This window comes from Procambarus clarkii, chromosome 26, assembly GCF_040958095.1.
Source record: "Procambarus clarkii isolate CNS0578487 chromosome 26, FALCON_Pclarkii_2.0, whole genome shotgun sequence".
In the NCBI taxonomy this organism is placed as follows: Eukaryota; Metazoa; Arthropoda; class Malacostraca; order Decapoda; family Cambaridae; genus Procambarus; species Procambarus clarkii.
This window is the reverse complement of record NC_091175.1, coordinates 13,988,441-14,045,940: the sequence shown is the minus strand read 5'-3', so window position 1 is coordinate 14,045,940 and position 57,500 is coordinate 13,988,441. Positions and strand designations below refer to the sequence as shown.

Sequence of the window (57,500 nt, the reverse complement as noted above, 5' to 3'; positions counted from 1 at the left end):
CCTGGCTAGGTATTCAACCCTCCTCCTCCCGCCTTCACATCAAAGGAGCCAAAGACACCGCCAGACGCAACATTCGACTAAGGGGGAAGACAACTTCATGGCATCTGGTTACAAACTAAAGAAATATATATATTTGTCTGTAAACAAAACTGCCGTGTCACAGGAACCTTCGGCCAGAACTACTGACAGAAATCAGTATAGCAATTGGTATAGTTGCATTCATCTGTTGTTTACATCATATAAAAAATATTACAAAATAACGAGAAATAATAATAATAATAATAATAATAATAATAATAATAATAATAACAATAATAATATTAATATTAATAATAAACATATTATTAAACCATGTGAATTAAAAACCTGGAAAGCCTTTAAGCATATTTAACTTCATTGACCAAACCATACACTAGAACGTGAAGAGACGACGACGTTTCGGTCCATCTTGGGCCATTATCAAGTCGATTGTGATGAGAGGAAGGAGGCAAAGGCAATAAATAGGCAAGAGAGAGGTGAGAAGAAGGAAATCTTACTGGATGATAAAAACAAGGCAACAGGTACGGAAGGTAAGGTGAAATTAAGGTGATAGTAATAGTAATAAGAAAGGGATCGTAAGAGAAAACAAGGTAAAGAAAACGAAAAATAAAGGGAGGGGTGAGCTTATGTTAGGTTACGTTTGTTAGAAAGTTTGCAACAATTAAGAATATACTGTGAAAGGGAAGAGTCAACAGCAACAAAGCCAGAACTCAGGTTCATGTTCTCTATGTTGTGTATCAGAGCCGATTCGATAAGACGCGTCTGTGTAGAGTAGAGGCAGGAACGATTATTTTGGAGGAAGACCAATCAATAGGATAATTAGAATCCCTAACATGACAGAAGAGAGCATTGTTTGTGTCTGCAGACTTAACACTTTTTTTGTGTTACTTAACTTCATGACCAATGTAAGTTTTGGAAGCCATCTGCCGAGGTCGTCTCTTTAACTGAAAGAGCGCGGGTCGTGACTGAAAATGATACCGCATGGAATGCTTCGTACTCTGCTTGACACTCAATCAGACAAAGAGTGACAGTATTCAACAGTATTAGGACGCCTGCAAAGTACTAAAAAACCTGCCGTCTCACAAATATCCAAGTTTCCTATGAGCGGCTGATTAGGTTGTATGTTGTGGTAAATCAAGGCCTCGAACTACAGAGATGGTCCAGCATGCACCACATGGCTCTGGGACTAGGGAGACTGCCAGAGATAGCACAGCACCACAAACATCGAGCTCTGGGTTCAGAGAGACTACCAGAGAGTGTCCAGTATCACACATCACCTGATTTTGGGACCAGGGAGATGGCCAGAGAGTAAAACATCACTCACCACCAGGCTGATGGACCGCGCAGAAAGAGACAGCCCAGCTTCTAGATCACAGATACACAGCTAAGTAATTACCAAGAGAAAATGCTAAACCAGAAAGACTGCACAGCGTTCACAGGCGGTCAACTGGTAGAAGCACGATAAACCATAGACAATATATTGTCAGGGAGGTCGGTGGGCGTTAGAGCTTGGCGTCGCATAATAAAACAGTAGCAAGAACTGAGTTGTGATGACTTTATAGCTTCACTTTGCACACCGAATGGTTCTCTAGCCACCTGGGCAGGGGAGAAAGCCCATCGCCTTGCATTTCAATTCGAAATTTTTAATTTACTGAGCCTCCAGTGCTTCCTGCCCTTACCAATACCCGCTTGTCGACCCGATATATTGCGTAGGGTATGAAAAATCGCTCTTGATACAGGTGTCAGTAGAGCCCCAGGGCGGACGGTGGTGGTCCGATATTCAGTACATTTGTGGACGTCTACGTGCAAAGTCTTCTCAAAACATGCACTTAATACTAAACTTGACTATTAATCTGGAAGAAGGTCATTGTATCTTCTAAGACCATTTTTCTAATTAGATTAAACTTTATAAAAATTATTTGTTTGAGAGATTAGAGAATCGATTTGAAAACATTTATGGATTAACAAAAGTTCTGGATTTAGAAAAATACAAAATTATAAGAAACCCTAAGGATGACACTTGAGAGCCTCTCAATAGTATAAATACATCCGGTATATTTTTAAATACAATTTTAATTATTATTATTTATTTATATATGTTGTATTTCCAGGGAAATTCTTCACTAAACAGGAAGTGTACCGTATACAGGAGCATGTAGCATGATATTGACCTTCTTCCAGCGACCTGTCTGACCTTACTTTAAAATGACAATAATCTAATGATGTATGAGACCTGTGTTTAAAGTCTGACCTTTTTCAGTAATCTGTGGGACCCTAGGTTACGGCTGTAACCACGTTTCTAAGTATAGAGTTAACATTGAACACGCTGATAAGTATAAAACTATCCCTGACTACGGGGTCACCATAGCCCGTGCTACTTGGAACTTTGTTTTCCAAGTAGCGAATCTTAAACAACAACAATAACAGCTATCCCTGAACACGCTGCTAAGTATCGAGTTATCACTGAACACGCTGCTAACTATAGAGTTATCATTGAACACGCTGCTAACTATAGAGTTATCATTGAACACGCTGCTAACTATAGAGTTATCATTGAACACGCTGCTAACTATAGAGCTTCCACTGAACACGCTGGTAAACAAATAACAATAATTCATAATATATTTAGTATAACGACTAGCGAATCGTGTTCTAGAGAAAGTAAGTTAGGTGAGAAATTAAACATAATTCTAGGAGTGGGAGCTCTTTGCCTGCAAGCCTTAAATTTTGGGAGAGCTCTTAGTCGTCAAACAATTTGCTGTGGGATGGAGAACTCATAGCTTACAAAACGGAGCTGTTTGAGATACAACTCTTAACTTACAAGAGCTGAGCTGTAGGAAGGAGAAATCTTAGGCTGCAAACACTAAGCTGCACATGCGAGAACTCTTTTAACATACAAACATGAAGCTGTTGGAGGGAAGGCTTTTTGCTTGCACTTTTCTATTGTCATGTCATGACTGCCCGAAACGCTTTGCGTAATAGTGGCTTTAGGCAATGTATGTAATAGCTCTATCTATTAATCCAACAAACTTTGTAAAATCTCTTGTATGTATGTACCTTACCTAAATAAACATTTATTTATTATTTATTTATTTATGTTTCGGTATACCAGCATTTATACAGCTACCATGGACTATATGGTTACATAGTGTTTGTCAAGCACTAAGTAAGAATTGCTAAGAAATCACTATCTCGCAGGATGGTTAGTCATACAGGCCTATGTGATCAGTAGCCTGCGCTTGCACACTGTGAACGCAACATGATGATATCCTCTGCAACACAAAAGTGAATAATGCAATTGCAAACCTCCAAGTTCCTCATACTGGCCGGTTTGAAGAGTTTAATGACTGGACACTCATTAATGAAGCGTTCATTATCCAGTTGCTGCTCACACACGTCTAATGCTCAGAGTCGGGAGAATTGGTTCCTTGTGGTTACCTGCCACAGGTAGCAGTCACCAAGCCGCACCCTGACAAACCACTCTCACTTAGTCGAACTGTCTGGTGGACGTTTTGTGCTCCTCATATACATAGGTCTCAGATCTAAAGAAATCATGACTCTTTACAGACTTTCAGGCCATCGAGAATCTGTGATTTTTCTCCTGTCAGACTTAAATATTGGGAGCATTATTGTCAAAGCAAAAGAGATTGGAACAAATCCAGAAGGGCCGGTACGAGGATTCGAACCTGCGTCCGAGAGCATCCCAGACGCTGCCTTATTCGACTGAGTTACGACATGGTATAAGAGTTGTAACCAGAAATTCTACTGAATTTACTTGGATCCTGCAGCCTCTCCGAGACACAAACCAGGATTTTACACAATTCCCCCATGTACTCGAGCTATGTCAATAGGCCTTTCTACCTCTTCGCCCTTACTTCATTACACACAGAAATCACGGCAGGCATTGCCGTGCCAGAAATTAAGGCAGCGTCTGGGATGCTCTCCGACGCAGGGTCGAATCCTCGTCATGGCCCTTGTGGATTTGTTCATATGATTCATCACGCTATTGTGATTTCTGTGTGTAATAGAGTTGGAAATACCTAGGCATAGTTGAGCATAATCATCATTGCATGCGAATTTGACTGCAATGTCTGTCATTATGATGAGTTATATTTATGAGATGGAACCCCATACAAAAGACATTCTAACCCCGTTATTCTGTGCAGTTAGTTAGTTTAGTTCATTTATTATGCACCCCATACCCATCTTGTGGGCAGCTAGCAGATTATATGTTATTGCTATTTTAAAGCTCTTGCCGTCTGCCTCTCCGACGAAGCGTTTTAACTAGCTATGAATCACAAAAAATAACTACTCCTCAAGTGTTTTTAGCTTACTAGTTGCTAGTTATACTGCTGCTAGTTTAGTTAGTGTAGAGCTGAGCCAGATGTTTCTCCGGACACTTGAAGTCTGTGTACATACATTACTTCTATACAACCCTCGACAACAGGCTCCTGCAGTCCGTCCAGCAGACGACTGGACTGACCCCTCGTGTGCACTATGCTACTTGAAATACTTTATACATAAATGTTTGTACATATATAGTTGCTTAATTTTACATATATTTACAGTAAATTATTTACCTAAGAGAAAGTCTTATTTTGTTTAACTTGACATGTAATATCTGTAATTATAAACTGCATACTCAAGATTTAGATTATATTTAAAAGTTAAATTAATCAATGATTTTACAATCATTACAGGTATCAAATTCTTCAGAAACTATTCCCGTAACAACTTATACAAATCGTTGCAATAGTGACTAAACTAAACACGTGTACATCAGTCTAAATCTAACTTTAAGTTTTTGGCAAAGAGTAACATTTTGCTGACAATTTTAAAGGTGATAAATTGGAAAAAATAAATTGTAGTTTACCCTTATTGCAGTAACAAATATTCTCACTCTACAAAGGAAAATAATACAATTTAAAGGAATAATATTAACCAATCATTCACTAAATTTATACAGTAAGTTTCACACCTTCAGCTTCCACAAATCAAGAAATTCTAGGGCTATCCAGGATTAAAATCACTCCAAACTCACAGTTCATGCAACATTGATCTGACTGAAAATGGTCTGAAAACGTGTGTCAATAAGCCATCTCTTTTGTGACAATACTTCCTTCAAAATGTCAAATATCTGGCTCGGGTAGGAGTCAATTGTTTCCAGTATTATAGGTTTTTTGAAGAGCAAGATTCTCATTACCTTTCTTTCTAAACCTGCAATCACTGAACTTTTAAAGGAAGATCTTTGCTCCTACAAAAACTGTGCAACCCATCACACCTGTCATTTTACCCTTTTGTTCTCAACCTCCACACCTCTCTCTTACCCCTGGTTACCCTCCACACCTCTCTCTTACCCCTGGTTACCCTCCACACCTCTCTCTTACCCCTGGTTACCCTCCACACCACTCTCTTACCCCTGGTTACCCTCCACACCACTCTCTTACCCCTGGTTACCCTCCACACCTCTCTCTTACCCCTGGTTACCCTCCACACCTCTCTCTTACCCCTGGTTACCCTCCACACCTCTCTCTTACCCCCTGGTTACCCTCCACACCTCTCTCTTACCCCTGGTTACCCTCCACACCACTCTCTTACCCCTGGTTACCCTCCACACCACTCTCTTACCCCTGGTTACCCTCCACACCTCTCTCTTACCCCTGGTTACCCTCCACACCTCTCTCTTATCCCCTGGTTACCCTCCACACCTCTCTCTTACCCCTGGTTACCCTCCACACCTCTCTCTTACCCCCTGTTCCCGACCCCTACACGTTCATATTATTTTTCTCCATATCTTCCCTCACTAGACTACGTACTATTCTCCTCTCTACCTACTTCTCTTCTCACGCTTCCATCTCCCTTCCTTCCCACGTCCTCTTTTTCTGCTATTGCCCCCCGCCCCTTCCTCTCCCTGGCCTCTAAGGGCCCAGGCCATCACCTCACCTCCCTCCCCTCTTCCCCTTCTCGAGGTACTTGCCACCATTTACCGTGTCGCAGTAATAATATTATCCCAAGTGTCGTTATCTTCTCCCGGATGAGGCAGCCTCCCCTGAAAATCTCCAGAAAATGTACGTTTTCTTTGACTTCTCTTCTAAGAAAGGCAATATAACCGACTTCTCAAGTAATTTTTGTTTGCCTTAACTCGAAGGACTATCGCATAAAGCGAGACAATGAACAGATGAGTGCCTGTATTATAAGGGCAGAAGGTTAGGGGCGGCCTTAGGAGAGGGACAGAGACCGCGGTAAGTATTTTAAGGACCTTTATCGTCGTGTTATCGGCAGTTTGAGCGACACGATGGGTACACGGGTCCGCCCGTATCGCTAATCTTAAGTGGTGCATTAGTGTCGCGTGTGGTTGTCAACCGGAGACCAAATGGGGTGCCCAGGTTCGATGTTTTACCTTGATTACTGCGCAGTAAGGGGGAAGAGGGGAGAGAGATCAGGGGGAGGAAAGGTAAGGCAGAATGAGGCAGATGGGTTTGTGAGGTTGGTATAGATGGGATGAGGGAGGGTGGAAGATGGAGCGGGGAAGGTTTCCAACATGTCCTGCTTTACCTCATGTCTGCTCTACCTCATGTCCTGCTCTACCTCATGTCCTGCTCTACCTCATGTCCTGCTCTACCTCATGTCCTGCTCTACCTCATGTCCTGCTCTACCCCATGTCCTGCTCTACCTCATGTCCTGCTCTACCCCATGTCCTGCTCTACCCCATGTCCTACTCTACCTCATGTCCTGCTCTACCCCATGTCCTGCTCTATCCCATGTCCTGCTCTACCCCATGTCCTGCTCTACCCCATGTCCTGCTCTACCCCATGTTCTGCTCTACCCCATGTCCTGCTTTACCCCATGTCCTCGTCTCCCATGCTCCTAGCAGCATGGGAGACCTACTCCTAGTAGCATGGGAGAGTCGCTCCTAGCAGCATGGGAGACCTACTCCTAGTAGCATGGGAGAGTTGCTCCTAGCAGCATGGGAGACCTACTCCTAGTAGCATGGGAGAGTCGCTCCTAGCAGCATGGGAGACCTACTCCTAGTAGCATGGGAGAGTCGCTCCTAGCAGCATGGGAGACCTACTCCTAGTAGCATGGGAGAGTCGCTCCTAGCAGCATGGGAGACCTACTCCTAGTAGCATGGGAGAGTCGCTCCTAGCAGCATGGGAGACCTACTCCTAGTAGCATGGGAGAGTCGCTCCTAGCAGCATGGGAGACCCACTCCTAGTAGCATGGTAGAGTCGCTCCTAGCAGCATGAGAGACCTACTCCTAGTAGCATGGGAGAGTTGCTCCTAGCAGCATGAGAGACCTTCTCCTAGTAGCATGGGAGAGTCGCTCCTAGCACCATGGAAGATCCGCTCATAACAGCGCTGAAGAGTCTTAAAGCAACATGGGAGGAGCCGATCATTGCAACTTAGTAGAGCAGCTCCTTGAAGCATCGAAGAACCACGAGGAGCGACTCGGGCACTGAACACATCCCCTCCACAAGGCTCCAAGCTGCACCAGCTGTTATCATTTAAAGTCAGCCTCCCAGTTGAAAATCAACTCAAGATAACTACCTTCCTATGACTACCGCTTCCATCCAGTCATAGGAAGGTAACCAAAGTGTTCTTATCTTCAGTGATTACTTCCTGTGGCGGGTGAAGACTTTGACAAGGAACACACCACAACTACGGAAGACACACCACAGCCCGCGATAGAGCGACATGAATTATTTCCACATAATTGTCTCGTGTTCCGTCGCTCGCCAAATTGCAACAACCGAGGTTGATCAGTTATGCATGCGGCTTGTCTACTGGGTCACTATTAGGGATGACGGACTAGCGTTGTGTTGAGTTTGTTGTGAAGTTTTCCTTATTAAGTGTCTACCATTACGAGGTCCTCTCCGGAAACCATTTGGTATACTGATTATGTGTCAAGATTCAAGATTGATTCTCAAGGTGCACAAATGAACAAGAGTCTGGCTTCTTCTTCTTCTTCTTCTTCTTCTTCTCACAATTGCATTTACCAAGTGTTTTTTCTTACTTTGTTTTTCATACTTTTGTATTTAGCCTCTGGAGAAACCCTGGGCAACCTGGAGACCGCATGGGGCCCCCCGGGACATCATCAACACGCTATAGAAAACATGTGAATCACGTACACAACATTATTATCCCCTCGAGAAAACATTCGTACCATGGAAACAAATTGGGTACTCTGGAAAGAACATGGTCACTCTGGAGACAGCAGAATCACTTTGGAGACAATATTTTCATCATGGAGACAGCAAAGTCACTTTAGAAACAGCATCGTGACCTATGAGACCACAGTTACCACTGGAGACAGCATAGTCACGCTGGAGTTAGCATAATCAACCAGGAAACAGCATAGTCACCCCCTGGAGACAGCATAGTTACTTTTTAAACAGCTAGGTCACCCTGATGATAGCATAGTCACTTTGGAGACAAGCATAGTCATCATAGGAGACATCATGGGCATCCTAAAGGTAAGATTAACATTCTTTGGACAAAATGAACACTCGGTGGAGACAACATAAGGACATTGCTAACAACATTGGCACCCTGGAGACAGCCTGGAAACCCAAGGAGACACTTTGAGCACTATGTAGACATTAGAGGGACTCTGGAGATAACATGGGCCGGCTATGGACAACATGAGGACCCTGGGGATAACATGAGCCGCCTAAGGACAACATGGGGACTCTGGGGATAACATGGGCCGCCTAAGGACAGCATGAGGACCCTGGGGATAACATGGGCCGGCTAGGGATAACATGGGGACCCTGGACATAACATGGGTCGCCTAAGGACAGCATGGGGACCTTGGGGGATAACATGGGCTGGCTAGGGACAACATGAGGACCCTGAGGATAACATGGGCCAGTTAGGAACAACATGGGGACTCCTAGAGATAACATGGGCCGGCTAGGAACAACTTGGGGACCCTGGAGACAAAATGAGCTTGGTGATAACATAATTAACTTGGCCAAAGATGACCAATTAAATCATTGAAAGAGACTATGAACCAAAATGGAAATTATAGACAATAAACAGGAGCCCCGTGGCAACGGCAGCTATCATGTCAACCAATAACAACGGTAGTCCTATGATTTCATGATAACAAAAATTGGCATAACGCTTCCGTTGCGGTAGATCTACGATAATAGTTTCATTATGAAAACGGTAACTATGCTTCTGAAGGGTGGATATGACGATGACAGTCCTAAAGGAGATCCCTGGTTATTGCCTGAAATTAATGCTACAATAGCCCAATAACAACGATAGCAACGATATCATAGCAACGATACCTACATAGCAACAGCAACCACTATCATGTGTCAAGATTCAAGATTGATTCTCGGGGAGCCAGAAGAAGGTCGGCCGAGCGGACAGCACACTGGAATTGTAATCCTGTGGTCCCGGGTTCGATTCCGGGCTCCAGGCGAGAAACAATGAGCAGAGTTTCTTTCACCCTATGCCCCTGTTACCTAGGCAGTAAAATAGGTACCTGAGTGTTAGCCAGCTTCCTGGGGGTGGAGGCCTGGTCGAGGACCGGGCCGCGGGGACACTAAAAAAAAAAAAAGCCCCGAAATCATCTCAAGATAACCTCAAGAAGATCATAAACGGTAGTGTTTCAGAAGGCCTGACGTAGAAGCCACATCACTGGCGTGACTTTGCCTTCTACAGTGACCCACGTGAGCTACTCAAGGCTAGATCCAAAGTGGACTATTTCTATTATACTAATCGTCAAGTAGACTATTTACTGTTCTTTTGGTCTTCAGATAGAAATTAATAGATTAGATTTTATTCGTCTTCAAGTAGATTAGTTTCTGCCAATCGTCAAGCAGACAAATTTCTGATCTATGAATCAAGTTGACTAATTCTGTTATATTAATCGTATTTACAGAGACACTCGTCCCTCCCATTTCTCAAGACCACACCTGAGAATAGAGTATATTAAAGGATCTTGTAGTGAGAAACAGATGGCGAATATTTGTCAATCTATTTTATCACTGGCAGGGAAAGGTTTTTCTTGTCGCAAGTCAGCTTTTGTAATCAAGCGAGCGTGGTAATTACATAAGCAAAGTAATTAAAACAGTTTGAGTGATAAAGGGAGAGCTGCGCGGTTATAGTAGTGGGCGGAGGAGGGGTGTGCAGGGTGGGGGATGGGGGGGGGGAGCGAACGGACGGACGGGCGAGTCCCAACATTAATCTTGTTACTCTATCAACAAAATGCTCATGATTTATGACCAAACAAGAAATAATTACATTGCAAGCGACTACAGCCTTAAAATATTGCTAAGGGAAACTGCCCTCTACTCCAAAGTCTTCGTGTTTAAGCCAGACACACACACGCCCCTCTGCTGTCTTCCATCCTTCTCCTCCTCCTCCCCCTGCTCCTCCTTCCTCTTTCTCTTCCTCCCCCTGCTCCTCCTTCCTCTTCTCTTCCTTCCCCACCTGTTCCCCGACCACCTCGTCCTCCTTCTTGTTGCCTCCCCTTGGTCTCCTACTCGTGCAGGTAAATCAGTTCTTACAAGAGAATCAACAACAATGCCATGCTGTATGCTAATGAGGGGGAGAGAGACATCCGTCAGAGGCGAGAGAGAACAAGGGGGGTTATTGGTCCAACCGTCCGAGAGGAGACCAGCCACCCTATCTATCATGGTCAACTTTAATGCTATTTAATTGTGCTCAAATAATTACAGGGTTTCAACTATTAATCAATGGTGGACTCGAGGCCAAAGCTCCACTCTCCCCTTTTCTCCCCTCTCTCTCCTTCCCTTTTATTCTCCCCTCTCTCCTCTTCTTTTGTTCTCTCTTCTTGCCACACATTCCCTCCTTCCTACTATACTCTTTCTACCTCCTTCATTCCTTCCTTCCTTCCTTCTCCGCTTTAATTTCCGTCATCCCTCCTTCCATCTCTTCCTACCTTCTTTACTTCTTATTTCCAACTCTGTTCCTCATTTCTACGTGTTTTCCATCCTTTATTTTTTGTGCCTCCTTTATTTCCTCAATTAATACCTCCTTCCTTCAATTTCTTCATCATATCTTCCCCATTCCTTACCAACATCTTCATTCTATACACCTGCACCTGTCTATTTTCCTTTTAAGTGTCATATCATTTGTTTTTCTTCTGTCCCTATCCTCCCATTCCCTTTCCGTCCCTCATCCTTTCCCTTTTTCCCCAGCCCATCCTCCCATGCCTACCCATTCCCCTCCCCACCTTCCCCAATACACAGTCCTGGCATACCTTCCGCTCCCCTTTTCAAACACTTACCTTCTCCTTAATGGACATATATCCTTCTCGCAACACTCTCCTTCTCTATCCTTCCCTCTCCCTCCTGTACACCCTCCCGTCCCCTCACACCCACTGTACACCCGGTGTTCACACCCGCGAGAACACCCTGCTATACATGCTATTAACTCATTACCAGTTGCCCCCCACCTCCACTTTCTCCTAAATTACTCCCTCACTAACTTGTTCATTCCTTTCCAATCTCCCTATTTACTCTAACTTATCCTGCCCTCTTCTCTCACCCCTCCTTCCTTCCTTCCTTCTTCTCTCTTCATGTCTTTATTATCTCTTCTCCCCATCCTCCCTCCATCTCTTCACTCGCTCTTCTCTCATCATTCCTCCAACTCCTCACTCCCAACATCTTCTCCCTCTCTGCATTTCATCCTCTTGCCCTCCTTCTATCCTTTTCATTCATTCAAATACCTTCTCATTCATCCCGCTCATTCCTTTTTACCTGTTCCTTCCCGCTCATTCCACTCTCCTCCTGTTCCATCCACTCTCCTCCTGCTCTTCCTCTCCCGCTCATTTCTCTTCCAGCGTTAAGATTTAGCTCCGAAGCTCCGCCTTTACAGTTATTGATTCGTCAATGCAATGACTTTTTCTCTTTCCTACACCTTATCATAATTGCACCCGAAGTGTTATGCAGATTTTAATAAAACTTTCAATAAAGACGTTATTGAAGCTTTGCTAGTTTATTAACATCTTTACTTAACCCGTTCCAACTATTTACATCTCTTACGCTAATATTAAATTCCCTGACGTCTCTGTGACTCATTTCAGTGTCCAAAGATGACTTCTCATTCCACCGTTAGTAATTGTGAACATTGTTCTTTGTTCCGTTTTGTCGATTCCCTTTAGAATCTTTTACGCTGTTATCATGTCTCTAGTGCTCCTTCCGTCCTCCATCGTGGATACGAAAGTAAAAACTGCTGCATAAGGTCATAGTGTGAAAATGGTTCCCAAACACTTGGACAATCGGGAATCGAACACTGATCTTGCAAGACTTGCAACCATTGCTCTATTGATATTTCTAAATGGATGAACCACTTTAAGGCCAGACCCTACAAAAAAATTCGAAACTCAGTAAAATTAAATTAAAACGCTAGAATTGCAACATGTATGGCTGCTAGGCTAGCGTTACATTATTTGCTGATGATGCAAAAATTATGAGGAGGATTAAAACAGAGGATGATAGTAGGAGACTACAAGATGACCTAGACAGACCGAATGAATGATCCAACAAATGGCTACTAAAGTTCAACCCGAGTAAATGCCAGGTCATGAAACTAGGCGGTGGAAACAGGAGGCCAGACATAGGATACCGTATGGGAAATGAAGTACTTCATGAAACGGACAGAGAGAAAGATCTAGGAGTTAATATCACACCAAACCTGTCTCCTGAACCCGACATAAAAAGAATTACATCTGCGGCATATGCGAGGCTGTCTAACATCAGAACAGCCTTGAGGAACCTGTGTAAGGAATCATTCAGAACCTTGTACACAACATATGTAAGACTAATCCTAGAGTATGCGGCCCCAGCATGGAGCCCGTACCTTGTCAAGCACATGACGAAGCTGGAAAAAGTTCAGAGTATGGTATGCCACTAGGCTAGTGGCATACCATACCCAGAACTAAGAAGAATGAGTTACGAGGAAAGGCTGAGTGAGATGACCCCTCACGACACTGGAAGACAGAAGAGTAAGGGGAGACATGCTCACTACCTAAAAAATTCTCAGAGGAATTGACAGGGTTGATAAGGATAAACTTTTCAACAACACGGATGGTACGCGAACAAGGAGACACAGGTGGAGACTGAGTACCCAAATGAGTCACAGGGACGTTAGAAAAAACTTTTTCAGTGTCAGAGTAGTTAACAAGTGGAATGCATTAGGCAGTGATGTGGTGGAGGCTGACTCCATAAACAGTTTCAAATGTAGATATATGAGGTAGTTCCTGAGCCCAGTAGGCTCAGGAACCTGTACATCAGTTGATTGACGGTTGAGAGTCGGGACCAAAGAGCCAGAGCTCAACTCCCGCAAGCACAACTAGGTGAATACAACTAGGTGAGTGCACACACACACACACACACACACTCGCACGCACACACGCACGCACGCACGCACACACACACACACACACACACACACACACACACACACACTCGCACGCACACACGCACGCACGCACGCACGCACACACACACACACACACACACTCACACAGTTTCTCTAATTTCCAAACATGTTATTTCCCTCCCATTTATCTCTCAGTCGCAAGCAGGAGAAGCTAAATTAGTAATCCCTCGTTTTAGGCCACAAAAGTCCTTCTCACCTGAAGAAAAACAGGCAATTTTAGCTTAAAGACGTATTTTTATAACTTAATTATTTAAATATTTTTCTCTCTCCGTATCCTGAATACCAGGCGAGTTTGTTGATATTTTTGCCAGTGGAGTACATAACGCAAGGCTTTGTATGTAGAGTGGGGGTGGTGGCCCATTGAGGGGGTGCAGCCAGGTGGTGTGGGGTTGTAGATGGGTTGACGTTGGTTGTGGTTGTGGCTGGGTTGACGGGGGATGTGGCTGGGTTGACGGGGGTTGTGGCTGGGTTGACGGGGGTTGTAGATTGGTTCAGAGGCGTGTAACGAGGTTATGGTGTTAAGAATTAGTAATGGATGAGTATAGAGATGTGTTGTGGATAAAGTCAGTGATCTGTTTTGAAACTGAGAATGGGTTTACACGTGCATGGTAAGGTTGTGGACCCATTTATGTTGGAGGGATTTGTTGTGAGGTTGTAGATGAATTTTATATATATATATATATATATATATATATATATATATATATATATATATATATATATATATATATATATATATATAATATATATATATATATATATATATATATATATATATATATATATATATATAAATATATATATATATATATATATATATATATATATATATATATATATATATATATATATATGGGGGTACCACCTCTGGTACAATTATAGGGACCCACAGCCTCAATGAAGGGAACACAGAGCATTCAGAGAAAAACTTGCAATTTAACTCTGAATACGTATGAGTGTTCGCTTCTCCTTATATATATATATATATATATATATATATATATATATATATATATATATATATATATATATATATATATATATATATATATATATATATATTCCAAAAATGGTTTACAATTGGTTTATTTGAATTATTATTATTTGAGTTAAAACGTAAGTTTTAACTCAAATTAAAAAAAATAATAACTCATACATAATCAAATAGATAGCTTTATCATTTCACAGGAAAACATTTGAAAAATATATAAATTTAGGAAAACTTTGCTTATTAGGCTAATCGGGCCTTGCATAGTAGGCCGAGTACTGCATTCTGGCAACTAGGTACAACATATATATATTCACTAAGAAGGGTATTCGACAGTACTCGGAACAATCTGTCTGTACCACCACTCACCTTCCCCCCCATTCCACCCATCTTCCTTTATCCTCCCCCATTCCTCTTCCTCTCTTCCCTACCATCCTCCCATTTCCCCCTTGTCCCCACCCACACCTCTCAGCCCCTAACCATCATCTCCTTACCCTTCCCCTTATCTCCAACCTCGCACTGAGAAACGGTTCTATTTATATAAAGTAAATCATGAATATGCGCGGGTGAACGGCAGGAGTAACTAAAACATTCACTGTACAACATATCCCAGATTTAATTTTCTCCTTCATGAAAATCTTTTGGGGGTTGGGTTAAAGGCTAAATTTCCTAATAGCTTTTAACTTATAATTGCCCTGATGAGTCTATGGTTCCGTACCTCAGGCCATTTTCCCTACAAATCTGCGTGAGGCAAGTCCCAAGCGTTCTTCTCTGCTTTCTGCACCGTTTTGTGCTTTTCTGAATAAGCAGTCCAGACTATGCCACATATTCTAGAAATGGTCTGAAATACGTGACTCTTTGTTCAAATTTCGAAAAATAGTTCCATGATACCAAACATATTTTTGTAGGTGATGATATACTGTTGGTGTGATCTTTGGGAGATATGTTAATTTGTGATAGCAAATGTAAGAAGAGTTATTCCTCCTGTATTTTACCTTATGTCCGGCCACCTGTTCACACAGGGCACCATTTGTTTTAAACTTTTGAGCACAGATTCCGAACATGAGGGAATTCTCCACACGGGATAGGATGGGGAAATTTTGGTGTTCCAAGGTAGGAATTGGGACAACAGACTCTCTTGAAATATTGTTCTTGCTACAAACTACACACCAGGCCACACTCCACACCAGACCACACTCCACACCAGGCCACACTCCACACCAGGTCGTGATCTAAAAGCAGTATGTCCTGGCCCTCCTCGTCTTAATTCGACAAATCCATATTTAACGAGGAGCGTGAAGTAAATAATTAAGCTGACCTGGGTAGGCCTGGTGGTGCCCTGGAACCATTAGGGGTCATGTTTACTTGAGTGTGGCGGTCCAGTTTTAAGGCGAGCTCCATGCAGCTTTAATGCCACTCCCTGAAAGTTTAATTCGGCCAAGTCGCTTGGATACCCCCGTGTTAAATAGGTCTTGTTAACGCACAACTTTTGTGTGCGGGTGTGGTGATACATTCATGACTTCCTGGGAGGGAGGGAGGGAGTGTAGGTGCGTAGGAGGGAAGGAGGGTTGGAAGAGGCAGGTTGGGAAGAATGGAGGGTGGAAGGGAGGCAGGGAAGTAAGGAGGATAGGTAGGAGGAAGAAAGGGAGTGAGATTGGCAGGTGAGGAATGAAGGATAAAAGGTGAGAGAAAGAAAGATAGGGAGGAAAGAATTCAGGGAGTTGTGAGGAGGGGAAGTAAGGGAGGAAATGAAGTGAGAGAGAGAGAGAGAGAGAGAGAGAGAGAGAGAGAGAGAGAGAGAGAGAGAGAGAGAGAGAGAGAGAGAGAGAGAGAGAGAGAGAGAGAGAGAGAGAGAGAGAGAGAGAGAGAGAGAGAGAGAGAGAGAGAGAGAGAGAGAGAGAGAGAGAAAGAGAGAGAGAGAGATGTGAATCATTTTGTTATAATTAATTTTTGTTATGAGAACACGTATTAAACAATATGCATATTACATGCTTAATTAATTAAGTTATTAATATATTTTTCATGCTGATCTGCGTATACATGCATATAGGCGTATACACACACTTATTAATGTTTATAAATATTCAACCACACGCACACACATACTCTTGTGCTTATATGTATAAACACATATTATGCAAATATTCCCTGAGAGTGATTGACGCTGGCATGCTGACATTCACCATACATGCAGACTTCTGCACGAACATTCAAGAAAACACATAATAATACATTCACATGCATTTACACATCATCTGTTCAGTGAAGCACTCAAACAAACACACTTATTACTGATGACATCTATAATCATGCATACTGACTAACATACATACAATCATATTTAGAGCCAGACACTGAATAAATCGCCTGAGGCGTATGCTACTACGATTTCATCATCGGCATATGCAACGACATCCTTCACAAATGTGAACAAGGAATCATTCAAGACTCCCCATGCCACCTATCAGACCGATTACAAAATATGAAGCTCTATCATGGAATCCATTTTTTTTTTTTGAGATATATACAAGAGTTGTTACATTCTTGTACAGCCACTAGTACGCGTAGCGTTTCGGGCAAGTCCCTGGAATACGATCCCCACCGCGAAGAATCGTTTTTACAACCAAGTACCCATTTTACTGTTGAGTTAAACAGAGTCTACAGTTAAGGATTTGCGCCCAGTAAATCCTCCCCGGCCAGGATACGAACCCATGACAAAGCGCTCGCGGAACGCCAGGCGAGTGTCTTTCCACAACACCACGGACACACGTAATTTCACGTCAAATACAAAGCTATGTTAGAGAAAATCCAGAGGATTGCCAACCCGACTAGACCCAGAGCTGAGAGTCATGAGTTATGAGGAAGAAGTGAAGAAACCAAGCTCAAGTCACTGAAAGAGGGGGAGAAGCACATAATAATGTAATAAGCAAGGAAACTGATAAGATTAGGAATGAGACACAACCCGAGGGTACCGAGGTGGATAGGAATTACCTGGATGAGACACACGGAAGTACCTGGATGAGACACACGGAAGTACCTGGATGAGATTCACGGAAGAACGTGAATGAAGCACAGGGAAATACGTAAATGAGACACAAGGAAATATCTGAATGAGACACAAGGAAGAGCCAGTTTGAAATACACAGAAATACCTGAATGAGACACGCGTCGAAGTACCTGTACGAGACAGGGAAGTATTCGAAAGACAGCAACAAAATGTATTTTGAAAGACACACAAGGACGTACCTGAATTAGACAGAGGGAAGAACCTGAATGAGACACAAGGAAAACCCTTAGCGAGACACAGAAGTACGCGAATGAGGCACACGGAAATGATAGATATTCATGTAAATATCTGAATGAGACACATGGAAGAACCAGAATTAGGGAAATGGAAGTAAATGAATGAGATGCAGTGAAGTACCTGAATGAACTACAGTGAAGGACCTGAATGAGATACATGGAAGTACCTAAATTACACACACGAAAGTACTTATGGAAAAAGTCTACTCACGAATTAAACTGTAGAAAAGAACTGTACTCCAGATCATTGAAAGTTTTGATAAGCCGGACCCAAGAGCTGAGTTCAACACAAGGAATACAGCTAGATGAGTACATCTACAATCATACTCAACGACGATACCTACTTCATTATATTTTAAAAACACATTTAGATACATCTGCATTTGTCCAGATGTATCTAATATCTGTACCTGGTAACTAATAGCTATCCTAGACTACATGAAGGGGAGTACAGTGTGTCACAAAACTAGCTACGTGATGCTAAAATCCACATCACACAGGTAGTCATACAGAGGCATGTGATAAGTGGTCTGCACTAGCAAACTCTAGGTGCATTATGAGGATACCATGAACACAAGAGTGAATAAGGTAGCAGTGGTACTAAAAGTCCCCATCTCGCAGGCTAGTTAGTCATACAGAGCCGTATGTTCAGTAGCCTGCACTGGCAAATTTTGGGTGCAATATGAGGATATCCTCAAGAACACGAGGGTGAATAAAGTAATTGCAAAGCTCCAGGTACCTCATGCCTACTTCAATCACATTAGCAGTCATTCAAACCTACGGACATGTAACCTATTTCATACTCACCAACATTCATACTTATCTTCTGTCATATCTACCTACCATCACACACACACCAATTTCATAAACATCTACACTCAAACACACCTATAATCCTAAAAACCACTTCATACACATTTACACTCGTACGGCTCCGCTCATTCACCCCAACTTCATACACATCTGCAATCATACACACTAACATCATACATACCTGCGGTCATACACGCACATTTGTCACCATTATCGACTCCTCCTCTTGTAAGGCCGTAAACACCTCTAACACCACCTCTAACCACCTCTAACACCACCAGGGGCCTCGTAGCCTGGTGGATAGCACGCAGGACTCGTAATTCTGTGGCGCGGGTTCGATTCCCGCACGAGGCAGAAACAAATGGGCAAAGTTTCTTTCACCCTGAATGCCCCTGTTACCTAGCAGTAAATAGGTACCTGGGAGTTAGTCAGCTGTCACGGGCTGCTTCCTGGGGGTGGAGGCCTGGTCGAGGACCGGGCCGCGGGGACACTAAAGCCCCGAAATCATCTCAAGATAACCTCAAGATAACCACACCACCACACACTCAACCTCTCATCCATCACACCAACGTGAACTGTTTTTCCTAAACCAGTAGGCCTAGAGTCAGTCTAGGTCTACCTCGTCTCCCTGCAAAAGAGGGCAGGAAAATGGGAAGGGGGACCGGGGACCGGTACTGGGGAAAAAAGAGGAGAAATAGTGGATGGAAAAAAGAAGAGAGGGTAGCACAGAGTATTTCAAGCAAATACTGGAACGTGTGAGATATTTGCTTGATAATTATAGTGAGGGAATATGGGTAGAGTGAGGGAAAGAGAGGGAGAGGGGGGGGGGAAGGTTGAAGGGAAAAGGGGAATGGGTAGAGAACATGAGAAGAGTGAGATAAAAGGGAGTGAGGTAGGGGGGCGGAGTGAGGAGAGCCGAGGGACTACTGTAGAGGAGGAATTGTGAGAATAGAAGAGAGTAAATAAGATAGAGAGGCACAATAGAAGAGAGTAAATAAGATAGAGAGGCACAAGTGAAGGGAAAAGTTCAGATGAGGCCGGCCCCCCCCCCCTCATCCTACCCGTCTTATCCGGACGCCATTATCATGAGGCCGGCCCCCCCTCATCCTACCCGTCTTATCCGGACGCCATTATCATGAGGCCGGCCCCCCCTCATCCTACCCGTCTTATCCGGACGCCATTATCATGAGGCCGGCCCCCCCTCATCCTACCCGTCTTATCCGGACGCCATTATCATGAGGCCGGCCACCTCATCATGGCCACCACCACAGCCTACACCCAGCAGGCTGTGAGCCACACGCCGCCCGCATAGTTTGTGACGGGATATGAGTGACGGCCTTGACGGCTCTTATGAGAACTGTGACGGCTCTTATGAGGACTGTGATGGCTCTTGCGAGAACTGTGACGGTTCTTGCGAGAACTGTGACGGCTCTTTGAGAACTGTGACGGCTCTTATGAGAACTATGACGGCTCTTATGAGAACTGTGACGTCTCTTATGTGAACTGTGACGGCTCTTATGAGAACTGTGACGGCTCTTATGAGAACTGTGACGGCTCTTATGAGGACTGTGATGGCTCTTAGTGAGGAACTGTGACTGCTCTTATGAGAACTGTGACGGCTCTTATGAGGAACTGTGACTGGCTCTTATGAGAACTGTGACGGCTCTTATGAGGAACTGTGACTGGCTCTTAGCGAGAACTGCTGACGGCTTCTTAGCGAGAACTGTGACGGCTCTTATGAGGACTGTGATGGCTCTTGTGAGAACTGTGACTGCTCTTATGAGAACTGTGACGGCTCTTGCGAGAACTGTGACGGCTCTTATGAGAACTGTGACGGCTCTTATGAGGACTGTGATGGCTCTTATGAGAACTGTGACGGCTCTTATGAGGACTGTGATGGCTCTTGCGAGAACTGTGACGGTTCTTGCGAGAACTGTGACGGCTCTTGTGAGAACTGTGACGGCTCTTGCGAGAACTGTGACGGCTCTTATGAGAACTGTGACGGCTCTTTGAGAACTGTGACGGCTCTTATGAGAACTGTGACGGCTCTTGCGAGAACTGTGACGGCTCTTGTGAGAACTGTGACGGCTCTTGCGAGAACTGTGAAAGCTCTTATGAGAACTGTGACGGCTATTATAACGAATGTGACGGCTCTCATAACTGTGACGGCTCTTATGACGACTGTGATGGCCCTTATAACTGTAACGGCTCTCATAACTGTGACGGCTCTTATAATGACTGTGCAGTCTCTCATAACTGTGAAGTCTCTCATAACTGTGACGGCTCTCATAACTGTGACGGCTCTCAGTTGACGGGCGGGGAAGAGATTGCTGCAGGAAAGGACAAATTTGGGTAATTTTGAGACGTGAGTTACCTCCCGCGGGGGCCCGAGACAGACCACCTCTGTCTCCCCAGACACTAACATCAGCACCCTGGCTGCCTAAACACGGGGGGGGGGGGATAAACAAAGATAATCAACCTTACAGCCAGGCAGCGTAGGAGTCAAAATGCGCAGCGTTTACAGTGTACACCGCTGGTGCCGTACTTAATTTGGGTGTAGGCTCAAGACTGGTTGACCGAGATGGTCAGTAGGTTCTACCTTCTTTAGGAAGATCATAGGAAAGCGGCCCTTGTAACCCTTGCCGCAGGCGTCCTCCTGGTTGGCTTTGCCTACAGATTTAGGCACGTGTTTGAGACGAGGGAAATTTTCTTGTCAAAATTAGCGGCACAGACGGTGGAGTGACGATTACAGTGTTGTGGAGACGAACAGGGGTGAGACGGGCGGGGCCTTTTCAAACAGACAGGAGGAGCAAGTGGACAGGAGCGAGATGGACTGCGTTAGACAGGTTCACACGGGTTTATATTTTGAGCGAGGTTTGTATTTTGTTTGAATTTTTTTAATAACATTCGAATTTAAGTTGTACTAAAAATCTCCATCTCGGAGTTTGATTATGTTGATATTCTCAAGAACACCGTAGTGCAAACAGTAACTGTGAAGCACCTGGCACGTCATGTCTACTGGTCTGAGAGGTATAATAACTGGATATTCAGTTTTCCTAAAAAAAAGTTTCAAGCTGGTAACCCGGTTATTTTTCCTTGAAATGCAGTGAGCAACATTTCTTATCCCATTTCCCTATATATGTGTTTATTTTCCAATGTATAGTATTATTTATTTTGTGGAAATTAATGGCAGTGGAACTAGACGATCACTAAGAAAACAAAGCTCTGACTGTATTATTTTGCAGTTGGTTCCTTAACTTCTGATACTTTCCGCAGTCTTACTAAACTATTGGAACTTTGCACAGTTGAGTAAACAGTGTTTGAGTGGTTTCATTTGGTCATCTTCAATATTTTAATTTAGTTTCCTTCTTTTCACTTGTTGATCCCACTCACCAAAACATTTGGAGAGCTTAGTGTCATAGTGTGTGTGTGTTACTCGTTCTTCAACCCATGTGGTGTCTGCTGAGAATGGGTGACCTTTAAGCAGCTGCTGGCAATGTTCTAGATAAGATTGTGTTCCCAAAGAAATCTACGTTTCCAACTACTTTTAACTTCTAGCACCTAGCTTGTGTCATGCTTGTTCTATACTGGTGATAGTTAGAATGTTGTCGTCTACAGTCTCTTGAACGTGTTCCCTCTCTGGCTTGTCTACAATTTCATTTATACAAAACTTCACATCCCTTTGGACCAGTTTATTGCAACTTTTTTTTTTCTCTGAAGACTCCGGAGAAGCAGGAGGTAACCACAAACTGGTTAACCACTCCCCTTCATCTCCAAAGATTGGTTCAAACGTAGGTGAAATGTCAAGTTTATCTCTATTCAGTACCCTTCAGTTGTCCTTACTAGTTATTTGACGTGTCTAGGTTTTGAAGGGCATAGCTTGCTTCCTAATCATTATTTGAAATATCTATTATAATAGTAGTGATGAATCTATAATTAATTGTAATGATGAAGATTGTATGATTTGCATATGGATTGAATGATGATATTCGTGGTGTAGTGATGAATCTTGTGTGCTGAATGTGTTGATGTGTAGAGGAAAAGATGATTGACCATGAGGTGAAGATATGTGTTTGAAGAATCAGTAATCGTAGATGCCCACAATATGCAACTAAAAGGCACTACGACAAATCAAAGGTGGCCAAATTAAAACAAATCATAGCAATGAAATCAGATCATGAAACTTGTCTTCGCGGGTTTCACGCGCCAGAATTATATATACCAATGAACCACTTGGATAAAACAATCACAGGAATTCAGTAAATTATGAAAAAATGAATTCAAAAAGTAATTATAAGCATTGAAAAGTTAATCACAAGTTAAGGTGCAAAACATATAAATTCATCAAGAATACAAAATACTAGAGTCGGTAATCGACCCCGATGGAGTGAAAAATCAAAGGTACAAGTATTAGCCAATCACAGGAACCTAGAATCTAATCACAAAAGCAAACCAGTGATATAAGATTGGAAGCCAGCCACAATAGATAAGAGTCACATAAACTAGGAACTTAGCCACAGGAGCCAACCAATCACAGTAGCCTACAACTCTGCCACAAGAGCCAACCAATCACAGAAACATAGAACCCAGCAACAAGATGCCACAGACGTCTCCTCTCCCAAGACTTCACCAACATAAGTCACAACATTTTCCTCGGCAAGTTCGTCACAAAATTTCAGATCTCGGCTGAGAACTTCCGTAGCACTGACCTTTTTACTCGTAAGGCCACATAATTATGCTTTAACTTCCCATCTAAAAGTCCGTTCCACCCCCTTCTCCCAACTCGATCCACTCTGGACTTGTTATCTGGCAGCCAAAAATGGTTATCCAGTAAATAGCTGTAATAAAGTTCCATGTCTGACGTCCCACGGCGTCCACATGGGGACAGACAAAATATTTGTGAAGACTTCGTGAACATGAGAAGTCCGGCTGGAGGCGTGATCTTCTGCGATAGTGATAACAGTAACTATCGTAATAATCAGGGTTCGGTCCCCGCCAAGATAATGTGTTATTGCTGGGTTTAAATGGCAGTAAACCTAGTCTAAGCATTGCCTACCCTATGTTGTGAAAACAACAACTTGCTCACAAATGTGTTCCACGAGAGAGAGGAATGTATGTGTTGTGGTCTCGCTGGTTCTGTAGTGACTGCAGACCCCTTGATCAGTCTCACACAAAAATACAGTTTATGTCCCACTAGATGCAAAGTGGTTCTAATCTACATATATCCCAAGGTGGCTATAGGGTATATATGTTTTTAGGTGACGTTAATGTGTTTATTTTCCAAGGCGGCTCTAGTAACTAGAGGAATCCTTGAAAATATGCGGCCAGCAGCCACCATGACATTACCATATGCCGGGTACTAACAAAAAAAAAATGTGGATTGCATAAAAAAAAAAGTTACGGAACTCGAAACGAACTAGATACATAAGGCCCAACTAGCTAGCTAGGAAGAGCAACACCTCTCACTCTCCCACAGTCACTGTTACATAATCACCATCAGGTAAACCCTCACTCACCCCCATCATAATAATACCATCACTCCAGTGTAGAAGTACCACACTGTACCTCCATCCTCTGAACAACAACATCCGCTGCAACAAGCACCATCATCGTCATTACCGCCGCTACCATCATAAACACAGCCATCACCAACACAGCCATCACCAACACAGCCATCACCAACACAGCCATCATCAATACAGCCATCACCAACACAGCCATCATCAACACAGCCATCATCAACACAGCCATCACCAACACAGCCATCACCAACACAGCCATCACCAACACAGCCATCACCAACACAGCCATCACCAACACAGCCATCATCAACACAGCCATCACCAACACAGCCATCACCAACACAGCCATCATCAACACCAACGTTATCCACCCCTGCTATTCATCACACGCCCCCACATCAATTCCTTACCAACTAACGGGGCAGTCTGGTGAGCTCAAGCGGTGCGCCAATCGCCGAAAATCAATCATTTAATCAATTCTCCACCGGCTGTGACAGCTCGTTCAGTGACCTCAGTGGATCGTCAGGCAACTGATTTTTTCGTCCTGTGTTCCATCAGGCGCTGAAGATTTCTTGACGATCTTCCCGCAAGGTTGTGTCACTTCTTGAAAGGAACTACATATCACCGGACTATCCTCCGCCAGGCAGCGAGCGACACTTCGTGAAGGGATCCCTCTGTGGACCACCAGACGCCTTACACGTTTTTAATGCCCCTCGGTCCATTGACGGAGGTGTTAGGGGGAGGGCAGAGGGTGATAGGGAAAGGAACGGGGTGGTGGGGGAGGGTAGGGGGTGAAGGGGGAGAGCATGGGATAAAGAAAGTGGGCAGTCCGAAGGGTGGAGAAATACTAGAAAAGGGGGAGAAAAGGCAGAGAAACGAGTGTTGATGGGAAATGCGTGTAACAAGGGAAGGAAGGATGAGGGATATGTTGGTCGGGATGCTTGAGAAATGAGCGGGTAAGGGGAAATGCTGGTGGTAATGTGTGTTAGAGGAGAGGACGAGGAGAATGGTGAGTGTGAAACTGGGGATATAAGATAGCGAGGGGGGGAAAAAGGCGTACATGAAAGATGATGGAGGTGTAGCGTGAGTGAATTAATTGTTAGGAAAAATTACTGTAGTAAGGATTACACTTAATAAGGAGAACTGGGAGGTCAAAAAGGGTAGCATATTTTTCGGAGGGGATGCGGACATTAATGAGCCACTACAACCTCTCAAAAGCGCATCAAATTCTCCCCCTCCCACCTAAAGCATTTCTACAGTTCTTCACTAAAGACTGGTATGCAAGATGGAAAATACCCAGCATGCAGAGAAGACACTGAACTGGGTAAGGGCTGAAGAACTGGGTAAGGGCTGAAGAACTGGAGGGCTGAAGAACTGGAGGGCTGAAGAACTGGGTAAGGGCTGAAGAACTGGAGGGCTGAAGAACTGGAGGGCTGAAGAACTGGAGGGCTGAAGAACTGGAGGGCTGAAGAACTGGGTAAGGGCTGAAGAACTGGAGGGCTGAAGACAAACAGCCACACTCAGATACGAGGTCTTGAGCTGGAGAAATGTGTCAAGTGGAGTCTCCCATGACTCATCCTGGGACCACTACTGTTCCTAATTTATGTGAATGGTCTACCCGAGGGAGTGAAATCGTACATGTCCATGTTTGCAACGATGCAAAGCCGACGAGTAATGTAAAAACAGAGGACTAAAAAAGTTACAGGAAGACCTTGACACACTCAAGGAGTGGGCAAACAAATGGCTGCTGGAGTTCAAACCTAATTGGTTCACTGTAATAAAGATGGGGAAGGGAAAAAAAAACAGAAAGGGTCTACACCATCAATGGAAAACAACTACAGGAATCAGAGAGATTTGGGAGTGGATATAATTACATCACTAACACCAGAGGCACATATAGGAAGAGTGAAAATGGCGGCATATGGGACGCTGTCAAACATTATAACGTCGATTAGGGACCAAGTTCAAGACACTATCAAAGCAATCTACTCAGATGTTGTTGGATCAATATTGGAATATGCAACAACGGCCTGAAATTAATACTTTGCAAAGCAAAATATAAAGTAAAAAATGGCAGAGGTCTGCAGAACGATTAGTACCAGAGCAACGAGAATAGAATCAGGGAACTGACCCCACAAACCTGGAGGACAGATATGCATATAACCACATATGAGATATAACCATATGAGATATAACATATGAGATATAACCACAACATATAAAATACTGAGAAGAATAGACAAGATGGACAAGGATAGTCTCTTTAAAATGAAAGTTGGACAAGAGGATACAAGTGGAAGCAAGAAATACAATGAGTCATAGAAATGTAAGGAAATACTCACGTTTGAATAGAGGTAGAAAAAGAGACTGAGAGAGACAGAGAGAGCCAGAAAGTGAGATAGAGAGTGAGAGAGACAGTGAGATAGAGAGTGAGAGAGACAGTGAGATAGAGAGTGAGAGAGACAGTAAGATAGAGAGTGCGACAAAGAGTGTGTGTGTGTGAGACAGAGAGAGAGAGAGAGAGAGAGAGAGAGAGAGAGAGAGAGAGAGAGAGAGAGAGAGAGAGAGAGAGAGAGAGAGAGAGAGAGAGAGAGAAGGGGGCCCTACCGAGCGTCCGTCTCTGGCAAATCTCCGTCACACGACAGTCAACTCACCACGACACAAACTGGGTGTTGTGTCGCCTAGTCTGGGTCCGGATCACGTTCTGGAGGTTTCTTATCCACTCCTAATGTGACCTACGTCGCCGGCGCTCATTCCTTGCATGAATTCTTCCAAATTTGTACCATGTGTGTATTCCTCGTTCTTGCTCCTCTCTCTCTCTCTCTCTCTCTCTCTCTCTCTCTCTCTCTCTCTCTCTCTCTCTCTCTCTCTCTCTCTCTCTCTCTCTCTCTCTCTCTATATATATATATATATATATATATATATATATATATATATATGTATATATATATATATATATATATATATATATATATATATATATATATATATATATATATATATAAGTTAATAATACCATGTTTATTCAATGAATATAGGTTAATGAGCTCAGCTTTACATAAATATTTTGCTATAACATACATCTAATTTTGAGTTATGGAAGACCGAACACAAAAAGCTCCTTTATTAACAATGAGCGTTTTGTGTTTGTTAAGCCTTATCTCTACTTCAGAGCACCTTCTTGTCTTATCTGTGAACATCTGTCCAGACTCCAGGAGGTGTGTTCCGGACAAGAGCAAGGCTCCAGGAGGAGCTGTGTTCCCACGCATGGACCAAGCTCCATGAAGAAGTATGAATTAATTTCTGTATACACTGAATTGCGAAAATTCCAGAACAAAATCTCAGATCATTCCACATGTTCCTGTTCTGAATCGTGATTTTTACTCTATGCTAACTGGCTTCTACCTATCAAACACACCGAAATCCAATTACGCATATCTATTCACCGTGTCACTCAAACGCTTCCTTCATCAGTCCAGCCATCAATCTCCCCAATTGTGAGAATGCTTTGACACAAGGCCAACATAAGGCTAGCTCTCAAGTTGGAGAAGCAGACAGTAGTGACACGGAAGGTGCCCAGACGCACACATGGTGTACCTAACTAACTGAAGACAGAGTCTCGATGAAATGACGGGAGGGGTTTAGAATGACAAGATGTCATTACCAGTCCCACTAGGCTCAGTACTAGGGTTGACCTGCCTTCCTTCATCTCAGTGTTAGCTGATGATGCACACAATTCTCGAGGAGCATTATTGACGTTGCAGTCTGCATGAATCTGCAAGATTATTTAGAAAAACGAACTAAAGGTCGAATTAGTGGTTTATAAAGCCTCCCGTTCTCTCGAGTTGTCACGACGTCACTAAAAAGATGTACTAAATTGCCTGAACCTAACCTAACCTAACCTAACCTACTAACCTAACCTAACCTAACTGAGGACACACGAAATAAATAATGGAACAGCTCATCAATTTTTCGTGCCGCTGTGTTTTATAGTACATCATATTTTGGCCGATGGCGCTTTCTACGTCAAAATACGATGCAATATTTGAGATGACAGGTTGTATAACGATAAACTCAGACAAGTGTAAAGTAATAACGCTTTTCTTATGGAACCTGAGGTAGCCCTACAATGTACCTCTAAATAAGAGCGGAAATCCTGCTTGAGTCAAGTAGAGAGAACGACCAGGCAATGGTCATCGCACCGAACCTGTTTCCCGTAGCCTGAATCAAACAGGTATCATCAGCAGTGTATCCTAGGGTGACCAACCTTAGAACTGCATTTAAAAATATAAATAATGTATCAATCAGATTGTACGTTACAAATATCAGAAGAATAAACATTTATGCGGCGCCAGGGTGAATTAAATATTTGGTTAAACACAAAAGAATCTTGAGAGAACTTACAGAGCCGTGTTTCCAAATTAGTCCAAGACAGGAATAAAATTTTCCGTCACTAGAAGATGAAAGAGTCAGCAGTAAACATGATTACTACATACAAAATTCTCAGGCAATAAAGTTGGCAGCAAGGGTTGACCATATGGAATAGAAGGTTCAGGAATAATAATGGACAGATAGAAATTAAAACCAATCAGCCACAAAGATATAAATAATAATTATAATATAGTGTTAAAATAGCGAACAAATGGTCTGCACTAAGATAGTTAGTGGTGGACGAATGCTCCAAACTCAGCTGAAAATGTAAATATGACGGAGCCCTGTAGGCTCTGGAACCTTTACCACAAGTTGACTGAAGGTTAAGGACGGGACAAGATAGCTCAAGCAAAGACAAGAAAATATCCACAAGCCCAATTAGGTGAGTAATCAAATAACCAATTACACCATTCAAATACTCCCTTCTCAGTTCAAACATCCACAAATACCAAACATCCTACAAAGTAGATCATCATCCTACTGAGAACACTACACTACGGGACAAAAAATAAAAAAATAAACTCCGTTTCTCCACTGTCCCCTCAGCCCTGATCACCCACAAACAAACACAGAAAAAGCACCACCACCACCACAGAACCTAAACGAGACGGAGAGAGGGTGTGTAGGAGTGACCGTCTGAGCACAGGACATATGACGCTGTCTGCATTATTTCATATTTCCCTCCACAGACCCTCCCTTGTGTCACTCAGGTCCCAGAGGGGGTCAGCAGGCAGTCAGGGCTCGACCGGCCCATAGGGTTACTAGGGAGGAGGATAAGAGGGACAGAGGGAATGGGGGATGATGGGTGATCGAAGGAAAGGGATTAGATGCACAGGGAGAGAGAGAGAGAGAGAGAGAGAGAGAGAGAGAGAGAGAGAGAGAGAGAGAGAGAGAGAGAGAGAGAGAGAGAGAGAGAGAGAGAGAGAGAGAGAGAGAGAGAGAGAGAGAGAGAGAGAGAGAGAGAGAGAGAGAGAGAGAGAGAGAGAGAGGAGAGAGCGAGAAGAGAGAGAGAGGAGAGAGAGAGAGGAGAGAGCGCGAGAGAGAGAGAGAGAGAGAGAGAGAGAGAGAGAGAGAGAGAGAGAGAGAGAGAGAGAGAGAGAGAGAGAGAGAGAGAGAGAGAGAGAGAGAGAGAGAGAGAGAGAGAGAGAGAGAGAGAGAGAGAGAGAGAGAGAGAGAGAGAGAGAGAGAGAGAGAGAGAGAGAGAGAGAGAGAGAGAGAGAGAGAGAGAGAGAGAGAGAGAGAGAGAGAGAGAGATGAGAGAGAGAGAGAGAGAGAGAGAGAGAGAGAGAGAGAGAGAGAGAGAGAGAGAAGAGAGAGAGCGAGAGAGAGAGAAAGAGGAGAGAGCGAGAGAGAGAGAGAGAGAGAGAGAGAGAGAGAGAGAGAGAGAGAGAGAGAGAGAGAGAGAGAGAGAGAGAGAGAGAGAGAAAGAGGAGAGAGCGAGAGAGAGAGAGAGAGAGAGAGAGAGAGAGAGAGAGAGAGGGGGGGGAAGGGGAGGATTGCGACACAGCCCAGTCTTGTCACGTCACATCTCGGGTTGCACTTTTTCCCTTCATAAGGTGACGCCTAGCACTGATTGGTCTGGTATGTCCACGACCGGCAGGCTCTCTCTCTCTCTCTCTCTCTCCCTTCCCTTCTCCCTCAATTCCTTTTTCTTTCTTTTCCTCTCTCCATTCTGTTTTCTCTCATTCGTGTTGTCTCTCCCTCCCTCCATCCGTTCATACCATTCTATTTTCAACCCGTTCAGTCTCCATTCCTCCTTCCAGTTCTCTGTACCTCTCTCCCTTGTGTTCTTTCTGTTCCTTATTTTATTAACACATTTAGGTACATCTGCATTTGTGCAGGTACCCTAGACTATATGATGGGGAGTACAGTGTGTCAAAAAGCTAGCTACGTGATGCTAAAAAATCCCCATCACACAGGATGGTTAGTCATATAGAGGCATGTGATAAGTAGTATGTCAGATAAGCACCGACAGACACTGGGTTCGTAATGAGGAAATCATGAAAACGAGAGTGAATAAGGTAGCAGTGATACTAAATGTCCCCATCTCGCAGGATGGTTAGTCATACAGGGCCATAAGTTCAGTATCCTGCACTGACAAATTTTGGGTGCACTATGAAGATATCTTCATGAACACGAAAGTGAATAAAGTAATTGCTAACTTTTTTTTTTTTTTTTTTAACACATTAGGTACATCTGCATTAGTGCAGCTACCCTAGACTATATGAAGTGGAGTACAGTGTGTCAAAAAAAAAAAAGTAACTAGGTGATGCTAAAATTCCCCATCACACAGGATGGTTAGTCATACAGAGGCATGTGATAAGTGGTCTGCACTGGCAGACTCTGGATGCATTTTGAGGATATCAACAACACAAGAGTGAATAAGGTAGCAGTGGTAATACAAGTCCCCATCTCGCAGGATGGTTAGTCATACAGAGCCATGTGTTTAATAGCCTGCACTGGCAAATTTTGGGTATACTGTGAGGATATGTTCAAGAATACGAGAGTGAATAAAGTAATTGCAAAGCTCCAGGTACCTCATGCCAACTAGTCTGAAAGGTCTAATAACTGGGCATTCAGTGATGTAGTGCGGGAGATCATGCCGTAGTTCCTGCTCACAGAGTTTGCAACTGGAGTGCTCAGGATTGGGAGACCCGTCACCTGCAGCCACCTGCCACAGGTAACGGTAACCCAACCTGATCCTTGCAACCACTGTGTCGCGAACAAATCATAGCTTTTTATACTAGTACTTTCAGGTCGCTGGGAGTCAGTAAGTTCTTTCCTATCAGATTTGAATGTTTGGACCAATGCAGTTTTGACAGCAGAGATGGGGATACCTAGATCTAATTCAACTTCAGACTTGTTACACGCTAATTTGGCTGCAATGTCTGTCTTATTATGATGGGTTATATTTATGTGTGAAGGTAGCTGTTCCCAGTTCGTTTCAAGTGAAAAACTCTTGGGAGACGGCCAGCCAACTTTCACTGATTATGAGGGGAAGGAGTCTATAGAGCCCAATACATCCCTCTTAATAGGAAGGATTGGGCTCTATAGCTTCCGGCCCGACGCTAGGACCGACCCCGAACCAAGTGGGGTGCCCCCTGCCCTCGCAAGTTCGAAACTTGGTGAGAACATAGGGTTTATAATGATTTACAGCTTGGGGGACATTCAAGCCTTGTTTCATATGCAGGCGATGAGTCACAATAACGTGGCTGAAGTATGTTGACGAGACCACACACTAGAACGTGAAGGGACGACGACGTTTCGGTCCTTCCTGGACCATTCTCAAGTCGATTGCCTCAAGTCACAATCGACTTGAGAATGGTCCAGGACGGACCGAAACGTCGTCGTCCCTTCATCTACTAGTGTGTGGTCTGGTCAACCTTGTTTCATACTTGTAGGCTCAGCACAGTCTCTACATGTACTGGGATGTGATGAAAAATTGTGTCCAGATGCCTCAGGATCGCTGCCGGATGCTGGTTGGTCGTGGAACTCGTGTGGCAACATAGGATTCCCAGGACCAACCATACATATTTCGCCCTAGTTGGTAGAGAAGGAGGCGAACTTCTGACACCTGTTAGCAGGATTAGGGCCTTCCCCTCCCACAGTTCATGTTAAGCTTTACCCGGATAGTTTCCGTGGAACACGACCCGCTAATTGGTTAACAAACAGGTACGCAATTTCTGCTGGGTGAATAGAAGCGAAAAGGTAGGTATTCTGGCTCAGTCAGTCCTCCCTGGCCATAGCTCGAATCCAGATGAAATTGTTAGTGATTATCGCGGAAATGTAGGGAAATATTCGTACCTTGCAAGGGTGATCAAAAAGATAAATGTACTGAAAGAAGTAGTTGTGGAAGCCACCTCCGTCCTTAACTTTACGGCAAGATTCGAAAAAGAATGCGAATATTAAGGTTGCTAAATATAACGCAAATGGTAAAACAAGGCTAGTAGGAGAGGCAAAAGGAGCTAGTCCTCACTCCTCCTTTAGAAACTGATAAAGAATTATTGATATAAGTACTTTGCCACCAGAGACTGTTTGGGCAGGAGGTGGTGTAATGTTCAGGTAGGACATCCTTTCAGACGACCACCTAAGCAAGGACTGTTTATTTCCTCAATCTAACCCGTAGAGCTCTTGTGCATTGCTCATCTCATAAAAGCAAATTGGCACCTATTTAAACAGACAAGCAGACACCTCGTTGGAAGATAAAGCATGCGACTCGTTAAGCAGACAAGCAGGCACGTTGTTAGGTAGACATGCAAGCGCCATGTTAGGCAGACAAGGAGATCTCATGATGCAGACAGGCAGGCACCTAGTTAGGCAGAGAGGGGTACCTAGTTCAGTAAAGATATGTAGCTAGGCAAACATGCAGATAAATAGTCATCTAGCAACAGGTAGCTAACTACAAAGAGATACACCCAATTCTCTAGGTAGGAAGATATACATTTCTAGATTGGCAAGGCGGCATAGGACATCACTACCCCGCAAACAATCCTCCACTACGCTTCCCACAATCACGACCATCACGTCTCCCACACAACACCACGACTACCACGACTACCACACAACGCCACGACAACCACATCTACCCCAATAATCCACCGCCACGTCTCCCTCAACCCCCCACCACCACCATGCCTTCCCCAACCCACAGCCCGCCTCTCCCCCTCCTCCCCTCCCATCCCGCACCAAGCCTCCTCAACAATCCCCCGACCACGGAGACGTGACAGAGGAAGAGATCGCCAGGGGGCTGACACAGTCCCTCCTTGTGGCAAGATCCTGGCCGAGACAGGAGCTGTTGTGTCCTTTCCTCGGACCTCTGTTGTCTTTGTGGTGGGAGGATGGCACGTACGCCTTCTCACACTCCTTCTTCACTCTCTAGACTTTCCTCTCCCTTCCTGTCTCTCTCTATCTTTCCCTGTCTCCGGCTCTCGCTCCTTTTCCCAATTCTGCTTCTCTTCTGTGTCATTATTTGTAAGTAATCATCTTGTTCGTCGCTATTTGCACGCTTCTGTCTGTTCCTATATGATCAGTGATGTCTACTCTCAACGTCTGTAACTGTCTATCACTGCTTCTCATTGTCTGTCTCTCTAGTTGTCTAGATACTTCGCATTAAATTCTTGTTAATGTTTACAAGCTGAGATTCCTTGTACGGTCCCGTAGAAACACGAGCCGATGCATGTTCTGTCGTCGACTCCCGGCTTCAAGTGTCAGCAGTGACTCTAGCACTATCATTAATAAGGGTGAATCGTTATTCATATATTTAAAAAAATTGTCAATGTCGTTTATCGGATCCTCCAGATACCACGTCCTCCAAATACAGGGTCCCTCAGATACCGGGTCCCCCAGATACGGGGTCCCCCAAATACCGGGTCCCCCAGATGCTGGGCTCCCCAGACACCGGGTCCCCCAGATACCGGGTTCCCCAGATGCCTGGTCCAATAGATATCGGATCCCCCAGATACCCCGTTATCCGGGTACCCCAAGATGCCGGGTTCATCAGATATCGATTCCCCAGATACCACGTCCTCCAGATACCGGGTTCACCAGAGGCCGGGTCCCCCTGATACCTTGTCCCCCAGAGGCCGGGTCCCTCTGATACCTTGTCCCCCAGAGGCCGGGTCTCCCAGATACAAGGTCCCACAGATGCCAGGTCCACCAAATTTCGTATCCTCCAGATACCACGTCCTCCAAATACAGGGTCCCCCAGATACCGGGTCCCCCAGATAACGAGTCCCCCAGATACCGGGTCCCCCAGATACCGGGTCCCCCAGATAACGAGTCCCCCCAGATGCCGGGTCCACCAGATACTACATCCTCCAGATACCGGGTCTCCCCCAGGTGCTAGATCCCCAGGGACATGAGTCCCTAGGGTACTAACACGGTTGTGGGACTGCTTTCCTTCCCTTTGTCAGAGCGTGAATGGGACCTTGACTGCTGTATTACCTCCTCTCCTGGCGAGATGTGTTATGTGGCGCGACCTCTGTTGGCGTTCTGTGATACGTGCCCCTTCTGTTGTTCTGTGTGCTTAGTTGCCTTCTCTGGTAACCTGTTTTGCTGCCGTTATTGCCTCTTATGTTGGTTTGTTTTGTTGTGCTTCTGTTGACTAGGGACATCTGAATTGGTTTTACTTTAACATAATGGCTGTTCTGTACTATGTTCTCTTCCTTTCTCTGGCTAACTTTTTCTCTATCCATCTTGCTATCTCACTAGCCATCTTCCTAGTTAATTATCTAGAAATATATCTACGAATCTAGCTATATATTAGTAATTAATATAGCCATCTGTTCTACTTTTCTCTTTAGCACTATCTAGCTAATAATCAAGCTGTCTGCTTAACTGCTAATCTAGAACTCTGTCTATCCACTAATCAAACACTCTGCGTAGCTTTACCTCTAGCACTCTATCTCTCTAGCTACCTTTCTAGTCTTAGTACCTGTTGTCCGTAGCACCATTCTGCCTTTTATGTCATACTCGTCTTTAGCCAGCATGTAAATGACACAGAGAACTGTGACGATGATTTTATCTGCCACATGCATCTCTAGTTGAGTTCTTCACACCTTGTCCTTGTACCTTGTCACTCTCTTTTAACCTCTCTGCTCCTATCTTTAGGTTCACTTCCTTTCTCTTCTCTGATGTTTTCCTCCTGAAGTGGCAGTGAAGCAGTTTGGTATTGGTCTTTGCTTTATTTGCTATGTCATATTCAAACTATCTCTCTGCTTCTCTTGTCTCACTTTGATTGTTGCCGCCGGAGGCGGCTAGTTTGTTGTGCACCCCATACTCATCTTGTGAGTGATAACGCAAAAAAAAAGGATTACAGAGGTGCACAAATGGTCTTTATCAGACTTCAATGGAGATTATTTCATTAACAGTTACATCTATGCTGCACACCTTATATTACATATCAGCTAGTTATAGACGTTGTTCCATTTCAATAGCTTATTTACAGTAAATAATTATACATTAATGGTAGGTCATTTCGCTAATACATAATTGTTACATAATACATAATTACACTGAGGTACTCATTACTGGGTCTCTCGTATTTTCCTCTGCTCTCCGATATTCTGCTATTCCCATAGTTTCTATAGGACCCTTAAATAACTCAAGCTGCCTCCATATATTCCTGATTAAACTATGGCTAACGTTTTCTTTTGCATTTAAGTTTTTTCTTTTGGGTAAAGTTATAAACTTCCTGATACTTCTAGGTGATGCTTCCTTATATTTCTGGGTTATGTAGTCCATCATGTCTGGTTCAACCAAATTCTGTTACCCATGATATTTTTATTACAAATTTTCTCATTTCCTCGTAATTTCGCTTTCGGTATTCCAGCCATTTGTATTCAAGTCTCTTCCTTGAGTAAGTTATCCTTACTTCCACCAAATATTAAAACGTCAGAACGCTTATTTTTTTGCAAAGGGAAGTGCAGGAACAAATAACTGTGATCACTCATTCCCACTCATTTAGGGGGCTTCCATTTGTTTTGTATGTCTGACTCGTTCAGGGTGAATATCAGATCAAGTCTAGGTGGTTCATCATTGCCACTCATTCTTGTGGGTCTCCTGACATATTGGTTTAAAGGTTTCTTATAGCCAAGTCCAATAGTTTTTGGTTTCCATGTTTTTGTGCCCTCGTTTGGTTCCTTGGGGGTCCCAATCTATCTTTCCATAGTTAAAGTCTCCCATGATTAGAGATCGATTTCTACACACAGCATAGCTCCCCGTTGTATTATGCTTTTAAGTGCCATGTTGTTTCTGTCATACTTCTGTCCAGGTTTTCTGTCATATACTGAAGAGCTATATATCATTGCAAATATTGTCTTCGACCCGTCCGTTGTCACGCACCTATAATGATGTCACTGAATCCTTTGCAGGAAGGGATATCAAGCTCAAATCTGAAGGATATAATATGTTGAGGGACCCGATATTATCGTTGACCATATTGATATTCGGCAGTTCGAATTACCTGGGAGTAAAGTTAAGTTAGTGTATCAGTAACAGATCACCTGGTTTATTACATGTTTCCGGCATAGATAATCTCACATAGTACAGGACAAGACCTATTGAGGAAGAAAAACCTCTGACCTCGTAAGCTATAAATTGCATTGTGGATTTTCGAGTTGATAAAGAGGAGATAAACTGAAAAAACTGTTCATGCATAACCAGGAGAAACTTTTTGCAAATTTGACAAAACTGACAACGAGAAGAACCTGTTGTTATATTGTAGGTTATCTTGAGGTTATCTTGAGATGATTTCGGGGCTTAGTGTCTCCGCGGCCCGGTCCTCGACCAGGCCTCCACCCCCAGGAAGCAGCCCGTGACAGCTGACTAACTCTCATGTACCTATTTACTGCTAGGTAACAGGAGCATCAGGGTGAAAGAAACCCTGCCAATTATTTCTCGCCGGCGCCCGGAATCGAACCCGGGACCACAGGATCACGCGTCCACTGTTCTGTCCGCTCAGCCACTGGCTCCCTTAGGTAACCTTATTACATTTATACTTGATGAAGTAACTTGTTGTACCTTATCTGGTGTACCTCCCCTTTCCCACACCCTAGCCCTCCCTTCCTCTCTCTCTCTCTCTCTCTCACTTTCTTCCACCCCATCTCTCTAACTTCTACCCCTTTCTTTCACCTTTCTCCCAAGTCCTACGTACTTATTCTCCTCTCTCTCATTTTCCCGCCTGTTCCTCCCTCTTCTCTCACCTCCCCTCTTTTCCTTCTATTTCTCTTTCTCTCTCAACATCCACCCCTTGTCGCTCCTCTCTTCTTTTTTTTCCAACCTCTTCTCTTTTTCTCTCTCTCTCTCTCCTCTTCTTTTCAATTTTTTCCTCTTCCTCTTCTTCTTTTCTTTCCTCCCCTCTGCTTTTCTTCCTTTTTCCTCTGTATCTACTCCCTTTCTCATCTTCCTTCATTTCTCTGTCTCCCTTTCTCTGTTCCTCTCCTTCTTATTTCTGCTTCTATATCTTAATGTCTGTTTTTCTCCACCGTCTATTTCTCTCTTTCCTTCTCTCCCCTCCGTTCGTTCCCTCTCTCTCCTCCCCTCCCCTCCCCTCTCATCCCTCCCTCCTCCCCTCTCATCCCTCCCACCTCCCCTCCCCTTCCCTCTCACCCCTCCCTCCTCCCCTTCCCTCTCACAGCTGGGCAGGATATCGCAAAAACCGATGTTGCTACACGACTTATCTTTTTTTCCTAGGATTGGCGAACGGAGACGCGCAGGATAAGAGGCGGGTGAGTCAGAGCAACGCCAGACGCTGCTTATCGCTGCATAAACTGTCAGGTCTCTTCGCCCGACTCAACTACTCCAAGTATCGGGCCATTTTATTATCGTTTTTTGCGACAGGAAGTTGTGATACACGGGGGCCCTACGTGACTCAGGAGACAGAGGGAGTCTTGTGTTCCAGTATGTCAGGCAGATGTCGCGTCATACCAGGATGATACGTTGGGGAAGATTTTTTTTAGGGGTGGGGGTGTCAGGGGAAGGGGATGGGACGGGGGGATTAGAGGGGGGGATTGGAAGGGGAGAGGGGGGGGGGTAATGGGGTAATAGGGTATATCTCATCAGCTGTGATTGGTAGAGGAAGGAGTGTCTTCCTGCTTGCTAAGCGGTATGTGCCGGCGATGATTGGCACTTTAGAAGTCTCAAGGAAGTAAGAGTGGGAGAGGGACGGGGAGGGGGATTAAGGGGGGGGGGGGTGGAGGTGCGGAAGGAGGAGGGAAAGAAATGAGTGGGTTTGTTTACACTCGTGACGTCACACAGCGTCGTCTTGGATCCAGGAAGGAAAGAGACGGTATTGAAGGGCGGTGGTCACGTCTCCGGCCGTCGCCACAGTCGGGTGCTCTGAAGGATAGATAGTCCGTGTTGACTAGTGTGTACTTTAACAGTTAACGAGAGGAGAAATTTTGATTATTAACTCAACCAAATCACATCTTCCAAGAAATATCTCATTACCTTTGAAAACCGCTAGACGGGATTAAAAAAAAATTGTGCTCTACATTTTTTTTATCTCTTTCCAACAGGAGATATAAATCATTAACCAATAAAACTGGCACTTGGACCAGGCACCTGAAATACTACTCCCATTCATTATCCCAAATGAATGACTGAGGAGCTTAGGAGTGCCATACTGTCGTCATCACTGCTTCAATGCCAGACAGTGACAACCCCCCCCCCCACGCCAATCATCTAAGGAGAAAATCACGCCAATTTCACACTTGTGAAGAGCGGGACAGAGTTCATTCCCCATCTTCTGCCAGTAATGTAAACAGTGTCTTTGTAATGATGCGCCATTATCCTCTCGGAGTGATTGCTTTCTCTAGGGTATCTCTTCATAGTGGGTGATTGTAGGCGTCAGGGTCAGTGTTTGTGGGCGTGAGGACGGTGTATTTGGATGTGAAGGGTTGTCTGTGGGCGTAAAGGGTGGTGTTTATGGGCGTAAGGGGATGTTTGTGGGCGTGAGAGTGGTGATTATTGGCATCAATAGTGGTGTTTTCGGGCGTGAACAATGAGGCAAGGTGTCTCTGTGGGCTTGAGAAGCGAAGTGTTTTGTGTAGTAAGGATGTAGTGGTTGCGAGTCAAATTTTAATGCGAAAAAAGGTATTGGTTTATAGGCATGAAAGGCAATGTTTCCGCGCGTGCGCCGAGGCATGTAATTGTTGTAGGTGTATGAAACGTTAATGTACTGGAGCTGTTGTATGGCTGAGGGCTGCTGAGGGTTCCTGATAGTGGGGTGTTAGTGCTGACTGATAGTGTGGGGATTAAGACTGTTATTGTGGAGATTGAAATCGACTGTTAGCGGGGTCGGGTGTTGTAGATAACGTTGGTCGGGACGGTCGGGAGGATGTAGCTGACTGGTAGACTGGTAGGGTGAGGGGGGGGGGGTTGTGGGGGGGTTGTGGGGGTTGTGGGGGGTGGGGGGTTGGGGGGGGAAATTGTCTGTTACAGATTAATTTTGTCGTCAGTTTTTGTTAGATCAAAGAAGTGACCATTCATTTGTTCTATGCTAATCAGCACATACATTTTCTAAAATCCTCCAGGTATAGGGTTAGTCCTGTTATACATGTAGAATAGTGGATTATTCAACAATTAATCACAGAAGGTGATTTAATGGCTTTTACGACGCTTTGGGAAGGGGATTTTTTGTGTTATTGCACAAGGCGGGGAATTTTTGGTATTGTGCCGCAGGAGGGGTATTTGTAGGTACTATTGTAGTGGGAAGGGGATTTGTTGATTTCGTGGGAGAGGCATATATATATAGTGGGAGAGGCATGGCATGGTTACCGTGACCAGGGGGTAGGAATTGTTTTTATGGCAGTGTTCCGATTCTCTTTGGTGGTCTGAAGAAGGGCTGGGTGAGAAGGGCTGGGTGAGAAGGGCTGGGAAAGGAGGGGAAGGGAGGGAGAGGGAGGGGAATGAAGAGGGAGGGGAATGAAGAGGGAGGGAAAACAGTGAGGACAGGGGAAAACGGAGAGGGAGGGGAATGAAGAGGGAGGGGAAAATGGAGAGGGAGAGGGGAAAAGGATACAGGGAGGGAGGAAGAGGAGGGAGAGTCGTCTTGCTACCGGAGCAGCTTTAGTTTGTTTTACTTATGAGTAACTTCTGGCAGTGGACCATGGGGGGGGGGGGAGAGTCTCGAGAAGAGGGTGAGGAAGAGGGGAGGGAATAATCAGGGAAAAGCGCCAAGCTATTACGACTATATAGCACTTGGAAGAGGTCAAGATAAGGATTTAGGATAGGACGGGGGGGGGGGGGTTAGTGACTATCCACTTGGACGGTCGGGGATTGAACTCAGACTTATATGAAACGAGACCGTCGTTCTACCGTCCAGCCCAAGAGGAAGAGCGATGAGAGAGAAGGGGGAGAGAGAGAGAGAGAGAGAGAGAGAGAGAGAGAGAGAGAGAGAGAGAGAGAGAGAGAGAGAGAGAGAGAGAGAGAGAGAGAGAGAGAGAGAGAGAGAGAGACAGAGAGAGAGAGATAAAGTAAGACTGAAGAAATCTCTATCCTCGGAAAAGTATACGTCTTGTTTCCTGAAGGAAGACTCATTATTGTCTTACAGAAGTTTACACGTACGCCCCATCCTCCCATTCCTCCTCCTCCTCCTCCATCTCTATCTCCCTCATTCACAAGAAGCACAACACCAGATACTGTTCTCCATTTCTTTGTGAATGGACAATTCCCCCCTCCATTTTTTTCTAAAACCAGCCACTCCTCCTTTTCCTCCTCCCCGTCCTCCTCCTCCTCCACCACTCTTCCTCCTCCCTCTTCCTCCATCCTTCCCCCCTCCTCCTCCCCCCTCCTTCATCCTTCCCCCCTCCTCCCCCCCCTCCTCACCCAGGCACAAGAACTACAGATACAAGGGTCAACAGCTGCTTGCCACATCTCGAGCGATGATGACCATCAAGGGCAAGTCACTAGTATCTTACTAGAAGCAAAGATGCTGCTGCTTCTTGAGATATGAGAAGTAGCAGAGAGTGATAACAGCCCATGTGTACTCACCTAGTTGTGGGGTCGGGAACCTGCTCTTAAGCTCCACCTTTCGACCATAATTAGTGGAATAGTGTGACTTGTTTTCATAGTTATTCTTAACTTATTTTCATTTAAAACTGAGTGTTGAATTGGCTTAGACAATTTCCTCCTCAGGTCATTACCACTTATTTACGACTGTAAAGACTGAAAAGTTCTTTCTGACATCTTATAGTGACTCATCTGTGCTTCCGGTTTCCTAGTACGGCCTCTTGTATTACTGTTCCTTAATTTGAACATTGCTTCTATATCTACTTTTTCAGCTCCGCCTTAGTACCTTGTATGTCGCTAACATATCTGCCCTGCTCCTTCCTTCCTTCAGAGTACTGAGGACAGGTGCCCTCAGGCTTTCTTCATAGCTCAGAATCGAGGGTCAACCATAAGATTGATACGAGTGCCAACCATCTCACCATGAAGAGTGCCAACCATCTCACCATGAAGAGTGCCAACCATCTCACCATGAAGAGTGCCAACCACCTCACCAACAAGAGTGCCAACCACCTCACCAACAAGAGTGCCAACAACCTCACCAACAAGAGTGCCAACACCTCACCAACAAGAGTGCCAACAACCTCACCAACAAGAGTGCCAACCACCTCACTAACAAGAGTGCCAACAACCTCACCAACAAGAGTGCCAACAACCTCACCAACAAGAGTGCCAACAACCTCTCCAACAAGAGTGCCAACCACCTCACTAACAAGAGTGCCAACAACCTCACCAACAAGAGTGCCAACAACCTCACCAACAAGAGTGCCAACAACCTCACCAACAAGAGTGCCAACAACCTCACCAACAAGAGTGCCAACAACCTCACTAACAAGAGTGCCAACAACCTCACCAACAAGAGTGCCAACAACTTCACCAACAAGAGTGCCAACAACTCACCAACAAGAGTGCCAACCACCTCACTAACAAGAGTGCCAACAACCTCACCAACAAGAGTGCCAACACCTCACCAACAAGAGTGCCAACCACCTCACCAACAAGAGTGCCAACAACCTCACCAACAAGAGTGCCAACAACTCACCAACAAGAGTGCCAACAACCTCCCCAACATGAGTGCCAACAACATCACCAACAAGAGTGCCAACAACCTCACTAACAAGAGTGCCAACAACCTCACCAACAAGAGTGCCAACAACTTCACCAACAAGAGTGCCAACAACTCACCAACAAGAGTGCCAACAACCTCCCCAACATGAGTGCCAACAACTTCACCAACAAGAGTGCCAACAACTCACCAACAAGAGTGCCAACAACCTCCCCAACAAGAGTGCCATTGCCGCATCCGCCGCGATAAAGCAAGAGAAGCCGAATGAATGGCGTGATAAGTGCCGTGAGTCACCGTAACTGCTTGTCTGGCTACCCCCCCACCCCCCACCCCTCATAACACGGATCTCACCTACACTCATACTCATTCACATTTACTCAGTCACTCACTCTCCCTCGGTCGCTTACACGTACTTGCTCCCACACACACACACACACACACACACACACACACACACTCCTGATATTTGCTCACATTCACTCACTCGCTCACTGACACTTAGTTGCTTACACTCTCGCTCACAATTACTCAATCGCTCACACACATTTGCTACGGGCTCACCATAGCTTGTGCTACTTGGATCTACAACAGCAACAACGCACTTGCTCACCATCACTCGCTCTAACTTACTTACAGTCATACTCATCTCAGAGCCCGTATGTTTTTTTTATTGTGCACCCCATACTTATCCTGTGAGCGGTAGTTTGATGTGAACCCAACAACACTCTCGTCCCTAGCCTTCCGCTCTCGTCCCTAACCTCTCCCTCCTGTCCCTAACCTCTCCCTCCTGTCCCTAACCTCTCCCTCCTGTCCCTAACCTCTCGCTCTCGTCCCTAACCTCTCCCTCCTGTCCCTAACCTCTCCCTCCTGTCCCTAACCTCTCCCTTCTGTCCCTAACCTCTCCCTCCTGTCCCTAACCTCTCGCTCTCGTCCCTAACCTCCATCGTCTTCTGCAATTATCACTACTGAGATTCTGGCCTCATTTTCCTGCCCTGGACTTCTGACCTTTCTTCCGGCTCTGGGTCCCCTGGTTTCTGTTTCCTGTACTGGGTTCCTGCCCTCATCTTCTTGCCCCGAGTTCCTGCCCCCTACTTCTTGCTCTGGGTTCCTGGCCTCTACTTCCTGCTCTGGGTTCCTAGGCCTCTCTGTCCATCTTGCTTCGTCCCCTCTCCCACCAATCCTTGAGGCTCCTGCTTGATACCTGCTTGATGGGGTTCTGGGAGTTCTTCTACTCCCCCAAGCCCGGTCCGAGGCCAGGCTTGACTTGTGAGAGTTTGGTCCACCAGGCTGTCCGTGGGTTCGGTTCTTGGCGTGTTTGTTATTGGTAGACGGTCGTGATCGACTGTGGTAACAAACTCACGAAGCCAACGCTAAATGTACGCAGACGTAAACAGCGCGCCAACAAGACTCTACAGTGTTCACAAGCTCTGCTCAAGTGCTGATGTGCTTTTACGATGGTACCAGCACCATGACTGCGACTGTCAGTCTATAACTCTTGGTCGGTATAACTAAATGAAATCTTTTGCTGTTCTTCCTTTAGACGAAATTATAACTGACGTAATTTTCAGCGCTGGAACCTGCAGGTGTGTTTGGGCGTTTGGATGTCTCGAGCTGTGAGGGTTCCTAGCTAGGGCGAGCTATCTCTGTGGACGGTATAGTTCCGTATATGTTTGATTTTACCAGAAATGATATTTTTCGCTTTTTGTTAGTTGATTTACTACCACAGTCGTAGCTAGTATGGGAAGTGTAGTACGTGGGGTCTACCGTTGCCTCGGATGTGTTCAATGGGCTGGATTGAAGGAGGAAAGTCAGTCTTGAGCATCAACACGAGGAGGAGAGCAGTCTTTGACAGTGACACGAGATTGAGCTCAGTCTCTATCAGTAGATGATGGTGACGTGTGTCCTGGGTAGGATACGAAAATAATGGTGACCTAGGTCCTGGGTAGGATACGAAAATAATGGTGGCCTAGGTCCTGGGTAGGACAGTAAGATAAGGGTGAACGAGGTCCTGGGTAGAATTGAACATTTCCGGATGTTAGAGAGAGAAGGGAAAGGAAGGGAACTATCAGGAGAGAGGGTCAAGCCATTACGACTATATAGCACTGGGAAGGGGTCAGGATTAGGATTTGGGATGGGACGGGGGGGAAAGGAATGGTGCCCAACCACTTGGACGGTCGGGGATTGAACGCCGACCTGCATGAAACGAGACCGTCGCTCTACCGTCCAGCGACGTTCATAACAATTCTTAGTGCCTGGCGGGTTCTTAACCGTTCATGACAGCTTAGTGTCTACCTCAGAACACCATGGTGCACATAGCTCCTCTGGATTAAACATACATAATATGTACAGTAATAGCTTCAACATAGTTCAGGGTTAGTACTTATTTTAAGGGCACAACAAAAACTGAGACAGCCTAACTAAAATTCGAATTAACCTGTCCAAGATCTAAATAAACAAACGAAGATCTAACATGGATTATAAGGCTTAATTTAGTACATGAATAAAAATAATTTTGGCCTAAGAAGAGCTAAGGTCGGCTGTTGCCTTCTTCAACAGGACCTCGACAAAAAAATACAAACACAAAACTTGCATTAGTGTAAATAAAAAAGACATGACATTCGCAAAAAAAAAAGACATATTTCAAGCAAATAAACTGACGATTGCTGGAGGGTTCCTGCGTCGTCCAGATGCCAGTCTGAGACTCAATGAGACTCAACAAATGCAGCAACGCTCTCGGCTAATGCAAACAACACATGTTTCAATTTCAAATGGACACTTGCCTCGTCAGAGATCAGATAACCCACGCAGCAGCCAACGTGCACCTGTTCCTACACCCGGCACGTGTCTCAGTGACCATTCACGTCTTCCGGCGGTGTGATGGTGGTGGTGGTGGTGGTGGGGGGGGGGGGGGAAGGGTGAGGGAGGGGGAGGGGAAAGTGTTTGGTGGAGGGGTATCGGGTGGAGGAGTGTTGAGTGGAGAGGTTGTGGGTGGACGGGTTATGGGTGGACGGGTTGTGGGTGGAGGGGAGGTAGAATGCCTGATATCAACCCTTATGCATCAATAAGAGAATAAACAACGAGGTATATGATCACAAGATACAAGATACCGATTGGAGTAAACAAGGTGGACATGAACAGCATCTTTAAATTGAAAGAAAGCAGGACAAGAAGACATGTAAGACTTGAAACTCAAATGAACCCAAGAAATGTAAAGAAAGACTTGTGCCCTTTTCGGGTGATTCGACAAGCGAAATTAACTGAAAGAATAGGCTGTGGAAGCCACCTCTATCTAGAATTTATGGCCAGATTCGATAAAGCATTCGAACATCACAATAGTCAAAATAGTCCAGTACCGGAAACGTAATTGGTACAGCAATGCTAATTGGCGGGGCATAAAGAGCTTGATCTCACTTGCCAGTGGTGGCTGCTAGGTAAGCACTGTTGAAAAAGCTCCGGCCGCCGCCATCACATCAAAGCCCGTATTGATAATGTCCTCCTCGACGTTAAATCATGACTTCCACTGCGCCATAACAACTGTATATCACGGGACGAAGTGGGGCTTCAACAGGCAAATTAGTCATACACGATGGGCATGCCACATTCATAAAACACACACACGCACACACACACACACACACACACACACACACACACACACACACACACACACACACACACACACACACACACACACACACGCACACGCACACACGCAAAGAATGGGTGAATCAGTTCTCTATGCCAGTGGTGGCGTTGACGTCACTACACACACCGGGAGTCGACGAACAGCAGGTCATGAAGCAAGAGTCACACCTTAAGAGGATCATCTAAGGCCCCCACTGTTTACAACGATTGAATTTCCTATGGAGCGATCATCACAGGGAAGAAAGAACGACGTACCTCCTCTGTAGGTGATAATCGTGATTGTGTTGTTGGTATGCACCCAACTAGTACTACCTGTCCTCACACCTCACCCCCCAAAATATTAAACATTAAAATTCCAGTTTTTTCTTAAATTAATAGCTGCGAAACACTGACGCTTGTTCAAACAATTGACAGTCGGTATTTTTTTGACATGCGAGTACTGGAACAGTCGAATTCTGACTCCTGCTAGCAGGCTTAGATCTTTCCTTTCTATTGACCATGGTAAGACTTTCCAACTGGTTTCCTTAGAACACTACTCGCCAATCGCTATTCAAATTCACTATACATAATTTCGTGATTTGAGAATTAGGTAAGATTAGAGAGATTTGTAATGGAAATGGAAAATTGAAGTTTAAGATTTCGTTATATATATATATATATATATATATATATATATATATATATATATATATATATATATATATATATATATATATATATATATATATATGTCGTACCTAATAGCCAGAACGCACTTCTCAGCCTACTATTCAAGGCCCGATTTGCCTAATAAGCCAAGTTTTCATGAATTAATGTTTTTTCGTCTACCTAACCTACCTAACCTAACCTAACCTAGCTTTTTTTGGCTACCTAACCTAACCTTACCTATATATATATGTTAGGTTAGGTTAGGTAGGGTTGGTTAGGTTCGGTCATATATCTACGTTAATTTTAACTCCAATAAAAAAAAAATGACCTCATACATAGTGAAAAGGGTAGCTTTATCATTTCATAAGAAAAAAATTATAGTAAATATATTAATTCAGGAAAACTTGGCTTATTAGGCAAATCGGGCCTTGAATTGTAGGCTGAGAAGTGAGTTCTGGCTACTAGGTACGACATATATATATATATATATATATATATATATATATATATATATATATATATATATATATATATATATATATATATATATATATATATATATATATATATATTGTGACGATAATCTCTTTCAAGAAAGATTGAGCCTGCTCTTCCCAACTTTAAGTTACGTCCCAAGAGACAAGTATAAGATGATACATTCAAAATACGTCACCAGTAGCACAAAACGTTTTGACCAGGAGGCAAAACGTATCTAAGATCCCCCTACTCCACACACCCTCCACGCGCCAGCTCGTCATCAAACCAGCTAACTACCCTTCACCAGCTTGCCTGCTTCTGACTGGCGACTCGCCAGCCGCGCACCTGCACACAGCACCTCAGCGCCCTCTACACGAATCGACGTCTGAGCCTGACCAGCAATCCACTTCAGAATATTCCTTGTGCTCTTAAGGTTGACACCTCTCTCTGGCATACTCGCTCATTAGCTCGTATACGAAGGGAGGTTTCAGCCATAGCCGATATTCTCAGCACCATTTTGACATTGTATTTTTTATTTCAAATTGTCTTTGCCTTTTTCTTTATTATTTAACTGTAATTTAACTTCCCGAGATTTGTCTTTATTTTCATTTATGTTTAAAGTAAATATATTAAAGTTTCATTGTTCATATTTTGTGTTTTACGTGTTCCCCCTCTAACTTACCACAGACAACAGGCAAGCAGTTTATATTTTGTTTAAAGTGTGACCATCAACACTCCAACACTTTCCCGTCACAAAATAAATATATATATATATAAATATATATATATATATATATATATATATATATATATATATATATATATATATATATATATATATATATATATATATATATATATAAATTCATGTCACAGTTAATTGATGAGTATTGCTGTGAAATGGTGAAATGACTCGGAAAGGCTGTGTCATTATATGAATTGATGTAAATAATAAACTTAAAGTACAACTTTGCTCCGTATTGAGAACGGAAGACATGAAATAAGTTTGACATTGATTTTTCAGTGGACCAAGCAGTTATGATAAGTTATTTTGGATAAGTTATAATGATTTGCGTTAGCAATAATTATCATTACTTCTTGCATGTCCTTATACACTTTACATTCATTTAATATTCTGTCAATACATTTTCCATTCCTCTATTCCCAATCGCATTTTTTAAGTTATATATTTTCGTTCTTCACATCAAAACATTCCCGCTTTATAAGAAAATTAGGCCTTGGCAGAGACCAATATTGGAATCACAAATGAGTTAGTCGTAAAGAAGTACACACATATATAGTGTCTGGGAGCAGTGGTTGCTAGAAGCCACCTGTAGATACAAGCTCCAGGAATCCTAGAGAATCAGGCGTATAAATACACCAGGTACCCAATAGCTGGGAGCCGGAGCACAGGAGCTACATCTCACTACTCATAAGCATGTAAATATAGTCAGGAAAACAGCAATAAAAATGCACACACTTTTTATTTTAATGGCCAACCCTTCTCAAAAAAGTTCATAGTGAAGTTCGAAATATGCAGAAAGGACGGACTCTAAACCACGGGGACGAGCCTGAGAAGAGGTGACGGGGAACAAAGACCTTCCCACATTGCTTAACAATAGAAAACAAGAGTGACATGATAATGCAGGGGGAACATTGTGATGCAATGGGACATGATATAGAATTTTAATGATTATAAAAGAAACCCACTTAGATACTCCACGATTAACTGTCCAACTTAATAGGGGAGACATTGACCACATAACTGGCCGACATTGACCACATAACGGGGCGACATTGACCACATAATGGGGCGACATTGACCACATAACGGGGCGACATTGACCACATAACTGGCCGACATTGACCACATAACGGGGCGACATTGACCACATAACGGGGAGACATTGACCACATAACTGGCCGACATTCACCACATAACAGAGCGACATTGACCATATAACAGAGCGACATTGACCATATAACAGAGCGACATTGACCGATAACTGGCCGATATTGACCATATAACTGGCCGATATTGACCATATAACTGGCCGATATTGCATTAACTGGGCGACATTGACCACATAACAGAGCGACATTGACCATATAACAGAGCGACATTGACCATATAACAGAGCGACATTGACCACATAACAGAGCGACATTGACCATATAACAGAGCGACATTGACCACATAACAGAGCGACATTGACCATATAACAGAGCGACATTGACCATATAACAGAGCGACATTGACCATATAACGTGTCAACATTGAAAGTACAGACACACAGGGGTCGGAGACCCCAGAGAGGAACACCATCATAAGAATGTAAAAAAAAATGACAAAGAAGTTAGATGGAGGACCATCGGGCGAGGTGGACCCGACCCGCCGCTTGAACATCAAGTGCAATGAGCAGCATGAAATATGAGAGGCATTGCACTGAACAACTGATAGCTCGAAGGACGAGGTTTAAACACGACACGCGCACACGTGCGTAAACACGGGACATACACACACACACACACACACTCGTGCGTAAAAACGACACTACTCACATCCGTGCGTAAAAACGAAACTCACACACGTGGGTAAACACGAGACGCATAGTCAGTCACGTAACGCAATTTAACACCTCGTACACATTCATATCAACACAAAACGTCCTCTCCATCCCCCTCCTCGGCCCTTGCTGAACCTGCAACCTGAGAGGCAAAAGGGACGCGAGAGACATTAGAACATATGCAGACGAGGAGGCACAATAACGTGGCTGAAATATGTTGATCAAACCACTCACTAGAAAGTGAAGGGACGACGACCATTTTCAATCGACTTGAGAATGGTCCAGGACGGACCGAAACGTCGTCGTCCCTTCACTCTCTAGGGACGAAGTGAAGGGACGACGACCATTTTCAATCGACTTGAGAATGGTCCAGGACGGACCGAAACGTCGTCGTCCCTTCACTCTCTAGGGACGAAGTGAAGGGACGACGACCATTTTCAATCGACTTGAGAATGGTCCAAAACGGACCGAAAGGTTGTCGTCCCTTCCCTTTCTAGTGTGTTGTTTGGTCAACATTAGAACAGGAACAAAGGTAACTGCAAGAGGCCTATGGACCCATTCGATGCAGTTTCTATTCACATCCCCCATACACTCATTCTCATGTATCCAGTCTTCGATTCCGGCAATCCAGCGTTTCTATATTCATTTATGTTACCTGGTAATTTGTTCAATAAGTCTACACTCCTATTTCCAAACTAGTATCTACCCAAGTCTTTTCTGAATTTTACTCCTATTTATTTCTCTTGCTTCGTGTTCTATTATGTGTTCATACCTATGTAAAGTTATTTAGATATTTTTGTTTAATACCTTTTCATCCATTTACATACTTGAAATGAATTTAATGCAACACACACTAACTGATGATTAGCTGGAGCTCAGTAGTTGTCTCCCCCGTGAAGACACACTCAGGTGAGCACACTCACATCTGTCACACTAGAGACTCGCTGCTACATCTGTCACACTTGAGACTCGCTGCTACATCTGTCACACTAGTGACTCGCTGCTACATCTGTCATACTAGAGACTCGCTGCTACATCTGTCACACTAGAGACTCGCTGCTACATCTGTCACACTAGAGACTCGCTGCTACATCTGTCACACTACAGACTCTCTGCTACATCAGTCACACTTGAGACTCGCTGCTACATCTGTCATACTAGAGACTCATTGCTACATCTGTCACACTAGAGACTCATTGCTACATCTGTCACACTAGAGACTCGCTGCTACATCTGTCACACTAGAGACTCGCTGCTACATCTGTCACACTAGAGACTCGCTGCTACATCTGTCACACTAGAGACTCGCTGTTCACTCGTCGAGAGGAACCACGAACACTCAACTCGCCATCAGAACAAAAGGCAGTCGCGTTCTTATCGGATTAATTACATATTAACGTTAGATTGAACTTGATTCAGCATTTAACTTATTATTCTTAACAAGAATATGGTCGACGGTATCACTCAGGTTGTGTTGTGTTTACGTCCGGCCACTTCTATAAAAACCCACTAAATAAACGTCACCACAACACCTTACTCAACTTAATTCATGACTTATGATTTGTTTAAATATTAATTCTTTATAATATAGGAAATTTTTTGGTTATTGCACCGTTTGAACCATTCATTAATACTTTTTAAAGAATATCATTAAGCATTCAAAAAATTTTAATCGACCAGTATTAAAGAATATATGCGAATAAAGAATATTCGAATATATGAATATAAAGAATATATAAAGTATGTGCCAAGGTATATTAAAGAATACACGCCAAAGTATACCCCAAGGTATATTAAAGAATACACGCCAAATTATACCCCAAGGTATATTAAAGAAGATACGCCAAAGTTTAATTCTCAATAAGCAAAGGCAGTCAGTATTTTCTTATAGCAGAGGCTATCGCACAAGAAAACACATTCAGAAAAAAGTGGCTCAAGGGGATGCTTTGAGGTAGGTGATGACTCGAAACATTAGGGCCAGCTGGGAAGGGTGTCGCGATGGCCCGGTCATGGTCAAGCACCAAGGTCAGCTTGACATCATTTAGGTCACAAGGGGTGGGCGGAGAGAATGTTTTTTTGCCTCTGCGAGGCTAATTGGCTGTACTCACCTAGTTGTGTTTGACAGGGCGTTAAGATTTGGTTTTTTGGTCCCGTCCCTCAACTGTCAATCAACTGGTGTACATATTATTGAGCCTATTGGGCTCTGCCAATTCTACATTTGAAACTGGGTATGGAGTCTGCCTCCACCACATCACTGCCTATTGCATTCCATTTGTTAACTACTTTGACACTGAACAAAATTCTTTCAAATGTCTCTGTGGCTCATTTGGGTACTAAGTTTCCACCTTTAGTGTCTCCTTGTTCGTGTTCCACCCATGCTAAATAGTTTTTGTTCACCCTGTCAATTTCTCAGAGAATTTTGTAGGTGGTGATCATGTCTCCCCTTACTCCTCTGTCTTTCGGGGACTTGAGGTTTAGCTCCCGTATCCTTTCCTCGTAGCTCATACCTCTCAGTTCTGGGACTAGTCTGGTGGCATACCTCTCAATCTTTTTTATCTTTGTCTTATGTTTAACTAAGTATGGGTTCCAGGCTGGAGTTGCATACTCCAGGATTGGTCTGACACAAGTATAATACAAGGTTCTGAGTGAATCCTAAAGAAAAGTTTATAAAGACTGCTATTATCTTGGCCAATCTAGCATATGTGGTTGATGATATCTTTTGGATGTGGGCCTCTGGAGACAGGTTCGATGTGATACTAAACCCCAGATCTTTCTCTCTATTTGACTCTTGCAGGATTTCACCTCCCAAATGATACCTTGTGTTTGGCCTCCTGTTTCCTTCACCTAATTTCAGTATTTTACACTTTCCTGAGTTAAACTTAAGTAGACATTTTCTAGACCATTTCTCCAGTCTGTCCAGGTCGTCCTGTAGTCTCTGTCTTCATCTGTATTCATTCTTCTCATAATTGATGCATCATCATCAAACATTTAGAGAAATGAATCTCTACTCTCTTGAAGATCGTTTACATATATCAGAAAGAGACTGAGTTCAACTACAGAGCCCTGTGGGACTCCGCTGGTAACATCTCGTCACTCTGATGTCTTCCCCTTCACAGTTACTCGTTGTTTCCTGTTGTTAAGATACTTCCTTATCCACTGGAGCATCTTACCTTTTACTCCTGCCCGTTTCTCCCTCCTTTGCACCAGCCTCTTATGGGTTACTGTATCAAAGGCTTTCTGACAGTCTAAAAAAATTGCAGTCTGCCCACCCTCTCTTTCTTCCTTGCTGTGTGAAGTGGTGGTGGTGAAACGTGTTAATATTCAGGACCTGGTCGGTGAGAGAGAAGGAGAGAGAGAGAGAGAGAGAGAGAGAGAGAGAGAGAGAGAGAGAGAGAGAGAGAGAGAGAGAGAGAGAGAGAGAGAGAGAGAGAGAGAGAGAGAGGGAGGAAGGGGGGGATATATTTAATAATATTCGTCAACTCTTCCAATATAATGTCATATTTTCTAGTATAAATATGTAATACTTTACCCATATATAAATAACCATTGCCACAATCAGACAACAACCACTTCCACTACTACCACAGCAGAACCACCACTCCTACCGCCACCTTAACTACACCTTCTACCACCACCACACAGCCACCACTATCATCAGCAGAATCATCATTGCTCCCCCCTTCCCCTCTTCAGCTACCACTATCATCATCACAACCGTCACATCCACCACCACCACTGGCACCGCCACCTCGGCTACCACTACTGCCACCAATATCCCGCTCCCCCGAACAGCTCCTAGAGGCTTCCGAAGATCCCTCAAAGGCTCTTACTTTGCTTAAACAATAGAAGCGATAAACAATGCAGCATCACAGGGCTTATGAGGTCGCTCGGTGTTCCAACAATAACGCCGTAAACAAACGCTTACGCAAGCCAATCACATTAACACAAAGCCCCCTCCAGTTTAATTAGTGGTTCCTACAGAGGGGGTAAACAGACCCCTCTCCCCCACGCAAAATGTCATTCCCTGGGACAACATTCGATGCTGAAAAAAAGAAAGACTTTTCTCTGTTGCCAGGAATAAAAAATGGGCACAGCGAACACAACTGGGAAGCAATGAATTGGAATAAGTGTGGCCATTGTAGCCTGGCTGTGATGTTTGGTCTTGCGACAAAGTCAAATTTAGCCAGAGAGGGTAAACTTACCCCGGCAGTTTTTCCTTTTCCTTTCCTCCTGCCGTAGGCTAGGGGGAAGGGGAGGGATGTGGTGGTGGGCTGATTTTTATGGCTCGTCTAATATAATTTTGAGTATATCAAGGAGGATAAATACATATACCAGGGGGGAATATTTGCACTGTCCTATTTGAACACACAGTTAAGCTATTTACATGCCAAGGACCCGAGCTAAAAATTCACTTAATGGCAACTATTCCCTCGAGGCAATGACAAGGGGAGTTCCACAAAATTTCCCCTCAATGCAGACGACTTAGCTCCCCATCGCGCCCCTAGGCACCTCCCGAACGAGGAGAAAAGAAACAAACCGCAGACTTCTGAGACGAAGATAGAAAGACGAATGACAACGCCTAGAATTAAAATCAAGAATAAAGTGGCTGAGAATATTTTACCGACTCGTTCAGATTACTCCTCGCACTGTGCGAGCCTCGAACTGCGATAATACGAACAACTACCGAGACGTGTTCCCGTAAATGAAGGCCTCGTTTGAGAGTGGTAGCGGCAGGTGTACTGAACGAGGTCTCGGGTTAGAACAAAAGGTTCGACACCGTACTCGTTGAGAAGGCCGCTGCAGGAGCGAGGTACTGAAAGAAGGAGGAATTGAAGGTTATCCACACGGTGTTGGCGCTATATTTTAACCAGTTGACACGAGCAGATTGCATTGGGGTTAACAAATATCGCGAAGAAAGAAAACGGAATGAGGTTGCACCTTTTTTTTTTAGAGGATGAAAGTTGTAGGTGAGACTTCATTCAGTGAAACCCGATATTAATTGAAAACAGAGATTAGTTCACGTGGTACTTGTAGCAAAGGTCAATGTCTCACTGGCTCAGTGATATAAATCTCGTTCTTCAGATTTTTAACCTGTTTGTTCTTTGAAGCCATTATCATGGTAAAATATTGATTATAGACATATTGAAATAGATTCCATCGCTTAGCTAGCTTTGTAATGGGTTATCAGATGTGTGTATGTGTGACATTACACATGTGTCCTTCCAGTATGTGTAACGTGTCTGTGTACTCAACTATTTGTGCCTGCAAAATCGAGCTTTAGCTCTTGGAAACAGGCTTTCTAGCTGCTGGTTTTCTAATGCAATGACTTGCCTTATTCATCAGTCATATATACTTCTGATATTGTGATTTAAGTTTACTTGTACAGCCCTCTCATTTACCTCATTAAATTTTCCCACTACTCTTACACTAAATGAATACTTTCTCATCTCTCTATGACTTAAATGATTCTCAGGTTACCAGCCATGCACTCTTGCTCTTTTGAAATTCAATTTGAACATAAGTTTTTTCCAATATATCTATCTCTAAGTTTTATATGTTCATATCATTTCTCCACTCTCCTTTATTCTAGTGACGCCAGGTCTAGGCCATTGTGGGAACTGACCTGTGAGATTTATATTTATTTAATTTATATGAATTTATATTTACGTTAATTTATATACTTCGATAGCAATTTGTATAATGTTAAGTGGACTGTATTTCTGCAATAATCTCATAATCTCACAAATCGATCCTCTACACATTAGGGGGGGTTTATATTACACATATGCAGCCAATCAAATTACAGTAATAGCTACATACATTGATGAGGTTCCTTCTCTTATAGTACAGCAGGTTAGTCCACCAGGTATAACTAGAGTGTAGACACCAAATTATCCTCTTTGAGGTAGCTTCTATCACCCAGTAACTGGTGCACATAATCTTGCATCCTCGTCTTGACCTGTCAAAAGTGCGCTAGCTGTGAAGCCAGAATCCTATATATGACAAGCTATATCAGAGAAAACACTACATGGAACATGAGGACCTGGCTTAATTACCTTTAGTTTGAGGCTTCCATGTGATCTAACCGGATAACCCTACCCAATGACATTAATGGCCACTAATGATAGATAATGGGTTTCGGATAGACACTTAACTTGAATTTGTAGACAGCGTGTTGATAATGGTACACTTTTAGTTTCCATAACACTACGTCCAAGTAAATTTAACAGGAGCCGAATTTGCTCCCGTGTGAGCCTCTGGTCTAGTATAACAACAATGGCTGTTTAACACTCCATTCTATTGACGTTACTGGCCGACATTGTCCAGAATGATAGGAGCCGAACTCGCTCCACACGTCTCGGAGGTGACACAACAATGGCCGCCCTCCCTCCCCCTCTCTGACGCCTGGCTTACATTGTCCAGATTTCAGAACGTGATAGAAGGGTCACATTTACTCTACTTTAATATTGATAATTAAGTTAATTTATATAAGATGTTTTTATGATGGTAAAGTCCAAAAGACTTATGTATTTAAGAATAATTCCCAGCAGAATAGCTGGTGAATTATAATAGTATGTGGTGATGATATCCCGTTTTCTTTAGACGGTAATTCCACTACAAGTTACGTTTTCTATGGGTAACTTGTTGGTAATACAGCAGCTATTATCTGTATGATATTAAATGGTGTCGGATTTTCCGACATAATTCCCCAGGGGGCTGCTCACGGGTCGAAGTCCTAATTAGAACAGACGAACACCGATACTCCTCCATCGAATTATTACATTAATTTGATGTTAGTAGTTATTAATCACACATTTGTGTGTCTGTTCGTACAGGACGGATGTCCCGTACTAGAGTTGCAGGGGTTAGAAGTCTAATGCGATTTCATTTCCCTGTCAACTCTTGAAAGGCTAATATTCAAGCCTTATTACATATTATTTAACCCAGAAGACTGGATGTGATCAAGTACTACAGTCAAGTATGACTCAGGGACTGCAGTGAGATCAGTGACATTAGATATAACTTGAAGTTTGTTCAGGTAACTGGTCACTGATATATAAACACTGAGGCCCATGGAATACATCTTGATTAAATAATAAATGTATCAAATCAGTCATCAAATTTATTGGGGTTTAATTTAGTTAATTGATTCAGAAGATTGAATAGCTCATCATTAAAGTAAAGTATGGTTCTGAGACTGCAGTGGGTTCAGTGACATTGGTCGCAGTGACTTGTAGCTGGTTTAGGCTACTGTTCACTGATTTGCCACTGAGGCCTCATGAACTCATCTTCAGCTTCAAATGATGATACTAACATCAACCTCTGTTGGTATAGTCAGCTGTAATCTCCTTAGTATAATGCTACTGGAGAAATATAATCAGCTGACAAATTTAGATTTCTACTGGTATTGTTTATCTGCAGGCATAGGTCTCCTCAGGCTAGTTACTGGGCCTGAGATTAATTTACCTCCTGCAGAGTTTAACATGGTTATACCCTGATATTTAGTAGGGCTACCGATGAATTGATGGTAGTAGTCTGTCCCCACAAGGACAGCCATTTGGCATTTGATTTGCTCAAATTTACCTGCAGCTGCTTGATAATAGCTTTCCAGGTCAGCATAATCAACTGTTGATTGTTGTGACAAATCTTCACATTTCTTGATCTGTCTTGTTAAGTGGCCTTTAAGACCTGCAAGGGTTCTTTTCATTCTCCCTGCATTATCCATACTGGCTCGTTGGTGAAGCCTTGTGGGGCTTGTACTTGGGCTGCTCATAATACTGAACAAACTCTAATGGTAGCCTAGGGTAAATTCTGCACTCACTAGGCAATAATCCTACCTCTACTAGAGGTTAGCACTTAAAATTAATACACATTATATATATATACAATCATACACACTAATGATTTGAGTGATAAACCAGTGTCACTGGAAGTACCTTTAGGTTAGCTCTTCTATATCACCCTAGGATGGAAGAGACACTAATTAATCACTCAAAGGTGTAATGATCATAAGTAAATTATTATATATACACAACTCAACTCGAGTTGATAAAAATTACACCCAAAATAGG

General features: G+C 43.8%; 1 protein-coding gene across 1 annotated transcript; it reads left to right on the top strand.

Moving 5' to 3' along the window:
- The first annotated feature begins 21,393 nt into the window (after positions 1 to 21,393).
- Positions 21,394 to 42,242, top strand: LOC138368733 (probable serine/threonine-protein kinase cdc7). Its single transcript, XM_069331455.1, has 5 exons — positions 21,394 to 21,439; positions 22,286 to 22,356; positions 23,851 to 23,921; positions 24,167 to 24,516; positions 41,455 to 42,242. The coding sequence occupies exons 1-5, from the start codon at positions 21,394 to 21,396 to the stop codon at positions 42,240 to 42,242; spliced, it is 1,326 nt and encodes a 441-aa protein (XP_069187556.1).
- Positions 42,243 to 57,500: the final 15,258 nt, after the last annotated feature.

Bases quoted from the DNA above. Each gene is read 5' to 3' on its own strand.
- LOC138368733 (XM_069331455.1), top strand. From the start codon at position 21,394: ATGGACTGCGTTAGACAGGTTCACACGGGTTTATATTTTGAGCGAG. The intron at 22,357-23,850 runs GTAGGTGAAATG...TTATTTTCCAAG, and splicing joins CTCCAAAGATTGGTTCAAAC to GCGGCTCTAGTAACTAGAGG. The intron at 23,922-24,166 runs GTACTAACAAAA...CGCTGCAACAAG, and splicing joins ATGACATTACCATATGCCGG to CACCATCATCGTCATTACCG.